Below are 72,089 nucleotides of genomic sequence, written 5' to 3' on the forward strand. Positions count from 1 at the left end.
TACCAGAAGAAGCAGTCGGATCTTCCTTAGTAAAAGGTTGGTCATGAAGAGCCTCAACATTAAGCTGACCTTACTTAACTGCTCTTCTTATGGCTATTGCTCCAGCCAACTCCTTCTTTATTAACTCCACCGTTGGGTCTGCAATAGTATCAACATGACCTAGAGTAATATAAGAAGTCATCACCGACTCCTTCTCAATAGGCACAATCCATGGATGCAAAACCTATAAAAAAGAAAAAAAAGACAGATGCATTTAAATCAGATAATATAATAATGTTCACAGTTGGGCTATATTTTAAAAAAAATACCCATATGTTGCATAGTTTGCAGTATATGTTTAAAATCCGTTTGAGTCCGGTTTAGAGAAACAGAGCAACACATGGATAATCTGATGTAAAATATCAATCATCTGTTGCAACAGCTGTACAAGATGGGTAATCTGTTATGCAATAGATGATCTGTACGTCGCAACAGATGAATGATATGTTATTAGATTAAACATCTATTGCATAATTTGTAGTAGATGGTTAATCTTTTAGGAGTTGGGTTCAGAGAACCAAATCCACAGATGGGTAGTCTGATGCAAGATATAACCCGTCGCAATAGATGTCCCATCTGGTGCATCAGATATAACATCTCATGCACCAGATATAACATATGTTCAATACCTTTCTTATCTTTGAGTAGAATTATTTTACTTGAAGAAGACGTACTGCATCATCCAGAGGGTTAAAGAGATCAGCCTCCTTAATATTGGTCTTTCTCTTTGCAGCCAACCACCTAAACATCCTTGGATGAGAAACCTCATCTGGGTAATCTATTAACTACTTTCGGAGGGGAGGAATGGCTTCAAATTCCCAAGCCTAAAAAGTGTAAACAGGAAACAAGCAAAAAAAAATCATAATAACTATATTCAATATAAATTAATGGATGAGTAAAATTAGAGATTAATTTTATCATGAAATCCCAAGGAAAGCCATATAATGTGGTCATCCCTGAGGATAGCTTTGTCAGTAAATATTGGGCAGTCAAGTAGAAGCTTTCATAGCCCTAGGGATAATTGTTGAATTTATAAAAATCCTCAGCACGCACCAACAAATCATCTTCTATGACCTTGTTGACGTCTCTTGCCAATATAACTGAATGGGCAAACCAAACTAAGCACAATTGCTCCCTGTACTGCTCTGGTATGGTTTTATCCGCGAGATCTATCAACAAATTCGATGCTTTATATCCACATCGAGCAATGTCAAACAACCCATCTATATTTCCCTTGCATTTCCTTGCCTTGGATCTTTTGCAGGGTGGTGGTCCTTCTGGACGATGGTATCTCAGGCATGTCACTATGGCAAACTTTTGCAAGCCAAAACAAACAGGCATACCACAGTAGTTATCTAAATTTCATCCATCTTCTTTTTACCCCCTTCTCCAGATCTTTATCATCCCCCATGTACTTGATCCTGCGCTTAAAAAGACCATATACCATCTTTATAGGGAAATGGATACGGGCAGAGGGGTCCTCAGGCAGCTCAAGAAAGCGTCCAAAGTAGCTCTTCTTAAAAAGTATTCCTATGTTTTCGTTCTTCATAATTTTCATAAAATGTTCCAAAAATTTCCCCATCTGACATTTAAGAACAATTTGACCAGTTAGTTATTTCCCTTCTGGGTAATTTATCGGCATCGCAACTTCAAAGCTATCAATACTAAAAGTTTTAACAGGATCATGCTGGGATGTCGATATTAACTCACGCCCCATCGGTGATCCATTATCATCATGTTGATGATCATCCTCTTTCTTTTTCTGGCTCTCTAATTCCTCTTCTTTCTCACTTTGATTTTCTTCATCACCATCTACGAATCCTTGTACACCTCCCTCAATATTGTTTTCACATCTCTCCTCAGCTTTACTTTTACATGACTGAGATTTTTTAGTGGTCAAACGTTGATCCACTTTCACTTTCTTTTCTTTTGGGAGACATGTTTTACCTACAGACAAAGAAAAACAAAAATTACATTATAGTTGATGCATGCATAGATTTGAAAAAATATATTACAAACACCACAAATACCGACACACCAACAGCCAACACCACAAACACCACCAACCAATTACAACAAACAAACAAACACCACAAATACCGACACCACCATAAACAGCACCAACCAATGCCACCACGATGACCACAAACACCACCACCAACACTATCCAACTATACCATGATACTCAACGGAACACTGCAACAGAAATTAGGGATTTTTTGAGTTCTTCCTACGATTTTACCATCAAAACTTAAAATTGTAAACCCATTCTCGAAGATAATACAACTAAAAGTTTTATTTTTCATCATTAACTTAAAAGCCCTTATTTTTTAGAAAAAAACAAATATAGAGCTCCTCTCAAACTCTGTTGCCTATGAAGATAAAGAAAATGACTGATACAAGCAAGAATGATGTCAAAAATAACACCTATGTGGTTGCAAACAACAAGAAAAGTGATCTGTTGTGGAGGGTTGATCAAATTTGTTGAGTAGTTGTTGTTTGTACTATATTGTTGAGTGACAATGAGAAAGAAAGAGCCAGACCTCGAGATTTGAAATGATGAAACAATTTGTAGGGGTTGATTTGTATTTTGGAAAAGAATGACAAGTACTTTTAAAAATGTTGATTTGGTCCGAAATGATCTTAATTATTTTTAAAATCATAAAATATATGCGTAATTTTTAAAATCATATAAAAATAATTAAAGTTGTAGTTGACCGAGTACTCTAGGAGATGACCCTGTGAAAACTCACCCCTGGTCCTAGATTAATCAATTTAGGAGTCTAACATATGAACTCAATTGAAATTGTAAAAAATAAATGTTCAACATGTTGCGTTAGATTTCTCATCTGTTGTAAATTATCAATTAGATTAGGTAACAACAGATTACAAATCTGATGTAAATTATCAAATAGATTAAGTCATCTATTATGGCAGATTACCCATCTGTTGTAAATTATCAAATGGATTGTCATATGTCACAACAGATTACCCATATGTTGTAAATTATCAAATAGGCGCTGCCATCTATTGTAGTTGACCCTATGAGAACTCACCCCTAGTCCTAGATTAATCGATAGTTTACCCTATGAGAACTCACCCCTAGCCCAAGATTATTCAATCAAGGTATTATTACCCTAGTGCCTAGATTAATCAATTAAGGTATTATTCTAACAATGAGGTAGTGAGAATTGGTTCAGCTCAGAGTGATCAATCGTCGACTCTGGTCGGGAGAAACGCAGTACCGTTTCATCATGCAATTGACAAAAGACTCAATTGAAGTTGTAGTTGACCCTATGAGAACTCACATTCAATTAAGGTATTAGTCTAACATATGAACTCAATTGAATTATATATAAACAAATGTTCAACCTATTGCAAAAGATGTCTTTTCTATTGGATCAAACAGATTATGTAATCTGTTGCAATATATCACACATCTGTTGTAAACTATCATACAGATTAAGCCATTTGTTGCAACAGATCATGAATCTATTGTAAACTATCAAATAGATTAAGTCATCTATTGCAATATATTACCCATCTGTTGTAAATTATCAAATAGATTGAGTCATATGTTGCAATAGATTACCCATCTGTTTTAAATTATCAAATAGGCATTGTCATCTATTATAGTTGACATTATGAGAACTCACCCCTATTTCTAGATAAATCAATTAAGCTATTAGTCTAATATATGAGGTAGTAAGAATCGGTTCAGCTCAGAGTGATCGATCACTGACTTTGGTCGGGAGGAACGCAGTACCGTCTTATCATGCAATCGATAAAAGACTCAATTGAAGTTGTAGTTGACCCTATATTCAATTAGGATATTAGTACCCTAGTCCTAGATTAATCAATTAATGTATTAGTCTAACATATAACCTAGTAAGAATTGGTTCGACTTAGAGTTATCGATCGACGACTCTAGTCGGGAGGAACACAGTACCATCTCATCATGCAATTGTCAAAAGACTCAATTGAAGTTATAGTTGACCTTATGAGAACTCACCCCTATTCCCAGATTATTCAATCAAGGTATTAGTACCCTAGTCCTAGATTAATCAATTAAGGTATTAGTCTAACATATGAGGTAGTAAGAATCAGCTCGGCTTAGAGTGATCAATCGACAACTCTGGTCAGAGGAACGCAGTACCGTCTCATCATGAAATTGCCAAAAAACTCAATTAAGTTGTATTTGACCCTATGAGAACTCATATTCAATTAAGGTTTTAGTCTAACATATGAACTCAATTGAAATTATATATAAACAAATGTTCAACATGTTGCAACATGCCTTTTTTGTTGGATCAAATCAAACAGATTAGGTAATATGTTGCAACATATTACGCATCTGTTGTAAACTATCAAACAGATTACGTCATTTATCATGACAGATCACAAATCTGTTGTAAACTATCAAACAGATTAAGTCATCTATTGCACTTAAATATTTTTTGATCCCTTTTTTATAAATCAATTTAGGTATTTTTTGTCTGAGATAAAATAGTTAAAATACTAAGGCGGTAAAAAATATTACTCGGTACAACTTTGATAACTCAAAAATCTCCTGAATGAGTAGTTTTAACTGGTCTTTTCAATGTCACCATCTCCTTTGGGATCTCAACCAATCAATATCTTTTCTCGACTGAACTAGATGTTCTGATCCGTTTGCTTTTTTGACATTGCAGGTATGGTTCAAAGTTTCTCTTTTCATCTCGTTTTCTTCTTGTATGTCATTTAAATTAGTTATTTACATCTGTTTCTATCAATGATTTACCCATTACCGTTTGTTATTTATTGAGAAAATTAAAGGAAAGGTGACTTTTGTCTTGAATGAATGAACTGTTGTTTTTATTAAAATATACAAAAAAAATCATCTGTTGGGAGAACTTAAAAAGCCTTGTTATCAATATAGTTTTTTTTTTATGTCTTTTGTTTGGTACTTTGGTGGTGCTGTTGTTGGGGGGTGGTTGTGTTGGAACATGTGATTTTTGTGTTTTGGATGGTGTTGGAACATATGGTGTTGTTTTGTTTGTTTCTTTGTTGTTGATGTTGGTGGTGGTGGTGTTGCAACAGTTTCCTCAACTGTTGCAACTAATGAATCAGCTGTTGGAACAGACGGAGCAACTTTTTGAAGAAATCAAACCAGTAGCAAGGCTGGTTTGATTTATTCCAATAGATGGCACATCTGTTACAACATGCATCCATCCTTTGCAAACGATGCCTCATCGGTTGAACAGATGGGTAATCTGTTCCATCATATTGGTCATCTGTTGATTCACTCAATTTTGTGTTACCCTTTTATAATATTCTTTTTGTTCTTCTCTTGTTTGACATCAAATGTATTTCTCTTGTTTGCAAACAAAAGAAAGTGAAATTGGATCCACTTTTGCCCGGCCAGCATTAAAGGCTAGAGTAAAGATGGGTTCGAAGGAATAAGTTGCTTGTAGATGGAACCACTTCATATGTAGGAGGTATGTATTACTAATCAACCTTTCATGAAAACACACATCCATTACAATGATTTGGTGAATGTTTGTTCTTTACCTATTAGGCATTAATTCTTCCAACAAGATATGGAATTTTACAGTTAAGATTGTTAGGTTCGAACTGGCAAGGCTGAGGGACCAAGACGGTGGTGTCGCTGTCCCGTTACAATTTAATGACGATTTATGCTCATGTTTTTGTGTCAAGTTTGGGGAAGGGTTCAAGTTTTTGGCGGTAGTGTAAATATCCAATAGCGATTGGAACGATTTTAATGGCACAATAGACTTCTTGAAAGGCCTCTGAAGCCTCGCAATGCAGGAAACAACAATAGAACCAATAGAAATTTTCCTGGTCCAAATTTATATGAATGGGTTATTGGAGGAGACTATTATACAGCAGAAAGTGTTTGCGAGAAAACCTGTGCAGAAAGAGGGAGGTTGAGAAGGATATATCATCTTAGTACTTGTTTAAGAGGATACACAGGGTCGGAAGGAAAGTGTAGCGAAAGTAGCTTATGAAATTGACATGAAAAATGAAAAAACTGGATGAGATGTGAATATGAAAGTGTATTCAAAAATGAAAATCCATCAGTCATTGAAGAAAAAGAAGAATGGTCAAGAGGAATTGACCCTGTTTATCCTCTTATACAAGTACTAAGATGATATATGGCCTTCTCAACCTCTCTCTTCCCGCACAGGTTTTATCCCAAACACTTTCTGTTGTATAATAGTTTCCTCCACCAATCCATCAATATATATTTGGATCAGGGGAATTTCTATTGGTTCTATCATTTTTTGTTGCATTGCGAGGCTTCGGAGGCCTTTCAAGAAGTCTATTGTGCCATTAAAATTGGTCCAATCACTATTGGAAATTTACACTGCCGCCAAAAATTTGAACCCTTCCCCAAACTTGACACAAAAACATGTGCATGAATCTGTCATTAAATTGTAATGGGGTATCGACACCACCGTCTTGGAACCCTTTAGCCTTATCAGTTCGCACCTATCAAACTAAACTGTACAATTCAGGATCTTGTTTGAAGGATCAGTTTCTAATCATCGGTAAAAACTTGCATTCACAAAATCATTGCACTTTATGTGTCTTCACGGTAGCCTGATCAATAATATACATAATTCGCATGCATGAAAATGGGATCCATTGCACGCATCTTATTCTTTCTACCCCATCAGGACATGTCAGTGTTGTTCATTCATCTGCACGAATGTGATGACTATTAAAATGGAGGTGTGAAGAGTCATGACTTTTTATCTTAACACATTCAAAACAGCTGATGAATTAAAATCTCCATCTGTTGCAACTGACAAATCAGCTGTAGGAAGAAATTAAAACATCTCCTCCAAACATATGGTCCATCTGTCGCAACAGATAATCTATATGTTGCAACAGATGGTCAATCTGTTGCGATAGACCTGACTTTTTTTTAATTAATCTGCACGCATGTGATTACTTCTTTCTAAATATGTTTGTTTCAATTTAGTTTTCCTATTTATAAAATCAAGAGAATTTTATTATATTCTTTCAAGATTACCCCTATTATTAAATGACTACATAAAATATATTATTCACATTTATACTTTCTAATCATAATTAATAAGGCCAATTTGGTAAAAAAAATCACCTAATTTATATTTTTATTAATTGGTGTGCCAAGCCCATGGGGCCCAACTAATATGTAACGGAGGGATTATTAAAAAGAGGTGAAGACTTTTTATCTCACACATTCAAAACAACTAATAAATCGAATACTCCATCTGTTGAAACTGAAACTAATGAATCAGCTGTCAGAAGATATCAAAACATCTCCTCCAACTTATACATACTGTCCATCTATTGCAACAGATAATACATAAGTTGCATCAGATGTCTTATTTGTTGCATACACAAACCATCTATTGTTACAGATCATAAATCTATTTTGACAGCCGTCTGTTGCACATTCAATCCGTACAACTATTGCAACAGATGCTAAATCTGTTAAAAATATTGGACGATCTGTTGCAACAGCTCAATAATAACGGTTTCTATCGAGTCTCAAACCGCTATGAAAAGGTAAGAAGTAATTAGTGTAAAAGAAAAAGTCTCGACTTTTCACGGAAAATAAAATGCCACCAGTTTGAATGTAATTAATACAATGGAGCTGAACAGTCCTGCCTTTTGGCCTGACATGTCCAGATTATATTATAGGTCCCTTAATCTTCTTTCAACTCTATTTATTTCTTGTATTTTTTCCTTTCGTGTGACATCTTCAACCACTTCTGTTCAAAGAGCATATTCCTTTCTCGTTGAGGTAAGTTTTTTTCTGGCATAAATTTACCAGTTGGTCGTATACGTTGTATTACATTGTGAACATTTTTCCTTACATTTGTCAATTCATGCGTGTTCTAGATATGGCTGATCCTTTTCCGGACATTGCTATTCTATGCGACACGGTGCGGGAACTTCAAAGGCAGGTTAATGACCTGCAGAGCGAGTTGGTCGTTGTGAGAGTGACAATGTTCAAAGAGATGCAGAGGCCGATAAGAGCCCTACTGCTGCGAGTTGATTGGTCGGCTGTCATTAATGATGATAATGATAATAATAATTAGAATGTGTTTTTTCTTTTAGCGTATGTATTTTAATTTTTCTATATTGGATCTATACCTAATGTATTTTATTTTTCATTTAATGAAAAATTTACTTTTAGTCAGACTTTGGCGTTTTAATTCCTATTAAATTTTTATTCTGTTTTCTTCTAATCTAATACATGTTAACATGTCGACGGTTGGAGGCAATGTTGAATCCAGTAGCACTAGCAATTTTGGCTTCTAAGTTCTTTCAACAGTTGGAACCGATTGGTCATCTGTTGGGTTTCAACAGATTATCCATCTGTTTCGACAGATTTTCATCTGTTGGAGGAAAGAATTCCCGTTGTTTGTGCAACTGTTCAGAATAATTGTGGTCTGCTGTATTATTTAAGTTCATGTTTTGCCTCATTTTATTGATGCACAAGTTATTTTTAAAAAAAGACATTTTATATATAATAAATGATAACATTAGGTTCACAACAATGAGTTAAATATATAAAAGTCCACAACAAACAAACAAACAACAACACAAGTTTCTGCAATTACAACGATCATGGTGGATTATGATTCGGGCATGTAGTTATTTTGTGGCCAGCGCACTTACATATGGAGCACTTGTTTCTTCTTGATGAAAATGATTCTCCAACTCCACGCCTCCTTTTATATGGATTTCTTCCCGGTTTGATTGTGCTCGGTTCAATATATGGAGGAGGTATTAGTCTCCCCATAATCTCTACTGAAACAACCCAAGATTCTTCAGGAGGCACCGAAGTAATATGCCCACTATATGCCATTTCATATTTTTCCACCGAATAATATTAAGAGGAGTGCTCGTAAACTTCAGGTCCATATTTATGGCCGTATTGAGCTCGAAGGGCTGCCATAGCATGTGGACAAGGTATTTTGTCCAAGTCAAAAACTCTATACATACAAGATCTTGTTTGAAGATCGACTGTGGCAGCATCACCATGACCGGTGAAACGGAATTTGTAATCTACTATTTCATGAGAGAATAACCTATTCCCCAAACTGATGTTCGTTGATATTTTCTTTTCAATTTCGAGAACAAATCGGGTTCTTTTTTCTGGGCACTTGAACTGTACACGCCTTTCGTTAAAAAAATCACTATATTTCTCGCTTATTTTTTCAAACATAGCCTTGATGGGAAATTCTCTTTCATTGCCAAACAATGAATTCACCGATTCAGCTATGTTTGATGTCATAATATTGTACCTATCACTTAGTACGACATCAAACTAAAATTGTAAATCAAACAAGACATTAAATTCATAAAAATGTACCTATTTGCTGGACAGAATGCCCGGCTCCATCTCTCAAAACCAACACGTGCAAGAAATTATGCTACCTTGGGATTCACATCCGCTATTTGATTGAAATAGTCTAAAAACTCCTCTCTACTATATGCTTTAGCTGCTCTATAAAAAAGGGTGACGACCCTTTCATTGTGATAGTTGTTTTGAATGTTCTCTCCAAGATGCCTGATGCAACAACCAAAGTAAGCTGAAGTGAAGAAAAGTGAACCCATCTTTGGAATACTTGGATGCCTATCCGATACAAAACACAACTCTTCAGTATCTTCGACGCAGCGTCGCAGTTGTTCAAAAAAAATTCATAAGAGGCATCACATTCCTTATCCGCTACAAAAAAGCGACAGGAAAGATGTGATTCTCTGCATCCTGCGCCACCGCCGCTAGCAGAACTCCATTATACCTGCTCCTCAAGAAGGTACCGTCAATGGCTATGCCTTTTCTCAAATGTCAAAAACCTTGAATCCAAGCACCATAGGATACAAAAAGTACTTAAACCTTCCGTTTTCATCCAGATGCAATGCCATCTTACTTTTGGGATTTGTGGACTCAATCATGTAACGGTAAGCATCCAAGACTTCATACCCATGCCCGAGTGTCCCCCGAACCAGGTCCCTATCAATCCCCATGGTTGTATATACCTTTGAACAACTGACCAAGACACCCAAATCCGTAAGGAGTTGATTGGCCATAAGCCTTGTTGAAGGGCCTTTGCCATCGGGGAAACTACTCCTGAAATATTCACCGAGGACCTTTGTCGTGGCGTGAAGATTTTGGCCCAAGATGTGCTCCGAACCACATGTGTGATGCTTTTCATGTTTACGAATGACGAATCTGTCAGAACTTGCGTACTTCACCGCTCTCAACCACCACTTGCAGCTCGAATTAGCATATTTGAAGCAAAAGACACTACTCGAATTAATCACCTTCTTTATTCTGAAATCTTTTTTCACACAAGAAATAAACAAAGTGTTAGATAGTTCATTCTTGTCCTTGAATGACATTCCAATAAAAAAGCCGGTCCCATCGTCTTGAAGATTTCCAGATTGTGTCGATTGAGAAGAACTGCACAGCGTATTGGTGGCATCAACGGGCGTAGGTGTTTGATCATCATCTGGAATATTCATGTCTAGATCATCCAACCTATCATCAAAGAAGTCTTCATTTTCTTCTTGTTCTTCTACGTTCTGGTTCTCATTCTCTCTCGTAACACCAGCCTGGTTGAATCACTTAGATAAGAACGCAATCAAACCTGATCGGTTATCTTGAAAGGCAGTACCCTCTGATTTTCAAAGGATTTATGCATGTAGCTGATGGCAAATTCTTCCAGTTGACAATTCAGTCCACAAAAGCTGATGATTAAGTTCACAAAATCATCATACGAAACATTACTTTGGACTGTCATAGCAATCGTCTCTAGCATTTTACCCTCCTTCCAACGCCATATATATCGATTGCTCTTCTCGACCCAATGACCATGACAATCCACCCCTATTGTTATTAATCCCTCTATTAGTGGTACCTAAATAAAGTCATTTGTTAAAACAAGTTGATAGTGATTTCATAGTGTCATGACTGAATCCCAATAGATGTGTTATCTATTGCAACAGGTAAGTGATGAGTCGCAACAGATTCTTACCTGTTGGGATTCATGTTTACGGGTCTGAATATCTGTTACAACAGATGAATCACCTATTGGAATTGATGTTATAACTAAATTACCTTTGAAGCTGATTCCAACAGATGAGTGACAGTTGTAACAGATAATTAACCTGTTGCGACAGATGACTTACCTGATGTAACAGGTTATTAATCTGTTGTAACCTATGTTGGAATCGTGTTCAGGTTCTTCTGCAATAGGTAGCTAATCTGTTGCAACATATATGTCAAATGTTGCAGCAAATGAGCCATCTGTTTAAACATGAATCCGACATATCAGTCTTCCTTTGAAACAGATGTCTCATCTGTCGCAACAGATGATTTATCTGTTTAAATAGATGGATTTTATGTTGGATTCATGATTGGTTTCTATCCATTGTTGGAAAACAACAATACAATAGCAGTTACCCAGATGACAAATTGTCACGACCCGAACCAGGGCCCTGGCCATGACAAGCATTCCAAACTATAAAGGCCTGAAACACCCCTATCTATCTGGTAATCATGCACATAGTTCATATGATAATAGGATATGCAGAAGATTCACAATATTACGGAAACATGGTCATAAATCAAATGAAATCAACAAAGGAGAAATAATGTCCCACAACATCTATCGACATCTGAACACCCTGTGCTAAATCTCTACTACATGATTAAAATAAACAACTATCTGAAAACTGGGACAAGGCCCCAGTAGACCCAAAACTACTAAATAATAATTAATCTACCAGACATTAGGCCTTCCGAAAGATAGAAGGCTCATCACCCGACTCTGCAAATCTTTCTGAATAATCTACTAATTATCTGGACCTCTAGACTGTGCCTCCAAACCTGGAAGGGAAGGGGGTCAATACAAAAGTACTGGTATGCAGAGAAATCAAAACAAAATACAATATTTTTACAAACTATAGGTGAGAGCCGGTATAAAGCAGTTTCGTATCAAATCATTTGAAAACACATGGGCATAATGTAATAGTTTTCAACAACAATGTAATGCAGCTGAGCTAGGTGGAATACCCTACATATAACATTTACACCAACTGTCAAACCTCGGTTGCCGCTGAGATTAGAGTATAAGTGAGGGGAAGACACACAAGATCACACAGCAGGGTGTCTCGACCCAATAAAGTATAGTAGTGCACAAGATCACAAAGCAAGGCTCCTAACCAAAGTCCTAATTTGGGAATGACATAAAATCAAGTACACAAGATCACTTAGCCTGGTACCAAATTCCCATGTCGGCATATACGATTTCCAACGATGAGCCCTTACACTCAAATGCCTTCTTCGGGCATCCACCTATCTCATATAAAATCAATGCACTCAACTCCATTTAATTCAACCACATATCTTATTTTGTAGAGTATCGTCATACTCGACTTGTAAGCCATCAATATCATATCATTACTTCATACAACCATTATATTCATCATATTTCAACATAATAACCCTCTCCTTGCAAGTCAAAAATCATAGCCACTTTCAAAATAGTTTATGTCAAGCTTGTCAAGATGATTTCTAACAATTCACATTATATGAAAATTCAAAACAATTTCATATCAAGAGAGGGGTTTCATATAATTCATGCTCTCAAGTTAACATCTTTTGAATCACAAGCATATGCATATATAATATATCAAATCACTTCGGAAATAGGCCTAAAGACCAAATCAATATCATAAAGATGCTTAAAACATGTTTATATTCATAATTTCAAAACTCCCAATTTTAAAACATGAATTTTTTTAAGCCCATGAGATTTTTGAGATAACCCCACGTACCTCTATATGCGAAAATAATAGGTGTTTCTTGAAGCTTACGATCTGGGGATTCCAAATCTCCAGTTTGTTTCGAATTTCCATGGTTGAATCTTGAGTTACTAGAGATAATTGGATTGGAATTATAGGGAGGAAACCCTAATTCTTGCAATGGAAGAGAGAGAAAAATGAGATTTTTCCCTTTACTAGGACATATATAGAGGGTAGGAATAGGTAGAAAAGACCAAAATACCCTTGAGTGAAATTCTGAAACTGGAGCCCCATTTTTTGCCCCAGCGCAATGCGGAGCTTGGAAAAAATGCCAATTATTGAGATCTGGAAGTTTGGCGTGAAGCAGGACTATCGCGGAGGCTTGCTGGAAATTGACGAGTGCCATTTCGGCCTCTAGCGCGACGCTCCATGCACTGAAATGGCATTCGTCATACAGTTGAAACTTCAAATAGCCATAAATCCTTACCCGGTTATCGGATTTTGACAAATCTTATATCGTTGGAAAGCTTATTCAATTATCTATAATTTGGTATATGGTAGGCCACCCAGTTCATCATATACAATGAGTTATGGTTGATTGAATTTGACCCAAGTTTTGATGCTTACTCAAACTCGAACGATTGGAAATCTTTCAACTCGTCCTTGAGTTAAGGGACTTCTATGATCTTAAATCATGGTCCAATAGATTTCCACACTACATAATTGATCAACACACTAAATTTGTATTGGATTTATAGCTTTTGTAACCTTTATGAGAAGAGATGACGGTTAATTGATCAACACACTAAATTTGTATTGGATTTATAGCTTTTGTAACCTTTATGAGAAGAGATGACGGTTTACGTTCTAGCCCAAAAATGTGGGGTGTTACATTCTCTCCCCCTTAGGATCATTAGTCCCCGAATGATGGGCAGGGACTCTGAAGCTTTAAAATATGGAATAACGCGGACATGATATGCTCTCTAAGAAAGAATACACTAATCTGAAACATGACTATAAGACTGGAACTACTGATGTTCTAAATTCTTATACCGGACTTGCATATCTGATGCATAGAATACACGACTGAAGCTACTCATAAGCTAAATTCTCATAATGAACATGCATATCTGATGCATGGATCTGTGACTGAGTTTTTCTCATGTACGCAGGACTAAATACACTGATAAGCTGAAATTCTTCTATTGAACATGCCTTTCTAATGCATGCGTATCTGACTGAACTGACGTATGAACGTATAATTGAATATGCAAAAATAACTGATGCAAAGCTTTAAATAAGAATCTATGCATGCAACTGAATAGGGGTATCTCCCCCTTGGGACACTATGTCCTTCTATGAATTCTCAAATCACTAAGATACTCGAAAAAATTGAGGCGACGCACTAGGCCTTATCTAAACAAGCATAAATGATCTTTTGTCAACGGGAAGCATTTACTAAACGCCACTATCATTACATAAGGAGGGTATTATGCGAGACTTGGCACTTAATTGAGGCCTGAGGAATAGCAAAACAACATCAGGGATTCATCAAAGTGATCTGAGTTGAGAGTACACCCGTCTCAAAGTTGAATCTCGCCAATCATTTGACGTATAGCATGAGTTATGGGAATTGAGCACACTATAAAGTATGAGTACATGATTCATGAGCTGCATGACCTCAATTTGGAGTTCATAACCTATGGAATGTGATCCCAACTATTGAATGAATTGGAATTTCTCATTTAGGAACTAGAAGAGCACATGATTCTCTATCATATACATGAACATGAACTATGATCATGGAACTGTAATGTAAGGCATGAGTAGGCATTGGGGTAACTGAAAAACACTGAGATAAGAATGGGTGGAGTCTCATCCTCACTTTCTGATGCTCTATATCATACTGACATTACTACTAGAATCTGAGAGTCTGACTCGATCACTTGTACTATTATCTCCTTCTTAGCATTAAGCCACCATCTTAAGCTTGAGAGATCCCTTACTAGACTCTAAACAGAACTACCCTTACTGTACTCTGGGGTATGAAAAACGACAATACACATAATTAATAGAAATTAACCCGAATGACTACATCTGGAAGTGGAAAACCCACTAATAATACCACCTTCTGAGACATACTCTATCATTCTATAGCCCCAATAGTCATCTCATAATACTAGAACACTTACTTACTTCGAATCCTTGTGAGTATCACCGTAGCGCAACTCTCAAGGACTCAAACTTAGATTCTAACACTTAACATGGATGTCACCAAGTCTTTAATGAATCACTCTACTTTTGTCATAGCCTACCAATATAGCCACCTTAAAATTATATTCCTCTACCATAAGAATCAGGATCATATCAAAAAGGCTCAACACTATCAATTAAAGTTCCTTAACTTGGCTATTTAGAATACCATATACCATCTAACTAGTCCTTTTCCGACCTAGCAACTCAACGGTACCACTAGCCACACTCAACATGTAATAGCCTTAGAATAAATACCGCAGCTTTAAACCACCCTGGGCATACTTCTACATCATACATACACTGACATACTTCATTACGAAATCAAATAAACTTAGGCACTGGCATACACTGTTCAAGCCTATAAATCACTTCCCTATAACTAGTATCATTAATCAAGAAATCATCACATCCACCTTCATGGCCATCAATTGTTTCAAACTTAATGTCTAGTGCTAAACATGATTGACAACCCAACCATACACACAAATTTTTCACTTGGAAACTATGAAATAAACATCATGAAAACACTAGTGCACTAAAACTTCATAACCATAATAATCGATCATGACCTAACGGTTTTCCTTATCATAATCCATTAGCATGTACTATTTCAGCACATCAAGCCTACTAATTTAATCCCACAAAACATGCATCATCAAACTCTTGCCACTATTTACCACCACACCATTTAAATTCAAGCCTATAGTTTAGTATCAATCATTTACCACCAATGAAGAATGCAACATAATATAAATATACTAATCCATCAAATTGGGACATTCTGACCAAATATATCAAAAATCTACTACATACCTTCTCACAAGTAGTACTAATTCACAACTACCAATGAAAAGAGGGGCAAGGGGGGTTAAAGCCTCATAATAGACATGGTCAACCTTATCCTTATATTATAACCCCGCACAATCGTATCTACTTATATTGCTTTCTCACATCACAATTACTTACCCAAGCGTACATTTACACTACCTTCAAAGTCCACAAAAACCATGAGTCTATACTCATAACCTACTGGCTAATCTGGCCATTTTCATACTTCAAGCAAGGACAATTCACCTCGCCTAATAACTCCTTCTCTATCTTCTACTAATAAACTAACACACAAGGACGAATCGCTTCATTACCAAATCTATCTCATCTAAAAAGATTCAGATATACATATATTCAACCAACACAAGAACAATACGTTGAAGGACAAATTGCTAGTGAATCGAAATAGGCCTCACACGGCTTCACTAGACTTTGATTTTTGTGGTTTGAACAAGAAAATGAAATGAATGACAAGGCAACTATGCTAGTGAATCGAAAGAGCTCCACACAGCTTCACTAGACTTTTTAGTTTCATCAAAACGATGATAAAATATTTTCAAGAGATGGAAACTTGCCACACAATATTCCATAATCTAAGAATACACATCTTACTTTGTATAGATAAAAAAAACCTAAGTCAAATATTTCCCCCACAGATTATCATACAATCCACACACGTTACTAGCTACCAATACACCGACACTTTAACTTATACTACTATTTGGGTGGAAATACAATTCCAACACTTCTACTACATGTCTTTTCTCTTAAGCATGACATCTGCAACATAAATTTCTGAAAAGGGTCGAATATACTCAATACAGAAGGCTGAAAAGCACAATTTCATCAAGATCAAGGTTCATACTAAAACCAATACACTCTGAAGCAATAACGGACTCTTCTCAAGTCCTTGCACAATTTTAAGATCTTATATGACGCGATCCGAAGGGACCATACCATTTAGACTCTAAAATTCTGCACTTAAATCACCCCAATAATGTGATGGGTCTGAGAACATCAGAGTAAGAAAAGAATTTGGGATGATTTTACTTTCGTATGGACGTCACCATAGCACGAATTAGAGTATGAAAAAGAAATACTCTAACTCTATTGCACGAACTAGAACATGAAGAAAAAGAGGCATTCCTAAATGCCTTGTAGCCTCCTACTTATAAGTGTGGCGCGCTACACACCCATAAATAAGACTCTACCCGACGCGATTTTACAGACACCCTGGGACCATGAACCGTGCTTTGATACCAAGTTTGTCATGACCCGAACTGGGGCCCTGGCCGTGACGAGCATTCCGAACCATAAAGGCCCGAAACACCCCTATCTATCTGGTAATCATGCACATAATTCATATGATAATAGGATATGCGGAAGATTCACAATATTACGGAAACATGGTCATAAATCAAATGAAATCAACAAAGGGGAAATAATGTCCCACAACATCTATCAACATCTGAACACCCGTGTGCAAAATCTTTACTACATGATTAAAATAAACAACTATCTGAAAACTGGGACAAGGCCCCCAGTAGACCCAAAAATACTAAATAATAATTAATCTGCCAGACATTAGGCCTTCCGAAAGATAGAAGTGTCACCACCCGACTCTGCAAATCTGTCTGAAGAATCTACTGATTATCTGGACCTCTAGATTGTGCCTCCGAACCTGAGAGGGAAGAGGGTCAATACAAAAGTACTGGTACACAGAGAAATCAAAACAAAATACAATATTTTTACAAAATATAGGTGAGAGCCAGTATAAAGCAGTTTCATATCAAATCATTTGAAAACACATGGGCATAATGTAATAGTTTTCAACAATAATGTAATGCAGCTGAGCTAGGTGGAATACCCTACATATAACATTTACACCAACTGTCAAACCTCGGTTGCCACCGAGATTAGAGTATAAGTGAGGAAAAGACACACAAGATCACACAGCAGGGTATCTCGACCCAATAAAGTATAGTAGTGCACAAGATCACAAAGCAGGGCTCCTAACCATAGCCCCAATTTGGGAATGACATAAAGTCAGGTACACAAGAACACTTAGCCTGGTACCAAATTCTCATGTCGGCAAACACGATTTTCAGTGATGAGCCCTTACACTCAAATGCCTTCTTCGGGAATCCACCTATCTCATATAAAATCAATGCACTCAACTCCATTTAATTCAACCACATATCTTATTCTGTAGGGTATCGTCATACCCGACTTGCAAGCCATCAATATCACATCATTACTTTATGAAACCATTATATTCATCATATTTCAACATAATAACCCTCTCCTTGCAAGTCAAAAATCATATCCACTTTCAAAATAGTTCATGTCATACTTGTCAAGATGATTTCTAACAATTCACATCATATGAAAATTCAAAACAATTTCATATCAAGAGATGGGTTTCATATAATTCATGCTCTCAAGTTAACATCTTTTGAATCACAAGCATATGCATATATAATATATCAAATCACTTCGGAAATAGGCCTAAAGACAAAATCAATATCATAAAGATGCTTAAAATATGTTTATATTCATAATTTCAAAACCCTCAATTTTAAAACATGAATTTTTTTAAGCCCATGAGATTTTTGAGATAACCCCACGTACCTCCATATGCGAAAATAATAGGTGCTTCTTGAAGCTTACGATCTGGGGATTCCAAATCTCCAGTTTGTTTCGAATTCCCATGGTTGAATCTTGAGTTACTAGAGATAATTGGATTGGAATTATAGGGAGGAAACCCTAATTCTTGCAATGGAAGAGAGAGAAAAATGAGATTTTTCCCTTTACTAGGACATATATAGAGGGTAGGAATGGGTAAAAAGACCAAAATACCCTTGAGTGAAATTCTGAAACTGGAGCCCCATTTTTTGCCCCATCGCGACGCAAAGCTTGGAAAAAATGCCAATTATTGAGACCTAGAAGTTTGGCGCGAAGCGGGACTATCGCGGAGGCTTGCTGGAAATTGACGAGTGTCATTTTGGCCTCTGGCGCGACGCGCCATGCACTGAAATGGCATTCGTCTTACAGTTGAAACTTAAAATAGCCATAACTCCTTACCCGGTTATCGGATTTCGACAAACCTTATATCGTTGGAAAGCTTATTCAATTATCTACAATTTGGTATATAGTAGGCTACCCAATTCATCATATACAATGAGTTATGGTTGATTGAAGTTGACCCAAGTTTCGGTGCTTACTCAAACTCGAACGATTGGAAATCTTTCAACTCGTCCTTGAGTTAGGGGACTTCTATGATCTTAATTCATGCTAAAATAGATTTCCACACTACATAATTGATCAACACACTAAATTTGCATTGGATTTATGGATTTTGTAACCTTTATGAGAAGAAATGACGGTTTACGTTCTAACTCAAAAATGCGGGGTGTTACATAAATTCAACTAAAAATCATAATTTGACTTACAAACGTCTCTTATGAAGTAATGTCAAAGTGGAAAGTGATGTTAGAAACAAAATTTAACCTAAGAAATTGATCAAATAGCAACAGTAGCGGTAACAACAACAAATGGTCAACAAGAACAAGATGAAGATGATAATGAAGTAAAAGATGATGATAATGAAGCAGAAGATGATGAATGAAGCAGCAGCAACAATAAACAACAAAAATTGCTAAGAGAGAGAAATCAACAAAGGGTGAGAAGAGAGAAAAAGGCGCCTTTTTTCCCTCCGTTTTCTGTTATACAGGCTAACATTTGGATCAAAGTATAAATTTAAAAACTTGTGGGTTATTTTCAAACTTCCCCAACTTTCTTAATCCATAATAAAGTAATTGTCATCTCCACCTAATAATTAAGACTTGTGTCACCTACACATCATTTTAAAACTCTTTTGTCATCTGTGGCCCAAACCCCCACACAATTGAAATCAAAGTTTTTGCTCGCCTTCCCATACAGTGCGTACGTTAGGCTAACGTGCGCAGGAGAGAGAAAGAAACCCTTGCCATTCAACTTTTGCTTTAAACAAGATTAGCCATACATTATCATTCATTAAAAAGGTTATTTTATCATTATGTCAAATTTTAAAACAAGATTAGCCAAACATTATCATTCATTAAAAAGGTTATTTTATCATTAACATGTCAAATTCTTGATTTTAGAATTTTCGAACTTCTAATTAGTATGTGTATGGTCATAATATTATTTATAATATTTTGAAATATATTTTCACTTTATTTTGAAATATTTGGTTGACCATGAAAATAAAAAAGATATTTCAAAATATTTTTTCAATTTTTAGTTTTCGAAAAACACCACTCGAGGTGTTTTTATTTTATTTTTTGTCTCAATTTTTTTATCACTTTATAAAAAGTAGTACATTCAAAGTTTAAAATATTTTTGAAATATTATGGTCAGACGCAACTCTAGTTCTATTTTCAACTTTAATATTATTAAATAAAATAAATACGTTTTTTACTTTCTTGGTCAAATAAATCCTTACTGTTTCTGCTTATTCTCATATACATAGAGATTCAGTTGAATGTAAAATAAAATTCTAAATCAAGAAAAAACTTCAACTTTCAACTTCTATTGTAAAGTCCAACTTTTAAGAAATCATTTCTTTTTAGGTAACAAAATCGACTTACTTTTTCATAATTAATAAGTAACGTTTAACAATAGTTAATTTTAAAAACACAGATTAATATATTTGAATTTAAATACGGGGATGACTATTATTTAGACGTTTCAATCAGAATATTAAAATATTATAGTAAGATTGATTTTTAAAATTTTTGATTCAAAATAACTCTTAAGATATTTGTGTCGGTTATAAATCATTCATTTAAAATAAAATGAGAATTTCAAAATTAAATTGACTCTAAATACAAAAAAGCAACATTTTTCTCGGAATAAACTAAAAAAATATATATCATGTAAATTAAAATATAAAAAGTATAAATATTGAGCCTCTAGTATGAATTAGAGAGAAGATGAGATCATAGTGTGATTATTTTTAATATTTTTTAAAAAGTTAGTAATGAGTAATTTAAAAATTAGCTTAAAAGGAATGATGGCAACAAGAACTACATATATCCAGTATATTCCCACAAAGCGAAGTCTGAAAAGAATAAAGTGAATACGTCCATACCACTACCTCGAATGAAGTAGAGAAGTCGATAGACCTACAATTCAGGACAGGGAATAGGAATGACAGCATTAATTAAAATTAAATTTTGCTATTGAATGAGATTATAAATTAACTTGAATAATGTAGAGTGATGTCAAAATTGACAAGTAACTACGTTTTATGCAACTTGAGGCGTAAGGCCAATCCCAGTGGCCTGCGAACCCCCAACCGCTTCCGAATCCTTTCCAGGCATCACCATCCAATGTGAATCCTCCACTTCAGAACAATCTCTTGGTGCCGGGGCTTGCCTTTTATCCACAGCCACTCTCGGAGACGGAGGTGACTCCATGGATTCAGAAGCATGTAGAGCCAACCTTCATGGACCAGGTCCACGACCTGAATGCTGCACCTCCGTCATCGATGGAGCTCCCGCTCCCCATTGCACTGACCAACCCCGACTACATCATCCTGGACAATCTGGAGGCGGGCATGCACGAGAGGGCGTCATCAGCGTTTCTGAATCAGGTATGCGTATTCCTGTTAAAAGAGCATGTTGCAAAAAAAGTATACATAAATTGTCCGCAAAATATGTTGAAATGCTCGATCCATGTAAGGCCCACCCTCAACCCGGACATGGGGAAGTATGCCTTGATAATGAGCCCGACTCTCAGGGGCTCGGAGCTTGCTTGTAACTCTGACATTCGCTATAACTTTACTCGGCCAATGAACTTTATTATTTGGAACTGTAGGGGCACCAAGTCCCAAGAGTTTAGGTTGGCCTTTAAGGAAATCCTAGATAACTATAAGCCTGTTTTAGTTGTCCTTTTGGAAATCCATAGAGAAAACCATCAATCCCTGCCTACCGAATTCAGCTTCTCAAACGTAGCGGCCGTCCCAGCTGAGGGTCAGGCTGGGGGTATGGCAATTCTCTGGCATGATGATGTTTTACATGTAACTGACGTTGCCCTTACCCGCCAGGAAATTTACTGCATGGTTAAGGTGGTGACTTCAACGACATTACAAGGACAAATGAGAAGTTTGGGGGTAGGGGGTTCTCTGCTTCTAGAGCAAATAACTTCTTAAACTGTCTCAATTACTGCAATATGCTTGATCTAGGTTTTAGTGGCAGTAAGTTTACCTGGACAAATCTCAGACGCCATGGCTATTTGATCTTAGAGCGTCTAGATAGAATTAATAGCAATGCAGCTTCGTTAGAACTCTTTTCCGAAGCTTCTGTCAAGCATCTCCCTCGTCTCCACTCTGATCACTGTCCTCTAAGTCTTGCTTTAACCCCGACCTATCCTATAAACAATAGACCCGTCAGGCTAGAGTCTATATAGACCTTTCACCCTCAGTTCTCTGAAGTTGTCTCATACTCCTGGCTCACCATGAATGACTTGTTTCTTCCCTCTATTGCCTTATTCAAAAATGAGATCTCTTTTTGGAATAGAGAGGTTTTTGGCAACATTTTTGTTAAGAAAAGGAAGCTGCTAGCCAGATTAGTGGGAATCCAAGCTTCTCCAAACTACCCAACTAGCTCCTTCTTGCAAACTCTTGAAGTTGACTTGTCTCAGGAATTAAATCGCTTATTGCAATTGGAACATGACTTGTGGCAATTAAAATCAAGGGTTAACTGGCTCAATAATGGGGATGCAAACACAAAGTTCTTCCATATCTCTGTCCTTAACAGAAGACGTAAGAATCGTATTCTAGCTCTACGAGACCAAGGTGGAAACTGGATTGAAGGACGAGATAATTTGGAGTTTCATATCATTAATTTCTTCAAAAATCTTTTCACTATGGATCTCATTGCATGCCCGCAGCAAGGTTTGTATGCACCTTCTCGATTCGTACCACCAGCTGTGCATGTCCTGCTAGAACAGCCCCTCACTAGAGGTGAGATCTCCTCAGCACTCAACTCGTTTAAACCCTTTTAAGGCCCCGGGTCCGGATGGCTTGCACCCTTTTTTCTTCCAGAGATACTGGGAAATTGTAGGAAAATCTCTTGAGGATTTTTGTGCTCAAGTTTTCACTGAGTGGGCTATCCCGCCTATTGTGAACCAGACTTACATCTACCTAATCCCTAAGACCAGTTTTGCAGCCACCATATCTCAATACGGACCCATTAGTCTCTGCAACACTGTGTATAAAGTTATTACAAATATCATCGTAAATCGTATAAAACCTTATCTCCAGGAAATTATTGGCCCTAAGTCTAGTTTCTTAGCAGGAAGAAGGGCTTCAGATAGTGCTCTGCTAGTTCAAGAGGTGCTACATTTTCTTAAAAAGCGTAAAGGAAACAAGCACTTGATGATGCTTAAAATTGATCTGGAAAAAGCCTTTGACCGTCCTGAATGGTCCTTCATCCACGACACCCTGATATATTTTAACTTTCCCTCTAAAATCATCCGGCTAATCATGTCTTGTATCTGTACATCAACCATCTCAGTCCTTATCAATGGGGGATCCACTCCATTTTTTGCTCCCAATAGAGGTATCCGTCAGGGTAACCCCTTGTCACCATACATATTTATCCTTTGCATGGAAAGGCTATCTAGAAGAATCGACATAGCTGTTGATCACCTTCTCTGGACGCCAATTGTCACCTATCCAAGGGGTATTCTTATTTCCCACCTTTTTTTCGCAGACGATATCATCCTCTGTGGAGAAATAAATGATTCTACCTGCATGGCCATCTCAACAGCAATGTCCCAATTTGGAGTTATCTCAGGGCAAAAAATAAATTACTCCAAGTCAAAAATCTTTTTCTCAGATAATACACCAACTGCAAAAAAGATTCTAGCTTGTACTAACCTACACTTAAGTAAGGGCTCCTCTTTTGGGAAATATCTCGGGTTTCCAATGTCCACGAGGTTGGCCAAATCAGACTACCAAGTACTCGTGGACACCTTCAAAGCCCCGCCTATCAGGTTGGAAACGAAAATTCCTCACCTTGGCTGGGAAGGCCACACTTATCCAGTCTACCCTTAATAGCCTCCCAAATCATATCATGCAGCTTATTCAACTTCCAGCCTATGTGGTTAAAGAGCTCCAACGTCATGAGCGAAATTTTCTTTGGGGCTCTACGCAAACCCGTAGGAGGATTCATCTTCTCAAATGGTCGATGGTTACAAAACCGAAGGATGAAGGCGGGTTAGGCATTCAAGACTTAGTCCCAAAAAATAAAGCTTTATTGGCATGCTCATCTTGGCGTTGTTTTCACTAGAACAACACCATCTGGGCAAATTTACTTAAAGGAAAATACCTTTGGCGACCACACAATAATCTTAGTACAGCTGCTACAATCTCTAGAACTTGGAGAGCCCTCCAGCAGGGTTGGAAGACCTGCCAGTTGGGCCTTCGTTGGCAGCCTGCTACAGGTCGCTTCATCAACTTCTTTACTGACTCTTGGATCAAACCAAACTCCACCATTCGATCCCTTTTACAAGGGCCCCTCCTTCCTGAAGAAAGCGAAGCCAATGTGGTGAAGTTTAGAACCTCCGAAATATGGGATTTCTCGGCACTCTCTATTGATCTTCCACCTGGGGTTGTCTCCCAAATTCAACAAGTTTATTTTCCCAGGTTCGCAAGTACTTTTGATCGCATCACTTGGGGATTAACAAATTCGGGCCTCTTTAGTGTTAAAACATGCATGTCTGCTCTAGCTTCCTTTAATAACCCTTCATCCACTGTCACGAGCCAAACAAATCACCATCCAAACTTCAACTGGATCTGGCGGCTTCCGATCCCTCCTAAAATCAAACACTTCCTCTGGCTGCTTAATCATGACAGAACGCCAACAGCTGCATATCTCCACCATATAAGGGTTATTGACTCACCAACATGTCGCCTCTGCGACTGCTCCACTGCAGAAACAAATGCGCACATTTTCCTGTTTTGTCCTAAAGTGACTTCACTCTGGGACTATATCCAAATTAAAAATGAGGCACACTCTTTAACAGATCCCTCCCTAGCACCAACTCAATGGTTGCAAAGGTTCATACGACTTAGAGTTCCCGCTATCTCCAATAGATTGGGTCTTATTCCTTCATCGGTTTTCCTTTGCTTTTGTCTTTGGTCAATTTGGACTGCGCGCACAGAATTGCTTCTACACTGTCTTTAGACCGTATCTGTCACAGTGTAACTGAGTTTTGGTTTCTCACTGGGCCCACAAAAGTTGAGAGATGTACTATTCCTATGTATGTTAAATGGAAGCCCCCTGACCAGACTAATATCATGCTAAACACTGACTGTGCAGCCCATTCTGAGCTTCCTGATCATTAATCTTTAGGAGGTGTCTTTAGAAATTACTCAAGCAACTGGCTGCAGTCATACTAGGTCTTCAGCTAGCTTATCAGCATATCCACTCCCCGTTGGAAATCGGTACAGACTCACAGCAGCTAGCTAACTTATTAATTAATGCAACATGCTCTAACTCAAATGTTATCTCTGATTGCAGGTTCCTTCTCCACAGACTGGGTCGCCCTAAAATACATCATATCTACAGGGAACAGAACAAGTTAGCCGACGGACTAGCTAGGAGTGTTTGTAATAATAATGTCTCTACTACTGTACTGCTTTGGGAGCCTCCACCGTCACTTTTAGTGATTTTGCGTGCGGATAAGAATGGAGTCCCAAGTGTTAGGAGAGTGAAGCAGCCCCTTACCCGTATTATATTAGTTCTAGTAGAGATGCTCAGGTTGTACAGTCTTCAGAGTCTGTAGTGGTACAGCCACAAGTTCAGTCTCTGTAATCCTTGTACTGTAATATAAATAAAAATCTTTTTTACCAAAAAAAAAAAAGAGCCGAACATATTTTCATAAGCTATTTTCGTCACCCTCAGGACAACGGAGAATAAACTGTCCATGTGCAGTATTGAAAACTAGACAAACGGACAGAATCGTACTGAGACTATTGAAGTAGTTTTAAAGAGCCGTTAGGTACAGTAATGAATTTCACATTTCTATAGGGCAAGTGGAAGAAATAAAAAATGACACAAAAATAAACACGCACTTCAACTAGTAATCCTGTATGGAAGAACCTACTGATCTTCTGAATGCCCACAAACTACATGTTTGTAGTAACAAAAAAGAATTAATAGATGTGAACTCATCTAGAACTGCCTAGGGCATTCTTTACTAACACATCAATTTAATAAATAAAAGAATTGCAGTGATGGACCTAACTCTGATCACCACCATCCTTGCCTTGGAATATAAGATATTCCACCAAGGCTGGCCTAGAACATAGCTTGCATTTGATGCTGTAGAACACTGCTCATCACATGGACAACAGACCGACCCCTCAAAAACTCATTTTTGTAATGCCTAAGAGATGTTCCTTAACACAAAATTCATTTCCTCGTGTGCTCAGGAATGAGGCGTTGTCGCAGTTCAGTAGGTGCACCAGAAAGTTCTGCATCAGGTTTACTACAGTTAGATGGGGCAAACTAGTTATATAATGATAAAGTTAGATTTAGAAAAGGAACTGGGCTCAACCTTGAGGTGTAAAGTTGAATAGAGGTGGGAAAGGTCGTCCATTTGGTAAGCATGCATTTGGATCCCTCAGAGCATCAAAGAAAGGGTGTGCACATGCCTCTAACTGAAAATAAATACAAAGGTTATGACTCATTCCGGGTGCCTCTTGATCTTAAACCCCAAAAAGAGTACAGGTATGTTTCTAACATACTACTTGTATAATGTTTTCAGCCTCAGTAGGCTGCATAAACTTACTGATTTATCCACAAGATCAGTACAGAATCCACAGCTTTAAGTTTATCAGAGCTGTGTTTTTAATCATTAACTATTTCCAAGCTTTATATGAACAGCAAGAAAAGGCTAAGTCATTCACTTACAGAAGTACAGCGCAAAGTTGGAGAATACTGGAGGAGCCTTGACGCCAGATCCACTGCTTCAGGAGGTATTCTTCGGTGAAATATCTACAAATTATTCAGATTAGTTCAGCGACTCAGCTTGAGAGTGCACGAGAAGAAACAAAAAAAAACTAAGATAAAGAGATGCAGCTACTTAATAATTTGTAACAAACCTTGTACCACGGGTGAGCTTTGATTTGAGGAAACTTGAACTCCTTATAGCTTGGATTCATGCACCTAATTTCCTCTCTAGTTGGTGTTCCCAAAATCTAGCATGGATTAATACATCAAGACCATAAGCAACAGAATGAAACTCAACAGACACTGCTTTAATAATGGGAGATGAGAACTGGTGTCCCATAATAGCATACCTTGATTATCTCCACCAGCTGATCAACGCCACTTTCTCCAGGGAAAAGAGGCTAAACATAGTACAAAATTCAATTTATCAGACTACTTTATACCAGTGCAACTCAAAAAATGATGCTCACAAAAAAAAAGATTGTCTAGAACTTTTATAGACTAGTCATAATCAGGAAAAACTATCATAATCCATCAAAAAGGAGAACCAACTTGCAAGTAGGGAAACATTTATGTGCAGCACGCACTTATCTACCTCAGTATAACAGAGGCATCATAGAAACCAAATCTATGTGCAGGAGTAAGAAGAATAATTACCAACTTTCTACAGCTAATATCAGAAAGAGAGAGAAAATAGGTATCATGAATTCATTTCACCTGTCCCAAAAGTAATTCAGCGAAAACGCAACCAGCTGACCACATATCAATTGCAGTTGTGTACTCTGTAGCCCCAAAGATCAATTCAGGTGCTCTATAATACCGCGAACAAATGTAGGCTATATTGGGCTCCCCAGGCACCTGTGGTAAGAGGACAAAAGTCTGACTGAATGCAAACACCTAGGAAAACTTAGTTCCCAAAAGAACACCACATACCAGCATCTTTGCACTTCCAAAATCACAGATCTTTAACTGATGGGTGTGTGGATTAACCTATAGAAATTATTAAAACAATAGTACCACAAATAGTTAGAACTGAGGCAAGAATGAAGGAAGAGGAATAGCAATTGTCTCAGATAACTCAGGAAATGGAAGAACTACAAACACCAAAAAGCAAGGGAGAATAACAAGCAAAACTTACCAAAAGATTCTGAGGTTTAATATCACGGTGACATACCCCAATTACATTGTGCATGTAATTCAAAGCCCGACATAGCTGCACAGTGATAATTATGAGAAAGAATCAAGTTGTAACTTCTGAAGAATCAAGATAATTCATAATATCAATTTGCCAAACAAGAAATCTCACTCACTACAATCTGAAAGTCCAGAACCATGACGGGGAAACGGAAATGCATGTGGCAAATGCTAACCTGGTACATGTATAGTTGAATAAATATGATTGGCATGTGATGGTTCACTCTGCTGTAGTGCCTTGAAACTCGGTACACGGTTTCAGATACGTACTCCAGAACAAGGTTAAGGTAAACCTCATTCTTCTCAGTAGTAGAATAGAAACAGTGTCTCAGGTGAACAGCATTAGGATGATCAAGCATGCGCATAATCTGCAGTTCCCTGTTCTTGTATCTCCTGTCCTCCAAGACCTTCTTTATTGCCACAGATTCACCTGTTTCAAGGCACTTAGCCTAAAAATTTCAAGAAAAGAGAAGAATGAACAAAAGTCTAGTAGAGAAACTCTGACGAATTCAATGCTTCCAATAAACACCTAATCTTCCTACTGAACATCAAACACAACTGCACCTGAAATACAACTCCGAATGATCCCGTACCCACCACACGTTCAGCCATGTAAGACAGCGTCTGGCAATAATATGAAACTTATTAACAGATTAAGACCAAATATGCAACGAATCACAAGCCATCACATCTAAAAATAAAGAAAATAACATTTACCTGTTTCTTCTTTCCCTTTCGACCACTCAGAGTAGTCACAATTATCTGGCCTGTTTCTGTTCCATTACCGCTAACAACAGTAGGTTCCATATCCTATAATTAGTAGCATTTTAGTATCATAAACAAGGATTCTCCATAAACAAAAAGCAACAAGATGGTTCGACATAAATAAGAAGTTACCTCATGGTCATCAGAGATTTTGCCTCTAATTTTCATTCCACTCATTTCTTTTGGAAGCTCCTTACATCCAGATTTTTCTTGCCTAGTATCGACAGTTAATGTACTTGAAGCACTTCCTTCAGATGTAGAAGCCACATCATCATTTAGCGTTATAGGACACTGCTCTTCCAATTGAATTTCAATATCAACCCTGTGATCTACTTCTTGATCAACCTTCGGTCTCTTTAGGCTAAAATCCCCTCCCTATTAAATTAAAGGAAAATATGAGAATGCCCTTAAATCCAAACCTCATTTGTGGGATTATAATAGGCAGGTTGTTCTGATGAGAATGCACTTAAATCACAGTAGGAGGCAAAAGGGAAGCCGGTGCACTAAAGCTCCCATAGCCCAAGGAAAGGCCGAACCATAAGTCTATTGTACTTAGCCTTACCCCGCATTTTTGCAAGAGGCTGATTCCACGACTTGAACCCATGACTTCCTAGTTTCCCAAAAACAATCTCATGATTAATTTAAACATTATCTTGAGCAGACTTTGCAAAGAAATGATAACAACCAAACTATAAAAAGTTAATACATGAGATTGGTTCTATCACTAGCAAGCCAATATAACCCAATCTTTAGCAATGGAAAAAATTACACCATCTTCCTTTAGAACTACCAAACTTTGTATTAGTCAATCAAATTAACAAGTTAATCAAGTAAAAGTAAGCATAAAAGAGAAGAATTCAAGGAAAAGTTTCCAGACAAAAAGCCCCCAATTATTTTTTTTTTTGGAAAATCTTACTACACAAATCAACAAACCACTTATAGCTTCCTTCCAACCCCCAAAAATAAAGCCCAGCCAATGCAGAACAGCCAAACCACAAGGTCAATTGTACACCGTTGTACCTTGCATTTGTGCACGATGCTATTTCCACGACTTCAAATCATGACATCAACTTTACCGGTTACACCAAGCTCCGGAAAACAAATCATATTGAGACAACAACACAAAAGCTAACCAACAAACAACAAATGCCATAAATTCCCATTATGTCATCTCAATTCTCTCACCAAATGCGGAAAAAAAAATTGACATGAAAAAGAGAAGGAGAAAATTACAGGATCGGAAATGGACGATTGTCCAGAAGCAATGCTCTTAAGGCGACGCATCACGTTCATCTCTTCCCTTTTTCAATTTATCCAAATCTTAAATAGAAATTCTCTTTCAAACTTAAAATTAAAAAAAAAAAAATTGTTGTTCCTCCTCTTTTTTTTTTAAATCAGAAACAAAGAAAGTTTCTGAAATTTTCCTTCAATTATAGAAGGAAAAAAGAGAGAAGGCTAAGAATTAACAAGAAATTAATATTCAGAACAAGAAGCATAGAAAAATGAATTGAAGAAATAATAAATTTATCTGTTTGTTCTCCTTTCTGCGTTCAACAAAAAGGAGACAAGAGGGAAGAGAAATTGAAAACGAAACTGCTCTGACAATAATATAAAAGGGACAAACATAAATATTGTACTCCATCTATCAAATATACGTGTCATAATGAAAATTTTGAATATCAAAATTTAAAATTGGTTGAGGTTACTAAATTTGTTTCAAAATTTTACTTAAAACTCCTCAATCAAATTTGTATCTATTAAACTTCTTAACTATCTAAAAATTATTTCTAATAGACTTTTTTTGTCAATCACCAAAAAAATAAGGCCAAACTCATCGATAGCCCCTGAACTTGACAAGATCTTTCACTTTGGCACCTCAAGTGGACGTTGTTCACTTTGACAACTCAAATAACATATGCGGATGTTATTTTGACACTTTTTGCTGAATCAGCAAAAATATATCATATTGCGTATATTACACACGCCGATGACGTATAAAGTGATCAATAATATTATGACATTTGTCATTTTTTTTCAAATTAATTGTTAAATAACTATTTTTAATTAAAATAACAAAAATACCAATCAAATATTGACACTTGACAATTTTTTAACTTAAATAATTATAAAAAAATTATAAAATTTAATTCCCCCACTCCACCAATCCCCATCGATCTTCTACAGCAAACCCACCCCCTTCACCACTTGCCCGCACCCCCACCCCCACCCCTCAATTATCTTCTCCAACCTACCCACCCACCCCTCACCCCCTTCACCAATCCCCATCCGTCTTCTCCAACCCACCCAACCCCCTCACTACCTGATCGCTCCCAGCCTCGAAACCCAAACGTCTAATTATTTTTGCGGAGTTTAACCAAAGCAATTTTATCAGCATCCCTAATTCAATCTCTTCATGGGAAGTTGTTGGAATTCAGCAGATGTTCATCCCCTTCAACTCCATTATTTCTCAACTCTCAAAGCTAAAGCTTCCCATCTCAAGAACCAAGCAGCTTCACGCTATCATAATCAAGACTCACCTTTCACACGACCCATTTTATCAACCCCACCCACTTCCCCACCCCTCAATATGATATCATCTCCAATAAATAATAAAGTGTAATTAAAGTGAAGAATTTGTTGAAATCTTAACACAGTTAGTAGAAATCTATTATGTTTTTGTGTATGCTCATTAGCTTTGTAAATTGAATCATCACAATCTCTAAAAAAAAAGAAAAAAAAAACTTAGATTCACAAAATAGGTGAAATTTTTTTTTCTTGATTTTCTCCTCTTGTTTTTTCTGTTGATTCGATCAATGAATGAAAAATCATTTCAAGAAGGGAACTCATTTTAAGAAACAAGAATGATTAAAATCAACATAAGCGAAAATCAACCATTCTAATTTCTTGATTTCTTATTTCTTAAAGAAGGAAAATTCTTGATTTTTGTTAAAATCAACTATTCTTATTTTTCAAATAGCGAATTAACCTTATTTCTTGATTTTTTATTTTTTTTTCTCTATTAATTCGATCAATGAAGGAGAAATTCGTGTATGAATGTGTCAACGAAAGGAAAAAAAATGGTGGAAAAAAATGGATGGAAAGAGTAAGGAAAAAAGAGAAGGAAGATGAAAAAATTATAAAAATACCCCTGAAATGCACTTAAAAGCGAGTGTAATACACTCTCTTTATTGAATCAACAAAAAGTGTCAAAATGACACACTTATAGCTACATGAGGTGCCAAAAGTGCACGACGTCCACTTGAGGTACCAAAGTGAAAGATCATGTCAAGTTCAGAAAATTGTCGATGGATTTGGCCAAAAAATAAAAAGTGAATGTAAAACATTCGCCATGACATGACAAAATTGCTTAATTAAAAAATAACACATAACATTAAAAGGTCCAAAATAATTATTAAAAGATAATTATAATTTTTCTCATAATTTTTTTGAAAAAAAAAAAAAAAAAACAGCCACTAAACACCCAGCCAACCCCCACCCCCTACCTCGCCCTCTTCTCCTTTATCTTGTTTTCATTTTTACTATTGATTTCATTCTTCACTCTATCTTCTTCACCAAATTTTAATTAGTACCTCTAGGTTAAAAAAAAATGACCCCCACCCCCTCCTCTTTGTCCTCCTTCATTTGTTTCTCTGTTTTTAATTTATCTTTCTCTCAATTTTTCTTTTCAAAGTTAAATCTCCTTTATTTTTATTTTTTTTCTCCTCTTTTTGAATTTGTTTCGTTCTTTATATGTTTGAGTTATAAAAATAAAAAACGGATGAGAGGTCTTGGAGATAGTAACGAAAAATCGTTATGCTCCATTAAAAAATGTTAAGAAGAGATGACAATGGTGAACTATTTTGAAATCGACGACAAAGAGAAATTGAGAGAACTTGATTCACTAATTGAGAGAACTTGATTCACTTTATCAAATCCTCTCATCATTTCAATAAGCTTAACGAATTTATATTTGATTTGTTGATGCTTGCTCAAAAATAATGGAAATTAATGAAAATTTGGATATCAGAAAATATTTTTTTATTGTAGATTCAGAAATATTTTTTATTTATTAAAAATAAAATAAAACAAAATAGTAAAGCATTAAAAAAAATTACAGTGGCTAAAAAATTGCTCTACCTCTAAAATCAAGAAAGGGGACGAAGAAGATGAAAACATGGGGGTTGAGAGTGAAGAAGATGACAGCATGGGGGTGGGGTTGCTCTTCTTTTGTTTTTTATTAATAAAGTATTATTTATTCAGTAAATTTTTTAGAAAAATAAAAATAAAATATTATTTGGGATTCATTCACGCATCCACAGTGAATAAATACCATGTGACGTGTCATGTGGGTAAAAAAAAATCTGGACAGATCAAATTTCAGATGGGTTAGAAATCTGATATGTACAAGTATGAGTTGAGGGGTTTAAGTGAAATTTTAAAACAAATTTATTATCCTATTAATGACTTAAACCTTTTAAATTATACATGCCTCTTTTTAGTTTACCCGTCACAACTAAAATTTTGATATTTAAATTTTTCAAAGTTATATATATGTTATTCGAAAGAGAAATAACTTTTTAATACTTTATAAATTGCTTTTTAGTTTTATTCATTTTTACACATAAAGAATTTGAAAAAATTATTCATTCACATTTTAAGAAGATTAGAGATCTCATTTTCTTATTTGGTTCGAGGGAGATACAAATAAAGTCTATTTCAACATCTTGCTTATCGAACTATATGAAGTATATTATTATTGTTATAAATTTAAATTCTGATTGTAAATTTGAACATAATTTTAAAAAAATAAAATTGTATATTAAAGTTTATATAAAAATATTACTCCCCATACAACAATACTTGTTCATTATTTATTTGATATACATATTAAAAAATATTAAATAATAGAATAATTTTATTATATCATCGACTTAACATACATATTAAAATATAATAAATAATAAAGTAATTTTATTATATCATCTTTTGAATATAATAAACTTTTAATGTCTTAGAAAAAAATTAAATGATGAATACTATTTAATAATAAAGATAAAATAAATAAAAAAGATAAATTTTATATTAAATTTTAGATGATATAAATATCACTAGATATCTATTTTTATATTCTAAAATTTAACAGAAGGAATACTTTCAATAATTAATAATTTTAAGAAAAATATAAAAAAAAATAATATGTTCTCGAAAATTTCAAGTTTGCCACATTGAACAAAATATCTTCCTTTTGTTTTTTCTCTCTCTATGAAATTAAAATATCAAATAAGCGGTCAAAGTCATACACCATTTCTACATTGTTTTGGGCACTTCTAGTCAAACTTTGATGTCGTACCGCCTAAAGCACCACTGGATGAACAGACTCTGAAGAAAATGGGCTATATGCCTAATACAATCCTAGAAGCTAGCTCACGAGGTACGTATTGCTTAAGAATATACAGAGATAAACACTCAATTTCCTCAAACCAATGTGGGACACTTCACACCTCCAACAACACTAGACTGGACAGTTGATGCATGGACAATATAACACTGGAGGTCTTGACACTGGAAAACCAAGATCATAAACGGAGACAACAATTTATTCCCTACAAATGTCAAACTCTTGACATAATCACATGATTATAAAAGAAAAAAAAACAGTCACAAATTGGGAAGTTTATAAAAACAGGAAAGCTCCCAATATGTTAAAAAAAGAGTGACCTATATAAAATCCTATGAGGAAAACATTTGATGTAAAGTGAAAGATCATTTTCAGAAGACTATCATAAATCGACACTAACAAATGGTAAGACAACTGATGCAAATGGAATTAAGCCTTTTTTTTTTTTTTGTAATAAGTAAATGAGACAAACTAAAAAGTATAGGTTAAGAGAATATAATGTCCGGTAGCACTATAACCAAATTAAAAGAAACAATTTTCCAAATAAAAAGAAGCACAAAGGAATAGAAACTGCTTTGGCCCTTCACATTCTAATGCCACAGCACCATTCAACCAGCTAACCAAGCAAGTTATTTGTTCCTCTGGAAAACACTCAAGTAATCTGTATAAGAAAACCTAATTGCTTCATTTCTAAAATTCCAAAATCTACACGTCTCCAGCAATTTACAACAAGTACACTAACCAATTAATTACTAAAGTTAGTGAACATTTGTTTACACATAGCATGCATATACGCAATCAAAGCCACCTCAAGGTTAAGAAATAGGGGGAGATTTGTCTTTTTAGACGTAGTGTCAGGATCAGTTTAGCTCAAACTGATCCACCTACAGCTCACAAACACGTCACATGTAAAAAGCACAGGATCAGCACAGCCCAAAAGCACACACAACAACAACAGCATACAAAGTGTAGTCCCCAAAGTGGCGTCCCGGAGGGTAGGACATACACATACGCTACACAACCTTTATGAGTAGAGAACAGTGTCTGATAGACCTTTCAATTTGCAAGTCCGTCAATATGTACGTTTCTAATTTTAAGCTAAAAGGGGAAGGAGAAAGAAAAGAGAAAGAAACAAGTAGCTTACTGTTGACCGTCATCGAAAGCAGGAGGAGGAACTTGTTCGCTATTGTAGTAAGCAACCAAAGTATCAAAGCAGTAAACAACCATTTCCCTATTTGCCCACACCATTTTTACTTCCAATTCGTTAATTATCAAGTTAAAGTTTAACAGTATATGAAACAATTGAGTTTTCACCTTCTTGATTTTTTACAAATTATCAAACTAGAATTGAGTGGAGAATCAGAACAAAGCAAATTGGGGAGAAAAGAGCCTTTGGAGTGTTCCCCTTTCTTTCCTTTCTTTCGAATTTGTGCTCTCCCTTTTTTTATTTTTTATTTTTTCCTTTCTCAAAGGCTGCATATCGCTATAAATTAAGATTTTTAATTCATAATTTTTGTTATTTTAGCTTAAAGTGCTTAAATCACTATTTAATCTGCAATCTATATCTATAATATATATATTTATATCTATATCTATAATATATATAATCTATAATATATTAAAAATGTAAAGGGTCTTTTACATATTATTTGAACTTTCTGTGCTTCATTAAAAGTTTTTGCTTTAGAAAAAATCGTCTTTTCATTATTTTTTTCTAATATTTAAGAGTTAAAAATTACTTAAATATAATTATGGTAAAATCTTTCCTTATTAGAAGTCATCATCAGAATTTTAAAAATTTTTCCTAATTTAAAAGATGAAATTAATTAAATATATTTACGATAAAATTTTCCTTATTAGAAATCATCAAAATTAATGACAATTGATACCTTTTTTCATTAATTTAAGAATTTTAAATTAACTAAATTTGATTTTAACAAGATTTGAAAAATCTAGAAATAAATATAAAACTATTATAATAAGAAAAATTTAAGAAGTACCTGATTTTTAAAAGTTTTAAGCATGTAATAAGAATGTAATTAATAATTTTGTAAAGATTTGAATTTAAAAATAAGGAAAGATTTTACATATTAAAAAAATAAAATAATTGCAACACACATATGGTTCAAATTGATATGCCTGGCAACAAGGGAAAGGGGTACTATATGACAAACGCAAAAGTAATGATCTGCGCAACCACGTAAAACTTCTGGTGGTAAAACATATATCTGTATATGCTTATGTTTACATTATTATATTAAAGTGTAAAAGATTTTTAAAAAGTGATTTGAATTTTTATACTTTATTTAAAATTTTTGCAATAGACAAAATTATTTAATTTTAAATAATTAAACATTACACGTGCAAGGCACGTGCGGTTAAAAAGTGCTTTGAAATTTTTGACCTTCATTTATTATTTAATATTTGTATAATATTGACTCCTATTATTTTAAAACTAAGAATTCTAAAATATATGATAAGAGATAATTTTGTTTTGTAATTTGTTTAGAACCTTACCAAAAAAAAGTAATTTGTTTAGAAATTGTTTGTTGAATTCACCATACATATCTATATATATATATAAAAGCAAAACTTAGGCCTAGACAAAATGCCACGTGTCAAGTTATTAAATTAGCCACGTGGCAATTTTTAAGATAATATTTAATGATGTTGTGATAAAAAATTTAAATTAAAAAATATTAGAAAGTTTGAAACTTTCAAAAGATGTAGTAAATTTGGGTCATTCAAAATAATTTTTTAACCTAATAAAACAGATGTAGTAAATTTTTTAAAAAAAAAAAAAAAAACTTAGGCCTAGACAAGACTTTTATTAAAAATAGAATAATAATAATAATATCTATCTATCTATATATATATATATATATATATATATATATAAGCAAAACTTAGGCCTAGACAAAATACCACATGTCAAGTTATTAAATTAGCTACGTAGTAATTTTTTAAGACAATATTTAATGATGTTGTGATAAAAAATTTAAATTAAAAAATATTAGAAAGTTTGAAACTTTCAAAAGATGCAGTAAATTTAAAAATAAAGAAACGTGGGTTATTTAAAACAACTTTTTAACCCAATAAAACAGATGCAGTAAATTTAAAAAAGAAAAAACTTAGGCCTAGACAAGACTTTTATTAAAAATATAATAATAATAATATCTTTTTATAAAAACCGTAGCAGCACTTTTAATTTTTTTGAAGAACGTGATAGTAGTTGTAGTAATTATAATTGTAGTGGTGGGAATAATAATAATAATAATAATAATAATAATAATAATAATAATAATAATAAATTGAAGTATATTAAATAAATAATAGTAATAATAATAATAAAAGTAATAATAAATAAATAAATAAATTGTAGTTTTAGCAGTAGTAATACGTTGTTTTGGTAAGTAGTAGTTTTAATAATAATAAGATAACAACAACAATTTTATAGATTACAGGATAAGTATGAATTTTATTTGAAAAAAATCTAAGGATAAGGATAGAATATTATATTGATCTTCTTATAAGAAATGATATGATATGATATTTGAATTTGAATATAAATAGAATTTGTATTGGAATTCAATTCTAATTTCTTAACTTCTTCTATATTCATAACAACAACAACAACAACAACAACAACAACAACAACAACAACAGCAACAGTAACAACAGCAACAACAACAACAACAACAACAACAATAATAATAATAATATGTTATTTACTCTGATGAAATATGTCACATTGAGTTTGATTTCAAATCATTTTTTCAATTCAAATATAAATTATAAGATAAATATGAATTGTATTAAATGTTATCTTTATGTTCTAAATAGACTTCTACTCTTTCATAAATTTATTTCTATTAAAATTTAAATGTTATATAATATATTTAAATATAATTTATTTAAATGTTAAATTAAAGATGAAGATATAGTAATTTAATAATAATAATAATAATATAATTTCATAATGATGGAGAAAAAAGAAAAAGGCTAATGATAAAGAAGTTTATCTAATTCAAAATCTTTCACCAATTAGGATAATGGATAAATATAAAATTAAAGAAAGACTTTTAAAAAAAAATTAAATGTTATCACATAGCTTTATATTAATAGACTTATGAATATTTGTTAAAAGAATTCCTCATTCTTTGTTAATGTGGTAAACGATTTTTTAAAAATTGGAAGTTTATTGGCAACCGTTTTTATTTATTTTTTTTAAAAAAATTGTTTTATGATGGGAAGGTAATTATTTTCTTTTTGACATTCAACATATTAGCTATAAGGAAGAGAATTAAATTTAATCTTTTTATTTTGTTAGTATTTATTATAAAAAAAATATGAATTAATCCTATTGATTTCAATTTTTTCTCTTAATTCAAAAATATATTTAAGATAAGCATGTTAAATTTTAAAAAGATAAGGATAAGAATATTTGAATTCAAATATTTCTCTTAATTCAAATTAAGATAATAAGGATAAGGATATTTGAAGTTGTATTTTTAAATGAAAATTGCATTGGAATAGAATTCTTCCTTCATAATCTCTCTTATATATATTCACTCATATTCTGTTATGTGATCTTAAGTTTTCTTGTTTCTATATTGATTACTGATTATTAGGTTTATTTATGAATTTACTTATTACATTCTTTATTTTAAAAAAAAAAAAAAGCTTTATTTGATTTGACATTTTGTTTTTATATGCAGATAATGATGATGTTTAATAACTATTTTTATTATATTCGGGTCTGAATTCAAGTAAGTCATATTTTTCTGTAAAATTAATTAAATACATTCTTAAAATTATTGTTACACAATGTTAGACTAAGTAATTGCTATTTTAAGTAAACTTTGATTATTAGGGTTTAAGTTCGAGATTTGATTGAGGAATATAATGAAAAATTATTATTCATAACTTTAAAATTTTATGCTTATGAACAATTTTTGCAGTTCATGGCAAAGCAAATTGCAGGTTTTAAAATGGTTGGAGAAAATTTAAAATAAATAAATATTATTTTTATACAATTTGCAATATTTTAACTTAATTATTTTGATGGTGAAAATAAAATATTTTATAGTGAAAATATGAATGAAAGGTAACAAAAATAAAAAAAAAGATATAAGTAAAAAGAAGATATGTTTTAATATTTTTTTATAAAATTAACTAAACGGAGAGAACTAGCCTAGCATAAATAAGAAAATAAAATAAAACAGTAAATGTAAAAATATTAAAGAAACATATATTATGATTTAAATAATAAAGAGAAATATTGTATTTGTAAACATATAAAATAATAAAAATATTCATGCTTTAAATTTATGCACGTATACATATAAATTATTTTTATAAAATTAAATTTTGTTCTTTCTTTTTCTCTTTTAAATTGGTTATTAAAGAATAGAAAAAGAAGACATTATCTATATTAGTTTATTACATTTTGAAGATAAAAATAATCGTGTGAATTTACAGTTTTAAAATATTTAGATATTTTACTATTTTAAATTTTAATGGCATGTATAACATTTTTTATCTTATTTTTCATCTTCTTCTTATTGCAAGAGAGTGACTGATTTATTAAAATCCAAATCATCATTTTCGTGGTAGCTCAATAATAAAAGTAATTACTATACTAATTTTAATTCGAATTGATCACTAAAATTCTCTTTTTTATTTAAATAAAATTTTACAAAATTCAATTATTTAGATACTTACTTTAATAATGCAATCTTAAGTAGAAGGATAACTTTATGAAGCATTATACTATAAAATAAAATATTTTTTATGAAGATTATAAAATAAAATTTGCAGGTATTTAGGTTTCAGTTGATTTATTCTTTCCATGATTTTACTTAAAAATCTACAACTCTATTTGTTTATTTTTTAATTGATTATGTTTAGTATAAAAATAAAAATAAAAATTTTTAAAAACTAAATGAAATAATTTTTAGTAACTGGGATTGAGTCATACAATCTAAAAAAGTACATTGAATAATGTAACTTGGAGTTAATTAAACATAATGCACATATGTTATGTATTAAAATTCTTTTTCTTAGAATAAAACTCATGATTTTACTTTCTACTTTAAAATTCATATTCAAAAAAATTTACATGCATTATGGAATTCATTTTTATTATAAGGACATGTTAGTAATTTTTTTTGAATTTAATTTAAAAAACAGAAATTTTTTTAAATCAAATATATGAGATAAATTTATATTTTGATAGATGTGAAAATGTTTGACTTAAATTTTTAAATTATAACCACTTCTAATAAAATATATTATTTTGAAATCTTATTCTAATCTATATGTTGTATATTTTGTCATGAATAACAAAATTTATCTATTTTTATTTTATATTTTGAGATTAGAGAGAAGAAAACTAAATTACTTATGTGTGTAACACAAAATATAATCTAATTCAAGGTCAAATTAGAAAAAGTAAGGTAATCAAATAACAATAGAAAAATATACATGGAGGATTTGGAGGGGGGGGGGGGGGGGGGTGAAGGGGAGGAAATTTAAATGATTTTTTGAGAATATAATGAAGAAATCATCATACAAATATTACTATTTATAAAACTTTGCACGAAAGATATGGAGGGACAACATAATAAAAATTCAAATTGTTTTTGACAATCTGAAATCTTTAAATTGTAGACGTATGATTAAAAAATCTGAAACATAAAAATATTTTTACAATTATATAATTATTTTTACTAATATATATACTTGATTTGGGGGGGGGAGGGGGTAAGGCTATTAACAATCCACCATCTTTTAATTGTGAATGATATTATAAAGGAAAATCTGAAACATAATTTTTGCTTACAATTAGATGATTGTTTTTCCGTATAAATTTGATTAGCTATGGGGGAATTGGGTAGGGGTGGGTGGGTGGGGGGAGATTGGGTGGGGTGAAAGCATGAGGGGGAAGGGGTAGAAAAACGTTTATATTCAAAAAATGATTTGGGGATGGGGGAAGGTGGGTAGAATTTTTTTTAATTTTATTTTCTCATTTTGTTTTTATTGAGAAATAAAATGATCAATGATTATATTAAGATATATAATTTAACAAGTTCAAATGATACATTTCAATATGAAGATTTCAATATGAAGCAATCAAAAATATTACTTGAATATTATCCGCGCATCTCGCGGGTATGTATACTAGTTCAATATACATACATACACGCGTCTAGACAATGCGTATCACTGTAGGAGCAACTAAAATTCTTGTCCATTGTTCTTTCAATTTTTATTGGGACAACAATTATTGATTCTTTATAGGTGTAGTATTTTTTTTGTAATTAATCCAAAATTGTTATTGTCATTGTAAAAATGTTTTCTTTAATTTTTTATATCTATTTTTATAGTTGTTCGGTATAATATATAGGATTTTTAGTGGTGAAAATAATCAGATTTCCTAGCCCCCCCACCCCCATCCCACCCTTTAGTTTTAGGTTATTATAGAGTTTGAAATAAATATTACTATTGTGATACAGATTTTGCTGTTACTATCTATAGCTTTTTCTGTTTAATACAAGTGGTATATGAATGTTCGGTCAAATTTTATAAAATTTTAGTGTAAAAGTTAGATTTAATTATATGTTCAAATATCTTGATTATCGTATTATTTTGTTGGTATATGCTATTTTTTCTGCTCAATATAGGCAGTAGATGAATGTTCGATCAGACCGTGTAAGAAATTTTTGTGTAAAGATTAAGTTTAATATTATTGTTATAATATCGCGATTATCATATTGTTTGTTGTAGTTTGTTTTGTTGCTATATACCTTTTTTTTTTTAGTAGATGAATGTTTGATCGGGTTTTATGAATTTTTTTATAAAGGTTAGATTTAATTATATTATTCTGATATCTCGATTATCGTATTATTTTATTGTAATATATGTGGATTTCAATCGTTTATGTTAGGATTTAGTATAGTTATTTTATTTTCTTTAAGTCTCTTTGCATTTTGGGAAGAAAATCAAGAAGGAATTGAGTTTCAGTAGCTTATGCAGTAATTGTTTTGGTGTCCAATTTTAAGAAGTATTTATGATTGTCTATCATATTTTACTTTATAGTTTGACTCCGTGGGATCAATCAAAGTAAAACTTTATACGAAAGTGTATATATGAAATTACGTGACATGTTTGTCTTTACAATTAGATACCATTTCAATAACATTTGTCTAAGGTGAAAATACTATAATTAAACTACTAATAAATTATTTCATCTGTTGCATGTGGAAGACCACTAGTTATTGAAATGTGAATGTGAATTGAAGAACCACATTGATCATTTAATTTGGATCATATCTAAATTATGGATAAGAAAACATATTGAACTCTGAACTTGCATGTGGTGTATCTTTTGATTTTTCAATTCTAAGGTGAAACAGAAGATGAGTAATAAATATCGTAATAATGATACTAAATTATTTGTGTTTATGGCACTTGATTGTAAAATTTTCATATTTCATAATATTGTAAGAAGTTTAAAAGCTTCCATGATTACTATCGACCTCGATTGTTCTATTTTCTGAATTCTACGTAACTACCGAATCAACTTTGAAAGTCATTTGTTTAATCTCCAATTGATATTGAAACTGTTAGAGTACTCTTTTCTCAATCTGAATACATCTCTTTAGGAATATAATTATTACTTACCCATTGTAATCTTATTTCGCTTTACAATTCTTACTTATTGCAGCCTATTATGTTAATTTAATATCTTTAAGTCAGTGTTAATATAAATTATTATTTCGCTTAGTGTTTTTCTGTGATTAGTCATGTATTGTGAAAAAATATTTGGTCTTTATCTTCTCCTCTCCGTCATATTTTGTTGTACTTTATGAGGTTAAGTTAGAATTGTCTGTTTGCCAACAAAATAATTTGTTGATTTTTCATTTAGATTTCACAACTGAGAAACAAAGGACCTAGCTATAATAATAATATGATAAGAAAGTTCCTAATTCTTCAATGTATTTTTCACCATAGATTTTCGTTAATTTTCAAGAAAGATTAAAGTATTTTTATTTTCATTCCTATTGAATTCTCGATCGTTTAATATGTTGTTTTACTTATATGAATTGTTTAATTTTAGAATTGGATACCCATATGTTACATTGTTCCAGCTGCACAATGAATAAATATTAATGAATTTCCTGGATACAAACTAAAGACGGTAAAAATACCAAAATCTCTAAAATAATAGATCATGAGTACTTTTGTCTTTTTTCCTAATTTCATAAATCAAATTCTTATTAATGATTTATCTTGGTAATAGATTAAAAAAATAATTAAAATTTCGTATATTTTTCAGTGATATGTTATATTTTTTTTATAAAAAGTTAATTATCATGTGGGATACATGCGCAACGCACGTGTCCGTAGACTAGTTTTATTTAAACACTATGAACGTACTTAAAAGTATCTAAAATAAGTCGAAGACATGCTTTTAAAACGAAAAAATGAAAATAATTGCACCAACCAACTTATAATAACATACGCAGTGTAATCCTACAAATAAAATTTGAAGAGGATAATGTGTATGTTGACCTTATCCCTATAAGGTAGACAGATTGTTTTCAAAAGATCATCAACTCAATTGAAAATAGTAAAAAATAGTTTATGAGAAAAAACAATGAGAGCATTGAAGAAAAATGCTAAAGAAAGAATGACAACATATACGAAAATGGAACAATCACTATCACAAAATAATACAACAGTCTAAGTGTTAGAAATAGTAAATAGTCAATCCCAATTTATGTAAGTTAGTTTGACTTGACATCTAGTTTAAGAAAGAAATAAAGAATTTTGAAATCTGTGATCTAAAATAAGGTAGATGTTTGTGTAACCATAAGGAGAAATAGTCTAATAGATCTCTGTATTTGTATGTGTTTTTATTTTGAACTCTTCTACTCATTCATTTGTCAACTAAACCCTTAAACTCATCAAACACAATATTCTAAATTTCTCTGACCATTGACCTAGCTTATGTGACATTTAGTTTAGGAGAAATAGTCTACTGGAACCTTGTACTTATCTGAGTTTGTAAAGTGGACATCTTTACTTAGTCTTTTATCATTTAAACCCCTTAACCCATCAAAATACATGATTTTAAACCCCTCCTACCATGTGTGTAGCTCACTCTACAAAAATTACATGTCGTATCCACGTCACATAAATTAATGTCATGTCATAAATATCTTCATTAATTAATTTTTAAAATTATTAATCTATAATATTAAATAAAAAATAAAATAATAAATTAAAATTTTTATCTTTCAAAATAAAATTCATCTCCCCCATTATTTAAAATTTAAAAATAACAAATCAATAATACTTGTTCCATCTTCCACCGATATCATCCATGCCCACAACCACCATCGCCACTCTTTTCAACAAACAAAAAAATCATTATCTAAATCTAAATATCAAAAAATCAAAAAATTCAACAACGAAGAGATGAGATTTTGACTTGAAATTTTGCTATAGATCTTATAATAAAAAACTTCAACAATAAAAAATTACGATCTATATTATATCATATAATCAAACGTATGTAAAATAGAAGGGAATGAGAAGAGCTTCAATAGTACGTTGTTTTGGTTAATACTGCCCAAATCAAAGTAGTGTTTTTCAGAGAAGAGATGAGAATAGCAGATTTAGGACATTGAATTGTGATTTTTGGCTTGAGAGCTTTAGACATTTCACATTAAAAGGGAGAGAGAGTTGAATGGGGTGGGTTGGTGAAGTGTTGGGATGGATGGGGAGATGAACGGAGGTGCGGTGAAGAAGGGGGAAGGGAATAGTTTGCTGATTTGGGGTTGCTGCTGCGGCGTAAGGGTGGGGGACGGGAATGAGGGAGGAGGATATTTTTTTACGTTTTTGTTTTTTTTAAAAAAATATTTATTTAAATATTTTAAAATAAAAAATATTGATTCACTCGCTTAAAAACGCGTGCTTACACGTGTTTTTTCCATCTCAAGAATTTATTGCCACATATACTTGATCAATGGTCAAAAGGATTTAAAATATTGTGTTTTGATGAGTTAAAGGGTAAAGATGATAAAAAGATAAGTAGAAGTGTACACATTACAAACTCGAACAAGTACAAGGGTGAAACACCCCAGGTGTTGGTCCATGAAAAATTCTGAGTTCTAAGCTTACTGCCCTGGCTATGACTCTACTTGCGAGTCGTAGGCAGTCATTACGGGTCATAGTACTAGGTCGTAACGTGCCCATTGAGATTTTTCTAAGTCATTATTTTGACTACGACTACCATGTTACGAGTTGTAAGAAATCTAAATGACTCATATAGTCCTATTCGTAAGGAAACCAGTGTGATGCTCAAAGTGTTCTATCCAAAGTACGACTAGGATGTAACGAATCATATGAACTTGTTACGAGTAGTAAGTTCTTTTCCATAACCAGATTAGTGTTGGAGGTCCGAAACACTGTCCAGACTATGACTGAGGAAAATGAGTCGTAGTGTGATCCTACGAGTCGTAAGGTCACCCGTAATGACTGGCGGATTATTTTTTAGCTTTTCAATGAGGGTATTTTAGATATTTTTCTTTTATTTCAATAATAACTCACGACCTATAAATATACTTGGGACTCTATTTCCATCCATAATGCACATCAAATACACTCACCTCTCTCTCAAATCCTCTCAAGCATCAATACTTAGGCTTTTAAAAAAGTGAGTCAAGTAGAGATTCAAGAGTTGAATTCTCTCCATAATCTTGAATATCTTAGACATGTGACTCCACCCTTAAATTCATTTTATTTAATGCATGAATTTATATGGTTAATTATGTGGATTTGAAATAAGAGTTTTGATATGATTGAGAGCTTTGACATGAATGGTTCTTAAATTGATTTTCCGTGGTTTATTATTCATTATTCATGCTTTGTTAACAATTTTAAACTTGTGGGGTGCATGAGATTAGTGAATAGTGGGGTTATATTTTCCCCAATTATGATGAATTTTGCTTTGACATGATTTTGAAAATTGAGTTTCCTCGCCCTAAATATGAAATTGATAATGATACATAACTTTGTCACATATTTTGACTTGCTCAGTTGAACTAATGCATTGGCATAAAAGGTTAATGAATCATGATATGATTTTATTGAACTTCGGGTATGTGGATCCCCCGTGTGAATGTTAATTGAATTTAAGGGATCATGAATTTTTCCCTGTGTGATGGTAATGGATTGTGGTATGATAATGAACTTGCAAGTAGGGTTGGTATGGTGATACCAACAAGATGCCTAAATGCATAATCAGTTCAATAAATTGGACATGTGTATTAAATATTTTAATTGGGCTTAAAAAGTGAGTTGTATAGCCGTACCGTGAAAGTTGAGGTCCCGAGAAAACAACACCAAATATTGCACTAGCCAACGCGGGGGTCTAAATGATCAGGAGGTTCGAGTCTCCCTTATTATTATTATATGATTGGGAGGTTCAAGTTCTCTATGTTATATAAATTGGTGCTTAAGTCACCTTTAATTTATGCCGAAAGGTTCGAGTCCCCATCAGGCATATGACATATGATTATCCTCTGATTTGTGCGGCTACACACACTAGGGCCCTTTCAGCTAGGAAAGACTTGTGCCCTTATAACCTGTGGGTGCCTTGATTATGAAGGTTATGCTACACAATCTAAGTTAAGATTTTAAAAGGTCATGCTAAGCCTTATTCCCAACCCCGACATGTGATAATGTATATTATATATATATATATATATATATATATGTATGTATGTATGTATGTATTTGCATTTGATGATGTGCATTGAATTTGACTGATTTGAATTATTACTCATGGAATTATCTAATTCCTTATCTCTGAGTTACATGCTAAAGCTCCAACCATTAACCGTCTCTGGACGCTGTATGTCCACACGATGCAAGCACCAAAAATTCTTCTACCTTTTCTATGCAGTGATCAGGTGTTCATGGATAGTTCGTGAGTTGACTTGAAGTGGTGATCTTCCATCCTTCGAAAGACTTCATTTCATGTTTTGATTTTTTATGTCTTAGACTTTGTTTCAGACTTCTTTTTGGCTATGGTCAGGAATATATCTCGATACTTTATTGGTATTCGATTTTGTTAAAGGCTTTGTGGGTATGGTAGATTTGGGTATAGTGTTGGTAGTTGGTATTGGTTATAGGTATCGGTTGGTGGTTATTGATATAACTTAGAATCTTTGAACTTCTGATACTTTTTCTTGTTATATGTTGGGACTTCAGTCCATGTTAGCGTGTGTTGTGTTCAGTTGACTAAGAAATGGGGGTGGTCTCCGATCCTCAATGAATTTGAGATGCCCATCAAGGCCAGACCCTGATTCGGATCATGACAAAGGATCCATTTGATTATTTTGCCTTTATTTTATTGACTCAATTAAAATGCATGATTTTATATTTAAAAAGTATGTGAATGTGAATATGCTTAAAAAATAATATATTCAAAAGAAAAAGATTTAAATAATTAAGAAAGAGAAAAAAACAAAGTTCCCAACCCCCTCTCATCCATCTTCATTCTTCTCCACTATTTTTTTCCATCGAACCTCAATCAGATTGGGTGGTTTGTTGAGTTTTTAAAGGCGTCAATGGGGGTTTCAGATGTTGTCGTTGATGGTGATCATTTCTGGCGGTGGTTTTGCTCCGATTCAAAGGCTATGGGTGTTCCATGGTGGTGGTGTGGTGGTTTGGATTAAGGTCGATGAAGATGGATTGAGAGGAGAGCAGATGAATTTTTTCATGAGTCGTGCTCTATTTTTTTTTTATGTGTGTTTTTGGTATTATTAGTGGATGGAGTATTGATTATTCTAATTGTTATGTCGAAGGGAGTTTGGTGGTGGTGGAACATTGTGGGTTGGTTGTGGGTTGTGGGTTGTGGGAGGTGGAGATGGTGGTTGTGGAGATGGAGTTTGTTTTTCAAGATTTTCTTTGTTCATTCCTAATTTGAAAGGTCATTTCTAAATTGGCTTGATGGGGTTTTCAATAATTCATCATTGAATTTCAAGAATAGTCATTTGTTTCAATTCTTGAATTTTTTGTGTTTATTTGTTTCAATTCTTGAATTCTTCGTGTTCTGTTTTTCACTCTGTTTCACAAGGAAGCAACAAGCTTGTTATCTATGGCTTATCCCAAAATATTCTTAACAAAACACATTACTAAGCCTTGCAAATTCATTATGCCACATTACCCTTTCTCTCATGACTCCTCAAACTTGGTTGTGCCTTATCAAATCGTCGAAAACTCAAAGTTTTTGCTTTATCCACCTATGATTGAGAAATCCCATTTCACAATTGAGCAGACGTCGGTTTTGTGAAAAAATATGTCACATGAAAAGTTGACTCTAAAGGGAATAGTTCTTTAGATGTTTGTGATGAATTACAATAAGATTTTAATGCTGAGTCTATATGGGATGAGGTAAATGAACAACCGATGTGGAAATGGAGTTGGAGATGTATTGGGTTCGAAATCGAGAGGGCGTCATGCGGAAGTTTAAAATTTGTAAAATATGAGACGATAATTCAGATGACAAAGAAAAACATACTAAAAACTAGAAAATTATTGATATAATTTGGTTAAATGACCTACATATTAAAAATAAAATTAAAAACTTAAACCTATTAAGAGAAATCTCTCCCTAAACAAAGACTCTTTAAAAACTACATTGTGGATACTATTGTGTTATGACATGAGAAAAGGGGTCTTCTATTTATAGAGGTCCAAAACCTTTCCTCCAAGAAGAGGTTTATCAAATATGGAAAAGTTTTATATTTTCCTTTCAGGAAAAATAAAAGTAATTATGGTATTACTTTTATTTTTCTTTTAAGAAAAGTAAAACTTAAATTTGGTAAGAAAATCAGGACAAAAACCCTAACAAATTTCCCCTTTTTGGCTTGATTTTCCTCACTTATTTGCCTTCTTCATATCATATGCATAATTTTAGTTCTTCACATAATCTTATTACAGCTGCTTGCCATGGTTAAAATAAAGTTTAAAATATTATGGGTTAAAAATGGTTTAAAAAATATCTTATTTTTATCTTTAAAAATGCGGCAGCAGGAATGTTGAAAATATGCTCTAAACTCCTTCTCCACATGTAGCTAGACAAAGATCTTCATGATCATCAAATTGATTGCAACTTTTATCTTAGCATGTCTTCAATCTGAACCAACGGATCTTTGAACCATATGCTCTGATACCACTTGTTGAGTTCGAAATTGAGAGGGCATCATGCGGAAGCTTAAAATTTGCAAAATATGAGACGATAATTCAGATGATAAAGAAACAAATACTAAAAAGCATAAAATTATTGATATAATTTGGTCAAACAACCTATATATTAAAAATAAAATTAAAAACTTAAACCTATTGGGAGAAATCACCCCCTAAACAAAGACTCTTTAAAGACTAAATTGTGGATACTATTGTGTTATGACATGAGAAGAGGGTTTTCTATTTATAGAGGTCCAAAACCTTTCCTCCAAGAAGAGGTTTACCAAATATGAAAAAGTTTTATATTTTCCTTTCAGGAAAAGTAAAAATAATTATGGTATTATTTTTATTTTCCTTCTAAGAAAAGTAAAACTTAAATTTGGTAAGAAAATCAGGGAAAAAACCTTAACAAATCTCCTCCTTTTGGCTTGATTTTCTTCACTTATCTGCCTTCTTCATATCATATGCAAAATTTTGGTTCTTCACATAATCTTATTACTGTTTTTTGCTATGGTTAAAAATAAAGTTTAAAATATTATGGGTTAAAAATGATTTAAAAAATATCTTATTTTTATATTTAAAAATGTAGCAGCGGGAATATTAAAAGTATGCTCTAAACTCCTTCTCCACATGTAGCTAGACAAAAATCTTCATGATTATCAAATTGATTGCAACTTTAATCTTAGCACGTCTTTAATATGAACCAATGGATCTTTGAACCATAGGCTCTAATACTACTTGTTGGGTTCGAAATCGAGAGGGCGTCATGTGAAAGTTTAAAATTTGCAAAATATGAGACGATAATTCAGATGACAAAGAAAAACATACTAAAAAGAATATAATCATTGATATAATTTGGTCAAATGACCTACATATTAAAAATAAAATTAAAAACTTAAACCTATTGGGAGAAATCTCCCCCTAAACAAAGACTCTTTACAGACTACATTGTGGATACTATTGTGTTATGACATGAGAAGATGGGTCTTCTATTTATAAAGGTCCAAAACCTTTCCTCCAAGAAGAGGTTTACCAAATATGGAAAAATTTTATATTTTTCCTTTCAGAAAAAGTAAAAGTAAAAGTAATTATGGTATTACTTTTATTTTCCTTCTAAGAAAAGTAAAACTTAAATTTGGTAAGAAAATTAAGGCAAAAACCCTAAAAAGATGGTGATTGTTGGTTGAGGAAGGTGGAGGAAGGTGAGAGAAATAAAATTTTAATTATTATTACTTTGTATTTAATATTATTAATTAATATTTTTTAAAAATAATTAATAAAGATAATTATGATATAACACTTATTTATATTGTGTGGATCTGATGTGTCATTTATTTTGAACGAGTAGGCTACACACATGGTATGGGGGATTTAAAATCTTGTGTTTTGATGAGTTTCAGGTTCAAATGACAAATGGCTAAGTAGAGGTGTTCACTTTATAAACTAGGACAAGTACAAGAGCCCAGTAGACCATTTTGCTTAACCATAAATCATTTCATTAAGGGTAAAATAAATATTTTAAAGTTAAATTGTTACCAAATAGAGAAATATGTCATTCTTTTTAGGACTGACTACATAGAAACGTCAATCAAATAAATTAGGACAAAAGGATTAACATAATTGGAATACCAAGACACTCCCAAAGTAATACTACAACAATTAGTATGAAACACCAATAAGCGAGGCAACTCTCAACTACCTAACTATCCCTCTATCATAATCTGTGTTATCCATAATCTTCTATCTAAGACCATGTTCTTGGTAAGCTGGAGAAGTATCATATCTTGTCTAATCATTTTTTTTCAATACCTCTTCCAACCTTTATTTTCTTTTCCTGTAATCATCTACAGTCAACAAACTTCTCATATCTTCGCATTGATGTATCCATATATCTCCTCTTCACATGTCTAAATCATCTAAGTCTTATTACTCATCTTATCTTATATCGAGGTCACTCTTACCTTTTCTCATATAATCTTATTTATAATGTTTTTCTTAGTATGTCCACACATCCAGGGGCGGATCTACAGCAGGGGCTGGGCCCCACCTGCTACCATAAGGACTATAATTACATTAGAAAAATTTCAATAGATTTAAATATTAACAGGTCCCTTAACTAAATAATAGGATGACTCAGTCGTAGGAGGAGTACACTTGAGACGTGTGCATTGCTTCTGTTGATCATGAGTTTGAACCCCTTTGGAGATCTTTTTTTTATTTAATTTTTTTCAGCTTTATTTATTTTATTAGAAATAAGGGTGTTAAGTGGGTCGGGCCGGGTCAACCCGAAATCGATCCATTAAATTTAGTTGGTTTATGGGCTGGGTCGGGTTCGGGTTGTGGTTAAGTGGTCCGAGCCGGGTCCGGGTTCAACAATAAAATTTTTAAAAATAACCCTAACCCGGCCCACTTAACCCAACCCGGTCAAACCCACCTAAACCCGATTAAAAATCATGTCAAACCAGATCAAAAATAATTTTTTTTTCCAATATACACTATATATACCCACATATATACATTTTAAATACGTTAAACAATATATATAGTATATACTACATTAGAATTTAAAAAATATATACAAATATACACAATTACACATATATACGTAAAATTCAATATATACGACTATACGTACTACTTTAAATAAAATATATTCTACAATATATATATACTACAATATATATAATTATATATATAGTTATATACTAATTACTAATTTATAAAATATATACACATGTATACGTTAAATATACACGTCTATAGAAGATATATACACATATATACACACCATTTAATATATATGTACTACTTTAAATAAAATACATACTAAAATATATATACATTACAATATATATATATATATATATATATATATATATATATATATATATATAGTTAGTTAGTTAGTTAGTTAGTTATATACAAATTTATAAAACATATACACATGTATACGTTAAATATACACGTCTATAAAAGATATCTGCACATATATATGCACCATTCAATATATATGTACTACTTTAAATAAAATATACTACAATATATATATATATATACTACAATATATTAACAATTTATAAAATATATACACATGTATACATTAAATATACACATCTATAGAAGATATATACACATATATACGCACCATTCAATATATATGTACTACTTTAAATAAAATATACCACAATATATATACATTACAATATATGTATATAGTTATATACTAATTTATAAAACATATACACATGTATACATTAAATATACACGTCTATAGAAGATATATACACATATATACGCATCATTCAATATATACGTACTACTTTAAATTAAACATATACTACAATATATGTATATACTACAATATATATATAATTTATAAAATATATACACATGTATACGTTAAATATACACATCTATAGAAGATATATACACAAATATATAAAACATATGCTACTTAATATAATAAATTAAGAATATTTGATAGTAAATTAATAATATATTAAAAGTAAGTTTTTAATTTAAACTAGAACTTCAATTTAAATCATTAAATGAAAAAAATTATAAAGTAAGGACTAAGGAGTGAATGAATATTGAATTTTATTGTTTGCGAAATGATCCAAAATTTATAATTTACATGAATGAAAAATCTACAAATTATGCATCATTTTCCAACTCATTCATGTTAATATTAATGGAAACTTGCATAGGATAGTCAAAGTCAACGGGGGCAAAACCATGGACTTAATTCTGCTGAGTTCTCTTGTGAAGACATAATTTCTTCAAGTTTCTGCTCCTCGTTCGGCTCCGGTTCCATTCCTTGATTTCTTCTTCCGCCCTAATCCAATCTCCGAGGCAAACTAGAACATTCATTGTATTGCTTCTCAATGAGTGTCGGTTGTCTCCAAGTTGTTGTCGTCCCTGACTAAAAGAGCTCTCTGATGCAACGGTTGACATTGGAACATTCAAGATATCTCTAGCTAATCTTAAAAGCACAGGATATTGTGTTTCATTACTCCTCCACCAATCCAACGTGTTGATCCATCGTCTGCGATCCTCTGACGGAGACCGAAGATAATATTTAAGCTCTTTTCGATAAATTGATGTGTAACCTCTCTCATCAACACTGTTCCAACAAGGTAAATCATAAAAGGAATCAGAAAAATCACTATGTGCCGGCCTTTTAGAAGATGATGGCTCCTCGGGAGGATGAGGAGTGGAAGTTGGAGTGATATTGTATAATTTTTCTATGTATTCATTCGCATCTCCTATAGCCGTCCACAAATCAGGTTGTACTTGTTCAGAATCATTGTTAGTATTTATTTCTAAGTTAGCATAAATAAGAGTACTAAAGTGACACATAGTATTATATTTCATGCACGGATTTAGCATAGCACCAACCAATTAAGTAGGGGGAATCAGGAATTTTTTTTTTAAATTTAGTAAACATGGCACCAACAGCTTCTTTATAACCTTCTTTATTTTTATATTCTTTGAGCAAACCAGAAATATCGGCTATATATGCCAAAATATTACAAACAGTAGGATAATAAGCACCAGAAAATTCAACCGTAGCTATATAAATTTTTTCTAAAACCTTAACAAGATCATTAATTACAACCCAATTAGAATCATGTAGCATGCAATCAGCAGAATCAACAAATAAACCACAATATTGGTTAAAAGCTAGTGTAATAGGAACTCTATATTTATAACAAGTTTTTAAAAAATCATACGTAAAATTTCATCTAATATCAATTTCCTCAGGCATCAATATCGGTGCAAGTCCATTTTCTTGACACTTAACTTTAAATTCTCTAATTCTTTTTCTTCGATTATTTCCTTGAATAAAACCAACAGCAAGACAGTTTTTTTCAATATAAAGCTCAGAAAACTCAAGACCATCTTTTACAATTAAATTATATATATGACATGCACACTTAATTTTAAAAAATTTCAGGTAACGGTGGAGATAGTTTAGATTTTAACTTCGTTATAGCAGTCTTGTTGTTAGAAGCATTATCAAAAGCAATAAATAATATTTTATTTTTGATACCATAAAATTCTGCAATTTTAACAATCGAATCAGCAATAAAATCTCCAGTATATTTACGATCTTCATCATATAAAAAAGCAAGAATACGTGTTTGCATCACAAAATTACTATCCATTCAGTGACAAGTAACGGTTAAATAATTATTTTTATTTACAGCATGATAAAGATCAGAAGTTAGGGACAATCTACATTGAATATTTTTTAACAATGTTGATAAATAAAAACAATATTGTGAATGAAGTCTAAAAATATTAGACCGACAAGTACTTCTAGGAATACCATTAAATATAAGATTATAAATTGCTTGAATATAATGAATAAAGGCATCAGAAGAAGGAAAACTAAAAGGCAAACAACCCACAGCTATCATTTTAGCTATTTCTTTCCGGTCCCTCAATTTATTATACTTCTTCATTACCTGACCGGTTGCTGGGTCTATTCTAGTTTGCATTGGCTCACCAACATCCCCACCGCCTCGTACAATATTTAACTCTCTTTCATGAGCATCACCTATATGTCTCATTAACATACCCGTACCCCCTTGCTTGCCTCAACTTTTATGCTTATATATTTGTTGACAAATATTGCATTGTACCTCAGTACCTGATATACGTTCAAAAAATTATCATGCAATATTAGTTGTTTTACGAGCTCTTGGGGCACGGGGAGGACGGGGAGGGAGATTACCCGATTCAGATCTAATGTTAGCATTTCCTACTGCGGGTGTCTCACCAATATTTTCATCATCTTCGTCTAAATTAACCGCATCTACTTCATTTCTTCTTCTATACCGTAATTTTCCTGAGCTTCTACATAATCCATATCGTGAGCACCTACACCTATTTCTTCCTCAAAAGGTGTACCAAGCGGTACCGGAGGCGAAGGCACACGGGTATATCTACTACTTAAAGTACCTCTACCGCTAGTAATTCATTTTTTGCTACCACTACCACTTTCAGGATAAAATTTTTTAACACCTTTAGTGGCGAAGTTTCTTAATTTATCCATAATATAAATTAAACTAAAAAAATTCAAAACACCAATATAATAAAATGAAATATTCAACTATTTAAAAATTAAACTTAAGAGATGGAACGATAATACCGAATTTTGAAAGTATCCAAAGGTTGCGATTTTAGAAACTTCCACTCGTACTTTGTAATCGCAAAATTAAAAAATTAAAGTGAGCACTTTAGGAATTTAAATATATAGAATATTTGAGAATTGAGATAATAAAAATTTGTATGAAAAATGATTTGAGAGTGTAGGGTATTTATAAAATTTTTTTTGGGATTAAAAAAGTATTTAAAATGATTTTTTTTTTAATTAAAAATGTCATTTGAGCCGTTTTAAGGGCCCAAACGGTAAAATAGCCGTTGGGCCCAACGGTCAAGTGGCCCAACGGTCCAATTTTGTACAAAATTTAATTTATAAAAAAATAATATTCAAGCCGGTTTCGAACCGAGTTAATCGGGCCCAAACCAAAAAATAACCCGACCCAGTACCCTACAGTTCATGGATTGACCGGGCCGGGCTTGCTTAGTGGGCCAGGCTGGGCCGAGTTGGGCTGGATTAGTCCAACCCGTTTGACAGGCTTAATTAGAAACCTGCAAATTTAAAATCCTGCACACATTCACCCCAACATATTCATTTCAACAATTTTCAACTTCTGAGTATGAATGTGCCCTCACATCCACCTCATAATCACATTAGGTTGTCGTTGTTTTCATCGTCTAATTAGTCGCATAGAAAATGATCAAATCTCTTGTCGTCTAGTTAGTGACACATAAAGATGATCAAATCTCCTTCTCTACTAATAGGCACTTGGCCGTAGATTCAATTTTTTTTTAATTTAAAATTTATTAAGTCAAGAATTAATTAAGTTTATTGTAAGAAAAAAAAAGTGGAATACATATATAGGCTTCTAAATTTAATTTGTTGGATTTTATCGTATTAACACCTCAATTAAGTCATGTTTCTATTGAATTATCGAACCTCTGTTTAAAGTGTGCCTATTAAGCATTTTTTTAGAAGATTACAAAAAAATTAAATTACATTAAGTCTATACGCAGGTGACATGATAAATACGCTAATAAGACAAAAACAAGTGGGTTTTGCTCATAAATAATCCTACATTTTTTTTTAAAAAAATTGAGCCAAAAATAATATTTTTTTAAAAAACTCTAATTCCTATAGGTGTTTTTCTTCCCCAAAAATCCTTCATTTTCTTTAAAGAACCTCCATCACCTCCACCTATCTCTTTTCTTCCACCACAAATTCTTTATTCATGAAAAATGTAGTGACATGGGTAAGTTCTCCTTTGATAGATGAAGACCATTTAAAAATAGAAAAGCTTTTAGAAAAATTAAAGAATCTTTAATTAGTAATTATTCAGAATATATAAGTCTAAATAAAACAAAAGAAAACCCACAAAGATTAGCCTACTTAATTACATTAATATCTAGTATTGAATCAAAATTAATAATCCATTTAAAATCCAGAAGAATGAAACACATACCACCTAATTATGATAAAATAAGATTTAGATATCCACCAAGATATTATAAATATAATTTAAAATGAATAAAGTACAACAATATAAAGAATTAAAACAAATTATTTCTGAAAAACGTAAAGAATTAAAAATAAGAATAAAAAGACTACATTATAATATATTTACTGGAGTTAGTAAAACCTCAATAGATACACCAAAAGATGAAATATCAAAATTAGAATCACAAATAGATAGTTTAGAATATATATATATATATCAACATGAACTATTAAAATGAACAAAGAAGAATTTATAATAGATGAAAAAATATATGAAAACCACGAAGGATCAAAAATAAAAATAGTATTTTCTAATCTAGGAAGAAGATATAAGAAAATAGGTGAACATTTATATCTAATGTTAGAAAAAGAAGAATTAAAATTAGAAGATAAATTAACAGAAATGGTAAGAATAGAAAAAGAAAATGAAGAGATAGATAGGAAAAAAGAAATAGAAAAAATAAAACAACAGACTACGGAAGAAATACGAAAAATAGAAGAAACTAAAAATAATAGGATTGCTGAATTAGAAAAAGAATTACAAAGTTAAAAGAACTGTATGAACAAAGACAAAAAGAAAAAGAAGAAAAAAAATAGAGAACAGAAATTACTGAACGAAATAAATCAATTTAAGGAAAAATTGGAAATAAAAAACAAAGAATTAGAAATAAATAATATAGATGTTAAAGAGACAGAGACAGATAATTATGATTCCGAAGATAGTGAAACATATACAGAAATATTAACAAATACAAAAAATTTAGAAATCAATGAAAAACAAAAAGAAATTAATGAGGAAAACTTAGAAAGTACCTACACAGAAATAAATACTCTTGATAAAAAAGAAGATGAAAATATAATACCTAAAACAACAGAAATAAGAAAACCTATATATTATAAGAATAAGTTTAAAAAATATAATGAATATGACAAATGGATACCAAAACAAATAATTAATAAAAATTATAACTTTTTAGACCTAGACTGTGTAATAGATACAGAAAAAACAATACAATTATGGATAGGATATATGACAAAACAATTATTAGATAATAATATAAATATAACAGATGCACCAAAATATATAGAAAGAACACTAATAGGGTCAGTAAAACTATGGTTTTCAAATTTAACTGAAAATAGCAAAAAAGTATTAAGAACTAATAAACCTATCGAAGGAACATCATCAACAACAACTAAATTAACCCCTATAGAATTATTAAAAAAATATGAAACAACTATAAAAGACGAATTTGGTAGTACGACAACAATAGAAGAAGAACAAGATGAAGAAAAAGATACAAATAGAAATTTAATGTTAAAATTAACAATATGTAATATGTGTTATATAGATGAATATACTTGCGCATTTAAAGAATATTATTATAAAGGAGCATATAGTATAGAAGAAAGTAAAGAGATAAGAAAATTATATTTTAATAAATTACCCGAGCCATTTAGTTCAAAAATAATAAAAAGTTGGGAAGAAGCAAAAATAGTAGATACGTTAGGAGCAAGAATAAAATTTTTACAACAATGGTATAGAAACTTATGTGAAAAATATAGAGAAGAATTAAAAATGGAAAAAACATTAATAAGAAATTTAGCATGTTGCAAAAATAAAATAGCACCCCAATTTGGATGTAAAGAAAGATATTATAAGAAAAGAAAAAGACATAAGAAATATAAGAAATATAAAAAATCAAAATATAAATATAAGAAACCGAGAAAAAGATATTATGTAAAAAATTATAAATATAAAAGACCATATAGAAAGAAGAAATCTATAAAAGAATGTACTTGTTATAATTGTGGAAAGTTAGGACATTTAGCTAGAGATTGTAAATTACCTAAAAATCCGAAAGCTAAACAAATATCAGAAATAAAAATAGATAATACAGAATATATGCAGATAGATTATATAGATTATGAATTAGAAAGTGAGGATAGTATATATGAAATTTCAGAAAACGAAACAGATAATGAAATAGATGAATCAAATGACTGAAGAAGATATAAAAATAATAACAAAGGAAGAATATTTAAATGACGAAGGAACAGAACAAAAAATAATATTTGACAGCAACATATTTGATGAAATAAAAGTAAAAGAATTAGATTTAAGTGTAGAGAAAATATTTAAAATACCAACAATAAAAAATATTTTTACTAGGAAAAAGGATGAATATTATGTAGTATGCCAAAAAGAACATGTAATAGACTGCAGATATGCAAAAGGCAAAGCTAGTATACCACTAGTAACAAAAATAATAATTACTAAAGAAATAAATGATATAAAAAGTAAAGGAGATCCAATAAAATATGTACACCTTGGAGGTACAGAGATATTAATAAAAGCATGTTTTAGAGAAGGAATAGATACACCAATAGAATTATATTTAGCAGATGATAGAATTATAAAACCTATAGAAAAAAGTATAATAACTGCCGTAAAAGGAAATCTAATATACCAAAAATTTAAATTTATAATAAGTGCAAATTATTCAGTAGCAGTAACAAATAGAAATATAGATAAATCACTAGTATTATATTGGAAAATATCAGGAATAGAACTAACCCCAGGAAGTAAAATATTTACAGCAAGATGTAAAAATCTATATGTATTAACAACAAATAATAAAATAACAGGAAAAAATAAGATTAACAAAATACAAATAGAAAGCCCATTCGAACAAATTGTAAAAACAATAGATTATAATGACTATAGCTATAGAGACATAGATACAGAAGAAAATTTAGAAATAGTAAATGATAGAATAAGTACAACGAAAAGAATAGCTAATGAAAAACCAGAATCATCAAGCTCATCAAAAAGAACAAGTTATGAAACAAATTCAATAAGCAATTTAAATCAATATTACATAACAGGAAAAATAAATGAAAAAGAATATCTAATACTTTTGAATACAGGACAAGAAGAAAATTATATAGCAAAATATCTAGTAAAAAATGAAGAAATAAAGACTGATAATGATATGTGCCCAGATCTACCAAGAAGTTTAATAAATAATAAAAATATAGCAGAAAAAGAAATAATAATAGGAGTTAGGAAAATAAAAATAGAATTCGAAGTAAAGGAAGAAATGCAGAAAGCAGACATAATATTAGGAATAAAATGGTTAGAACAAGTAAAACCATACAATAAAGAACATACACAATTAACCTTAACATATAACAAAGAAAAGTTATTCTTAAAAAGAGCCTTAACATGAAATGAAGATATATGTATTAATGAAGATAGTAGTAGAAGGATATTACAGTAGATATTATACGCCTATGATAGATACAGGAGCAGAAGCTAATTTATGTAGATATAATTGCTTACCAGAAAGTAAATGGGATAAATTAAAAACACCAATAATAGTTAAAGGATTTAATAATGAAGGAAGCTTAATTACTTATAAAGCTAGAAATGTGAAAATACAAGTATGGGATAAGATATTAACAATAGAAGAAATTTATAATTATGAATTAACATCAAAAGATATACTTTTAGGAATGCCATTCTTAGATAAATTATACCCACATATAATAACCAAAACAGACTGGTGATTTACAACACCATGTAAGCAGAAAGTAAGAGCAAAAAGAGTTAATAATAAAATAAGAAAGAAAACTGATTGGATAAAAGGAAGTGAAAAAATTACACAAAAGTTAGAAAATATAAAAAATACTGAAGATACAATAGAACTAGTAGTATTTTTGATAAATAAAACAGAAATAACTACATTTTCAATAAATAAAATAGAAATAATTCAGAAAAAATTAGAACAATTATATAGTGAAGATCCATTAAAAGGATGGGAAAAACATAAAACTACTATAAAAATTGAATTAATAGATAAAAATAGCATAATAACCCAAAAACCATTAACATATATTTTTGACGATTTAAAAGAATTTAAAATGCATATAGATGAATTATTAGAAAAACAATATATACAAAAAAGTAATAGTAAACATAATAGTCCAGCATTTATAGTAAATAAACATAGTGAACAAAAAAGAGGAAAAAGTAGGATGGTTATTGACTATAGAAATTTAAATGCAAAAACTATAACATATAATTATCCAATACCAAATAAGATATTAAAAATAAGACAAATACAAGGATATAATTATTTTAGCAAATTCGATTGTAAATCAGGTTTTTACCACCTAAAGCTAGCCACCTAAAGCTAGATGACGAATCTAAAGAATTAACCGCATTTACAGTACCACAAGGATTTTATGAATGGAACGTATTACCATTTGGATATAAAAATGCACCAGGTAGATATCAACATTTTATGGATAATTATTTTAAACAATTATCTAATTGTATAGTATACATAGATGATATATTATTATATACAAAAATCAAAGAAGAACATTTAAAATTATTAGAGCAGTTTACAGATATAATAGAAAAATCAGGAATAAGTCTAAGCTAAAAGAAAGCTGAAATTATGAAAAATCAGATAGAATTTTTAGGAATACAAATAGATAAAAGTGGAGTAAAAATGCAACAACATATAGTACAAAAAATAATAAATTCGAAAGAAGAATTAGATACAAAAAAGAAATTACAATTATTTTTAGGACTAGTAAACCAAGTAAGAGAATATATTCCAAAATTAGCAGAAACTTTAAAACCACTACAGAAAAAATTAAAAAAGGATATAGAATATAACTATGATGAAAAAGATAAAAAACAAGTTCAAAAAATAAAATTACTTTGTAAAGAATTACCAAAATTACAATTTCCAGATGAAAATAGAAAATTTATATATATAGTAGAAGCAGATGCTAGTGAATATAGTTACGGAGGAGTACTTAAATATCGATATGAAGCAGAAAAAATAGAACACCATTGTAGATACTACTCAGGTACGTTCAACGAGACAGAAATAAAATGGGAAATAAATAGGAAAGATTTATGTTCATTATATAAATGTTTATTAGCATTTGAGCCATATATTGTATATAACAAATTTATTGTACGAACAGATAATACACAGGTACGCTGGTGGTTAACAAAGAAAATACAAAATTCAGTTACAACAAAAGAGATTCGGAGACTAGTTTTGAATATATTAAATTTCACATTTACAATTGAAGTGATCAATACTAACAAAAATGTTATTGCAGATTACATATCAAGACAAAGCTACACAGACTGAAATAATAGAAGAAGATACTCTAGAAAAAATACTTAACACCCTAACTACGCTTTCAATGAAAGTGGACAGTATGGGTAATGAGATAGAAAAGCTAAAGACTAATGAAGATAAACTGAAGTCTATAGCTACAAATCAGCTAACTCAGCAGTGTGCAGAGCTATGTCGATCGGAAGACATTAAAGTTCCAGAGCTAGAAGGAGACGTTGGGACACTCCATAAAACCCATAACATTTATCAATCTACTTCTGCAGGTACAAGCAAAGGAGTTAATCGACCAAGATACCAGAATGTAAATATGAATAAAATATTTGAAAAACCATTTACACCAAAAACACAAAAAAACCACTTGTTCATACCCCCACAAGTTAACACATACCGAGATAGCCTAAACCAAGATAAAAAAGTTTACAACTACACCGCCCAGAAATACATAGAAAATATATACAGAGTACAAACCTTTCTAAACCATAACCCCAGAGCTACAAACATCAAAGAACCAATTACCAACTATATAACCCAAAAATTACAAGGATATAACAAACTCATTGCACTACCCAAAACTAACCCAAGCCTAGTAAAAACCTGTTTTGACTATGGACTATTAAACACCATATATACCCAAGACGGAGAAGAATTAACAGCTATGGAAGAATTATACAAGATATTCACCACCTACAAAAGGATAACGAAAGGAAATTTATTTTATATAAAGTGATATACTGCACCGGCAGAGATACTATATGATGAAATAAAACCAGTTATACAAGTTGTAAAGATAGGACTAACTAGAGATATGATCATACCAGAAGATATTACACAGCAATCGGAGATACCCAGAATTGAGATACCGGACTTCTATGCAAACAAACGACTTATTGGACTAGCTACGATTATTCAAGAACTAGCAAATAATTATACTAATGGAAATCCAATATGGAGCTATTATTCGAGAGATCATCAAATGATTTACTCAAATTCAAAAGAGCTACGACAAGCAGATATGGAGGATGTCAGACAATGGATAATGACATTACTCAACCCAGAAAAACAATCTACCGCAAGAGCAATTAAAAAAGGATTTATTTCAGACGGACTACTAACAAGATATTGTAAAATAATTGGACACAAATACCCAGATCATCAATGTTCAAGATGTAATGGAGAAGATAATATTATTCCAGAAGTACATCTAGAATAAAAATCAAGAAGACAAAATGACAGCTGGAAAGATAAGATAAGGAGCAATAATGGAGATATAGCAGATACGACAAACGGAATCAACAGAAGACAAGATATTTGGACCATTTATTGTACAGATTTTTTAGTCTTACGATAAGATTATAAGTTAGCAATTATGTAGAGCATTTATGTAAATTTTGACCTTTCTTAGCTTTTTAGGGTAGGTAGCTTAGTAGCCTAGCCCCCTTTTTTGACTTTTTAAGCTTTTAGTTTTACAATTTTAAAAACGTGTGAAGATTATTGATTGTAAAGTTTCTTTTCATTCTATAAATAAAAGCCGAAGGCATTGCAAAGGCAAGCCTTCATGCGTTGAAGCAAATATTCTCTCCATTCCATAACAAATATTTTACTCAGTTAATTAAATAGACATATTTCAATGGAAAAAGCTATGGAGGAACAAACTTCAGAAATATCAAAACTACCCGAACAGGTATATTTATTTATGATTATGAATAGCTAAATTCATAATTCCCAACAATCATGATATGATAAAATAAATTCATACTAGTTACTTTATAGTAGAATTATTCGAAGAATAATATGTTAAGAAGTTTATTAACAAAGCGGAAAAGGAGAAAGATCCCTAAGAACTATGCCGTCCTAAAGGTGAAACCAATGAGGCAAGAAGCCGTGGCGGGGAGTAACCAGAGTAGAGGCGCTGTTTAAGGGAAAAAGTATCTGAATTACCATGTTAATAGTGACGGAAGAACATATTATTTAAGAATAATCTAGTATATAGTAAGCTAAAATGACTATATTTTGTTATGTACATGGTTGAAGGGAATATTTTGAAAAAAACAATTTTATGAAAATGAATGATTATTTATCTGATGTGATGGTAGATAAATTTAAAATACTTATTTTGTATGCACTTAGAGATATAAAAGTAGTAGATATAAGAAAAATCATATTAGAAAAAACATTTGGTGAATATTACATGACTAGAGTAAATTATATACCATACCTACCTAATTACTCTTACAAATACTTACCATGACAAATTACATAAAAAATTTAGAAAAAGATATGAAAAACATATAGTCACTAGAAAAATAAATAAAAATAAATATAGACAAATACATGAAAAATAAAGATATAAAATACATAGAATTCCTTAATAAAAATATGCAAGAACTACTAAGGCTAAAACAAACAACTACAAAATATTATAATAAAACCAATTTTAAAAGATAGATCATTTAGATTATCTTAAAGTTTTAATCTTATATATACTTAAAGATATAGAAATTATAGATATTAAGAAAATAATATTAGAAGAAGTAATAGACTACGAAATAGAAACTATAAATTGGCTAGAACAGTTATACGAAGAAATTTACCCAGAAGGATATTATTCAGATTAAGAGATGTTAGAATATATTAGAAAAACTAGAGAAAATCAAGAAAATCTAAATAATGAAATTAATTATAGAAACCGAATTAGAAAAATAATGGAAAACCTAAAAGAAAAATTAATATGGATAGAAAAAACCTTAGAAAACTTAGAAAAAAGTACATGTGATAGTTTATATAATTTAAAAAACTCACTACGAGAAGAACAACACAAGATAATAAATAACATTGAAAATCTAGAATTAGATATACATTACAGTACAGATAGGATAAATTATTATACAGAAATTTGTAACTCTGCAATTACTACAGGATAAAATAATAAACAAATTAATGAATATATCTTACGAAAAAAGTAAATCATTAAAAGATATTGAAGCAAAATTTAAGGAATATCCATGCACAAATAAAAATAGATTCACTAGAAACCTAATAAATCTATTAAATATCCACACACCCCTACAATTGGTTACAAATTGTTAAAAGCAGAAACTACTCTTAACAAACAAAAGGAATACAGGGAAGAATGAATACTAGTAGTTGTGACTTAATTTATGTGGCATCATTGATTTCAAAAGTCAAATTTTAAATTTTTATGATTATAAATACAAATATATATTAAGATTTTTGAAATAAGTTTGCAATTAGAAATATTGTTGTTGGACAATAAAATTCTTGCGACCGAAAATAATAAATAATCGAGACAAGAAAAATACTGCAATAATCGATTTATTGATTTTAATGTATGAGTATTACAATATCTATGAATCCTCTGATTCACCTTTTCAACTATAAATTCAAGGGCGTCGATTGGTGAACTTGATGAATTTGATCTTGACTTGTGCTTGAATCCAAGGGCTTTGTACGTAGCTTGTTCTTGAATCTTCCAGTCTTGATCTTGAATATTGATTTGCGGATTTGATGAACTTGATCTCGACTTGTACTTGAATCAAGGGCCTTTGAGCTTGTTCTTGAATCTTGAAGTCTTGATCTTGAAGCTTGATGAACTGGTCTTGAATTCTTGAATTTGTAGAGAAATCTGCGCGTTTGATCAACGAGCTTTGTCTTGCTTCTTGCTAGACTTGTTGGTATTTTTTTTGAATTATGAGGCCCCTATTTATAGCGGTAGGAAGTAAAGAGCCATGATAAATATGAACTTTCTTTGACCAATCAGATTTAAGTGACATAGTCTTGATAAATATGAACTTTTGACCAATCAGATTTAAAAGACGTGGCACATTTTATGGGCTTTTTAATTCATTAGGCCTGCTGCATCATTTTGACATGTGGCATGATCCCATTGACATGTGGCACCAAATTGGGCCTCTAAAATATAATGACATCTTGGGCTTGCTAAAGTGGGGTTAGTTATTTGTAACCCAAATTAATATGATCACGTCTTGAGCTGACTAAAGTGGGCTTAGTCATTTGTAGCCCAAATTAATGGTCTAACCCAATTGAGGTTGGACTTTAATTAAATTCATATATGTTTGGACTTAACCAATTGATTCAATTATATTAATCCACATTATTTGTTTGAGATTCATATATTTTGAATTTAATATAATTCGAATTTTGTACGGATTTAAATTTAACAAAATTTCGTTATCTACAAATTGCCCCCTGCTTCAAGATTGGTGGAGTGTATACTTTAGAGACGAGACTTGAAGTATGATTATTTAGGCATAATATCCAATTTCAAATAGATTTTGAAAAATATTTTACCGCCTTAATCAGGAATAAAAATCTTCCAATTTGAATTTATATTGGAGAAGACAATAATCTCCAATTTAAATTTATATGGGAAAAGAAAATAACTCCTAATTTGAATTTGCATGGGAGAAGAAAATAACCTCCAATTTAAATCTGTATTGTAGATGAAAACTCTTTCAATTTATCCTCTCCTCATGAGCTACCTTTTGAGGCCGTGTTAGGCCCAAGATCCATTATTTACTTGGTATCAGAGTCAAGCCTATCTCAAATCTTTGTTCATTGATGTTGGGCCCCCATATTATATTGTCCGAACTCCAATTAACGAGATCTAGGTTTGTAGGGGAGTGTTAAGTATTCCATATCGAAAAAGAAATGGGTAATTGGTCTCATTATATGAACTTGAACAATCCTCCCCTCATGAGTTAGCTTTTGAGGTTGAGTTAGGCCTAAGATTTAAATTTGTATGGAAGAAGGAACCAACCTCCAATTTGAATTTGTGTTGGAGATGAGAACTCTCCTCATTTGAATTTGTATTGAACAAGGAAATAACCTCCAATTTAAATTTTTATTAGAGAATGAAACGTCCTTCCTACAACTCTATAAAAGGATGTAGGTTCCCCACATTTTCAGTATCAAATTTGGAATTTCCAGGCCATCAATAATATTGAGGTAATTTCTTTCTCTCCTATTTTTCTCTTATTTTCGTCACTTTTTTCCAGCATAGCATGTTAGTAGTAAAAAATTCATATCTCATCGTAGGAATATCAAAATCATGAACCGTTTGATTTTCTAGAAACTAGACTTCAATAAATACAACATATTAAAAATTAAGATTTAAATTCCTTCAATATAATTCTCGATAATTTCTTGAAATTAGTCCTGAATTTTATCATGTTGAAAATTTCAGATCTGCGCACCTCGATTAAATTTTCATATCTCGATGTAGGAACAACGAAATCACGAGGCACTTAATTTTTTTTGAAACTAGATTAAAAAATATTTAACATTCCAAAATTCATGATTTAAGACCTGCAACATTATTTTAGACAAAATTTTGAAGTTGACTTTAAATTCTGTCATGCTGAAAATTTTAGATCTGCATGCTTTTATTGAAACTTTCATATCTCGAAGTAGGAGCGACGAAATCATAAGCCACTTGATTTTTTTTGAATTTTGACTCAAAAATATATAACATATCCAATATTCATGATTTAAAACTTTCAACATTATTTTAGACAAAATTTTGAAGTTGACATTAAATTCCGTCATGCTGAAAATTTCAGATTTGTGCTTCTTTATTGAAACTTTCATATCTCAAATTAGGAACGACGAAATCACGAGCTGCTTGATTTTTCCAAATTCTGACTTGAAAATATCTAACATATTAAAAATTCATGCTTTAACACCTTCTGAATTATCCTGGATAATTTTTTGAAGTTGCCTCTGCATGTTGATACATTTTTAATTTTAGGTTTGAGTAGCTTCACGAGACAAATCATTTCTAGGTATGGGAGCTTTGAAATTGTAAGTGGCTTTTTTCCATTTAAAAAAGGAATCTAATATTTACAACACCTTCTGTAAGCAAGAAAACTCAATGGTGCAACTTGATCCATCTTTGACAATTGAGATACTTACCATATTTAGGTGAGCATTCCTTCTTTTTTTCTGTCATTTTTTTTTTTGTAGGTGAATGACAAGATCTTTTTCAAGATAATGTCTTTTATGCAAAGCTTACTCTCTTATGGTGAAAAGAGATAGATACTTGTAACATCTCTAAGAAAAGGTAATTTCATGATAATCTTACGGCGCATAGGGATGGCTACTTATTCCCGCCCTAAGAAAAGGTAATTTTATGGTAATGTTAGGATGCACATGGATGGCTACTCGTCCCCGCCCTAAGAAAAGGTAATTTTATGGTAATGTTACAACGCACAGGGATGGCTACTCATCCCCGCCCTAAGAAAAGGTAATTTTATGGTAATCTTAGGAGGCACAGGGATGACTACTCATCCCCGCCCTAAGAAAAGGTAATTTCATGGTAATCTTAGGGCGCATAGGGATGACTACTCGTTTCCACCCTAAGAAAAGGTAATTTCATGGTAATCTTAGGGCGCATAGGAATGGTTATTTGTCCTTGCACTAAGAGAAGGTAATTTCATGATAATCTTAGGGTGCACAGGGATGACTACTCATCCCCGCCCTAAGAAAAAGTAATTTCATGGTAATCTTAGGGCGCATAGGGACAGCTACTTGTCCCCGCCCTAAGAAAGGTAAACTCAAGGTTTGAAGGATTTAAAGACTTCAACTTATAGACCAAAGCATCTGTTGACTCCAACTTTCAGACTTTAAAGGCTTCAATATGTCTGATTTGAAAATCTCAACTTGAAGACTTCAACTTATAGACATAGAGCATGTGAAGACTTCAACTTGGGACTTGCCAGCTTCAGTATGATAAATTTGAAAGCTCCAACATAAAGACTTAGTGAATCTGAAGACTTAAACTTATAGCATAGAGCATCTGAAGACTTCCAATTGTGGACTTCAATATGGTGAATTTGAAAGCTTCAATATGAAGACTTAGTGAATTTTAAGACTTCAACTTATATGCATAGGTCATTTAAAGATTTCAACTATCAGACTTCGTAAACTTGTAGACTTCAATATGGTAACTTTGAAAGCTTCAATATGAAGACTTAGTGAATTTAAATAGTTGAATTTATGTCAAAGAAGCTCATATTTCATAGGGGTTTGCCCCCATCGAGCCACCAACACTTGGTGCAAGTCTGAAGATTGATGAAACAAAAAATCTCTTAAAGACTAACTTTTTATATGAGCGAGAACATGTATTTTTTGAAACTCATGCAACTGAACTCAGAACAAAATTTCAAGCGCCTACGTACCTCAATAAAGAGGATCAAGTCATAACGTAGTTCTAGGTGAGCATTTTCTTTTTTTTTTTTCTGTTTTTTTTTGTTTTTTTTGAAGTCCTAACTTTTTCCTAGGTCGCCTCTTTTGATGTTTTCAACCTAGCAGACTTTTTTTTTTTGATCCGTACACAGTTTATACTCTTGCGGGCCAGAAATGGACATGCAGTTTATACTCATGCCTTAATGAGTGTTATCTCCCTTCAAGGATAGTACTTCTTTAAGAACTTGGCGTTGATAGGGCCAATCTTCATGCCACCTGCATCAACAAGCTTGCAAGCACCATTTGAATATGCCTCTTGTAAGACATATGGTCCATCCCACTTTAGGGTAAATTTTCCCCCTAACTTACAAGAAGTAATTATGGGCCTTCTTACTGCAAGAACTTGATGTCCAACTTGAAAGCACCTTAAGCGGACTCTTTTGTGGAAAGAATGAGATAGACGGGCTTGATAACATTCAAAATTTTGCTGAGCCTCCAGCCTCCAGCCTCTTCTCTTTAAAATTTTGGTGAGCCCTTCATGAATGGCCAATGTCAAAGAAGGTATTTGACTCTTAAGTAGTAGGACTGCTTTAACTCCAAAAGTAAGTGAATATGGGGTTGCAGGCGTTGGTGTGCGGTAAGTTATTCTATATGCCCACAAGGCATCTTCCATTTGTTCATGCCAGTCTCGTTTGGATTTGGAGACAACTTTCTTCAATAAATTGCATAAATTCTTATTGAATGCTTCGACTAAACCATTGGCAGCAGCATAGTACATGAAAGACTTGCGCTGATTGAAACCAAAGCGATCATAAATCTTGATCATCAGCTTGTTATCAAATGACTTGCCATTGTTAGTTATTATGTACTGAGGAATTCCAAAGCGGTAGATGATATTCACTCAAATAAAATTTGCAACATTCTCCTTCTTTACATCTTTGAGAGAGACAACTGCGGCCCATTTTGAGAAGTAATCAATCGCGGCCAAGATGTACAAGTGTCCACCAAAAGATTTTGGTAGTGGCCTAACAACATCCATTCCCCAAACATTGAATGGCTAAGATGCTACTGTTGGGTGTAATAGTTTAGGATGTTGATGTATGAAATTGGCAAGCTTTTCATCTTCTAGCATAGTCCAAGTAATGTTTCACCATCGTTGGCCAATAATACCCCATCCTTTTAATGTGGAAATGAATCTTTGATCCAGACTGATGAGATCTACAAACTCCTGAGTGTGTTTCTTGTAAAGCTTAAACTTTCTCTTTTTCCCCAAAACATCGCAAGAGTACTCCTTTAAATGATCTTCTGTATAGCGCGTCTTTGTCGTAAAGAAAATGAGGTGCACGATAACGGATGCTAGTCCTTCTTCTTGGATCTTCTAGAGGTATTCCATAACACAAGTAGTCAATAATAGGTTATCGCCAATCTTACTTTACAGCTTCGGACATGGTGACGAGGTATTCAACCTTACTTTCTACATCCTTATCCTCATTCGATGGAGGTACTACCCATTATTGGTGGATAATAACTTGTGTCTGATTCGGAAGAGTTAGAGTTGAGGCCAAAGCAACTCGGGCATCAACTTGCTTAATTTCTTTCCTTGGCACATACTGGAGGGTTACTTCTCCAAGCCATCCTATCAACTTCTGTGCATAATCGTGATATGGTCTTAACTCAGGCTTTCTGACTTTATAGCGACCCAAAAACTTCTTGATCACCAATTGGGAGTCACCAAAGACTTGTAATTGTAGTTGTTTCATGTTGACAACTATCTCAAGTCTGAGTATTAGCGCTTGATATTCAACAACATTATTGGAGCAATAATTCATTAAGGTAAAAGAGTAGGGGATGACCACTTCATGTGGAGTGACAAACACTACACCAGCACCAACTCTATCTCGATGTGCAGCACCATCAAAGTACATCTTTCATAAGGATCTAACTTCAACAATCGTTGCATATTCATCAGGAAGTTCATCACTCAGTTCCTAGTCATCAGGTATCGGGTGGTCTGCCAAGAAGTCAGCTAATGTTTGTACCTTTATAGCCTTTTGGGGGAACGTACACAATCTCAAACTGTTGAAATTAAATGTTACATCTTGGAAGTCGGTCACTAAGGACAAGTTTTGATATTACAAACTTGATGGGATTTTCCCTAGACACAAAACGGACAGCATGAGCTTGAAAGTAGTGTTTCATTTTTTGAATTAAGAAGGCCAATGCCAAACACAACATTTTAATTAGAGAATACTTTAGTTGATTTGGTGTCATCATTCTGCTCAGATAGTAAAAAGTTTTTTCTTTGCCTTTACTATTTTCTTTAGCTAGTAGTGCTCCAACTGACCTCTCTTGTGTCACGATATAGAGTATCAGCGGTTTTCTAGGTATGGGTGCCATAAGAATGGGAGGTTTTATTAAGTATGATTTGATACTCTCAAAGGCCTTGCTATAAGCCTGGTCCTATTCAAATGGGGTATCCTTCTTCACGAGACGGCAAAATGGTGGACATTTTCCAGCCAGGTTTG

At 32.4% G+C, this 72,089-nt stretch overlaps 1 protein-coding gene across 4 annotated transcripts; it reads right to left on the reverse strand.

Annotated features, from left to right (window-relative positions):
* Nucleotides 1-25,952: 25,952 nt before the first annotated feature.
* Nucleotides 25,953-35,726, reverse strand: LOC107870892 (shaggy-related protein kinase theta). 4 transcript variants are annotated; one of them, XM_047413200.1, is made up of 13 exons: nt 35,444-35,726; nt 29,034-29,276; nt 28,854-28,946; nt 28,701-28,760; nt 28,313-28,585; nt 28,081-28,155; nt 27,876-27,932; nt 27,660-27,800; nt 27,293-27,343; nt 27,095-27,190; nt 26,904-26,987; nt 26,548-26,650; nt 25,953-26,464 (listed from the first exon to the last, which is right to left on the reverse strand). In XM_047413200.1, the coding sequence occupies exons 2-13, from the start codon at nt 29,076-29,078 to the stop codon at nt 26,403-26,405; spliced, it is 1,140 nt and encodes a 379-aa protein (XP_047269156.1). In that variant the 5' UTR covers nt 29,079-29,276; nt 35,444-35,726; the 3' UTR covers nt 25,953-26,402. The 4 variants fall into 4 exon arrangements, with proteins under 4 accessions (XP_047269156.1, XP_016573068.1, XP_047269157.1 ...); XM_016717582.2 differs by lacking the exon at nt 35,444-35,726 and adding an exon at nt 30,135-30,652; XM_047413201.1 differs by lacking the exon at nt 35,444-35,726 and adding an exon at nt 29,922-30,077.
* Between the last annotated feature and the right edge of the window lie 36,363 nt (nt 35,727-72,089).

Source organism: Capsicum annuum, chromosome 5 (assembly GCF_002878395.1).
Source record: "Capsicum annuum cultivar UCD-10X-F1 chromosome 5, UCD10Xv1.1, whole genome shotgun sequence".
In the NCBI taxonomy this organism is placed as follows: domain Eukaryota; kingdom Viridiplantae; phylum Streptophyta; class Magnoliopsida; order Solanales; family Solanaceae; genus Capsicum; species Capsicum annuum.

Excerpts from the sequence above, each read along its gene's own strand:
- LOC107870892 (XM_016717582.2), bottom strand. The coding sequence starts at position 30,194 with ATGAACGTGATGCGTCGCCTTAAGAGCATTGCTTCTGGACAATCGTCC. Across the intron at positions 28,947-29,033 it reads AAATCTCTGATGACCATGAG|GATATGGAACCTACTGTTGT; the intron begins GTAACTTCTTAT and ends TACTAATTATAG. Across the intron at positions 27,933-28,080 it reads TTAAACCTCAGAATCTTTTG|GTTAATCCACACACCCATCA; the intron begins GTAAGTTTTGCT and ends TAATTTCTATAG.